The following is a 60,948-nucleotide window of genomic DNA, read 5'->3' as shown; positions in this document are numbered from 1 at the left end:
CAGACGTGGATAGATAAATAATAGACTCACCAAATTGGCTTTTTTGGAAGATTTGACCCGAGGTTGAGGCGTGTTCCAAACTTTGGGATCACCAATTGTACACCTGTATGCCACTAGTATTTTGCTATCAAATCAGTTTGCATTAGTACAACAGAATGACTACACTAACCACATTAGACGACTCCAAAAAATGTGACCGTACTGTAGAATCAAGAAGGGAAGACAAAGAGAGCAATCGATTTATACAAACTTGTGACAAAGATGTTGGATAAGGAAACGCGGTCTTTTTGAGTTATAATGTGTAACGGATTCGAGATCTCATGTTGGGTTTTGTCATTGCGGATATGCAGTTCTCTTAGTTGGTAACTATCACTGTTTGTTTTCGACTGCCTTTATTATTAAACGTAAGTGCATCCAATGTGCTTACTAAGCTGCCGGTTCATATCTAATAGCTTTTCCAGCTCTCATCAATAACACTTCCTTAACATCTAAAGTGCTTTCAGGCTAGACAGTGTACGAACTGCCAAGTTTTTTAGACCGACAGACTACTCGCTAACAATGTCTATGTATCGGTTCTCGGTGGTATTAGATTCATACTGAGAAGTCCGGCTTGTTTTACTCGGTCAGTAGTTTCAGGGGACCAATTATATGATAGGTAAGCGGAAGCAGTCTAGTTCGAATAGACTTTAACTCATAAAAACCACAAAGTTGTGGAACATTCTATGTTATTTTAAGTCTTGCATCTGCTCCTACAAAATGGTTTAGAGTGTATCATGAGTGGCCCAAGTTTATTTGTACTCAGGTGGACGTAAATAAGCTTGTTAGTCACGTCTAAATATTGGCAGGAAAATGAATATAACAGTAAAAATATCTTTTTTAAACTTGCAACTCATATGGAAGTCATGTTATGCTGAATACAGTTACCTGTTAGGAATATTTAAATAAAATGACCAAGTAGAATCAAATCCAGGGTATGTACTAAGAAACGTATGAAAAAGCATCACGCATGCAATTGTATAGTTCTTTGACTCGCTTTTATGTAACTTATGTCTTGCTCTCTGTAGTTTATTTTTTAACCTGTTAAAAACTGAATAATAAATCCACCTTTCAAAACATGTAGGATTGGGTTTTTTTCTGTTAGACATTTCATCAGTTGTAGCTCCTGTAGGATAACAGTTAGATATCCATTCCCTTACCATGATTGTGGTGTGATTGTTAATCTTTACTATTTCATGCTACACCTCACGGGCCAAAAGCCTCCTACCAAGGATCTCCGCCCAACTATGTCCCGGACCATTCTTTCCTGTTGTTATCAAATGCCGTTCGCGCTCCTGACGCCTGCCTCCAACTTACGGCTTCATATGTTCCTTAGTATTTATATCCTGAGTAAATGAAAATCACTTCGCACTTTACACTCCTGATTTTTATATTAATTAGTGTTTCGAATTCAGGTTTCTAGCGGAATCATTAGCGTGTGTTGCTATATCTGGAGGGATATTGCTTTTTGCTTGGTTGTTCATCAACTTTGAATATGAAAAAATCTACCTGATGAGGTCTGCTGTAAACTTTGTTCTAAAGATTGATTCACATTCTCACTCACTACTATAAAGTACTCAAAGAAAAGTGATAGGGTTCGACTGGTCCATTAACTAGGTCATTGAAATAGTCACTGATAGTAATGGTCAAATCAAAGTACCATAAATTATTATCGACTGTACATTCATTTGACTGTATACTATCAGTGACCAATTCAGTCAGCTACAACGTAGGACCAGGCACATATTTAATTTTATTTAAATACATTGGTACAAGAACGCGTTAAATAGATATACCACATAAACTTAGCCACCACACTCCTCGACACAATTCTGGCTGGTCAGTCAGTCAGCTACAACGTATGACCAGGCACATATATGCATCGTTCCAAGTTACCATACCTCATCAACACAACAAGATAGACACCGGATTCATAAAAGTAGTTAATTCAGAGGTGGTAATATATAAAAGGAAGACTGCGATAAGGATATGGTACAGGAAGAAAGAATTAGTTCGTAGAAAGAAAGATATGAAGCGATTTTAATCTCTTAGTTTAAGGGAAGACAGAGAGTGTATACACCGACGCCATTGTGATCGATCCTGAGCCATGTCACCCAGAGTCTCCAACCATTGATTACGATAGTTAAGCGGACCCCAACCAAGTAGTCTGCATTCACCAATATGGCTAAGACTAGAAGTTAGCAACTACAAGGACTGATAAAACGTTTTGGTTTGGCCACCCCTAACTTTCTTCCAACCATACCCAGCATTAGTCACAGCATTGCGCGTGAGGTAGTCGGTGTTCGGAGATACGTGGCACGTGACTCAACCATCTCAATTGATAAAGATTTGCAACCCCATCAACTGACTCACCATCATTCCCTAATACCCTGCGTCTAATCTCACTTTTACTTACTGTTAGCGGGACATAGACTAGATTAAAGCATGCTCAATGCATGATTGTTTTGGTGCACGCTGATTGGCTGATTCTTATCCAATCAGCACTAGTCGATAGTCGGAGAATACTCTGGAATCTTCTTATGTAAAAACTATAAATATACCGACGTTTTCCCCTATTGTGCTTCTGACTTGCTATTTGGAATATAATCTTTTTCCTGTTCAACCGTGTTCTGATTTGGGGACTTGTCGAGTGGATCGGTGTCCGAGAATACTAAGCAATAGGAATAGCTGGGTCATTAACCGTAAGAAGAAAGAGAGACTATAACACTTACCCAATGATCCCAGCAGATGCGAGCAGTATTTCTAAGGCATCTGTGGTTAAATACTAGTAGCTTACGAATATCTTAAACTCTTAATGGCCATGTTTCGCAGCCGTAAATTAGGACAGAACGAAATACTGCGTAGTTTACTCGTCCCCTCATTGATAGACGGATGTCTCGCGTACGCTATGTGACACAAGGTGGCGAAAGCCAAACGAGCTTTTTGAATCCGTGCAGGGATTTCGTCAGACACCAACCCATTAGGGTTGATCAGACTTCCAAGATAAGTGAAGTTGTCGACGCGTTCGACTACTGTACTACATGTCCTTAGTTCAAGTGTTGACGCAGCCCAGTCCTGGAGCAACAACTTTCAGAGAAATGCTTATAAATATACTCACACTTGACTGATCATGATACTGATACCATTAATTAATTATTGATAAATTAAGTGATTGATTTGGGTTATAATTTGACTTAAAATAAATGGATGAAATATTAATCGACAGACAAGATGCGGTAAATATGGCAGAAGGATTACTACTCACATGACCAGATTAACACAAACTATTGAATGAATCAACATCGAAGACGTAGTCACTAGCCATTCCAATAATTTTTTTGTTTTAGGTAAACTAACGTGCATGTATACAATACACTATACATGAAAAAAAAAAGACAGTTAAAAGTCAGTGGAATTATAAGCGATTCAAAGTATGAATCTTACTGGTCCAAAAACTTCAGACCTCCCAATTAGGCTTTTTTCTTGTTCGACATTTCAATGAATTAACCAATGTTTTGAATGTGTTGTAGTTGAGCTCAGAGTTTTCAGCATTAAAAACAATTCTGTAATCAATTATTAAATATTATACGGATCTGTGTAGATTTGGTTCATGTAACTTGAAGTGTATATTCATTACTACAGCAGTAAGTTTCACATATTAAATCTCATGTTCTTTATAACATAATGACTTGTCTGAAATTTTTATTCTCTGAATTTCCAGACTTCTAAAACTGTTAATTTGGTTAATCTATTTTGAATATTCCAAAGCTTACATGGCTTCAGCACAGGTTTATCGTTTCCAACAACGTATATCAAATCTTCAATCTCACCATAAACTTGCATCGATTCGACATTGTGAGGCTGTTAGTAACTATATCAGTCAAAACAATGAATTGATGAAATCTTTGATGGCTCATTTAAAGGGTCCAGATAAAAGTGTGAAAAGAACTAAAAGGATTACAAAACCTCGGACAACACATCCACAGGTAAATCATCTCAAAATTTTTTGTTCATTTTTCAGTTAGCGAAATCTGCACGTTTTTCTGCCAAGTCATATGCTATGCAGTCAACTGTCGAGCAATTAAACGCCATACATCACCATTCATTATACAGGCAAAAAAACTTTGTGAACCAATGTTTGCCTGAAGAAACATGGAATAATTTCGGTACACCGGCGACTAATGATGATCCTTCTGTGTGTAATTCCAAAGAACCGATATTTCCACCACCGACATATACAGAACCAAGTTTAAATTGTGAACCACGCATACTTGATGATTGCTTGTGGGAAATATGGAATGGAGATAATAATGTTCTTCAAAGCAAGCACCAAATGAGAACACAAACAAGTTATACCTCGTGTGATAAAATATATTCAGGTGATACCCCATCTTCTATCTATAACGGTGCTCAAGAGAAACAATATTGGAGTCGTGATGACGTGTCACTCGATATTAAGCAGCAGACATTAAGTCGCATTCCTGGTTATAACATACCAGCTGCACAACCAAGAGATTCTTACTGGTTGAAACAATCCACTTCCTATGGCGAACCCAAGCACTTACTTCTTGTCAATAAGCATGATAATTTGTATCGTAATGAGCCGTTGAGTACTGCACAAAATCCATTCTCTCATAATCTGAACGTCAGTTGTAGGAATAGTAATTCTTTACTGACTAATCAAATGACCAATTATTCAGCTGAGTTTTGTACATCGAATTCTAGTTACGAGCTAACCGGGTCGTCAAAAAACCATATTAATCCTATTCTAGTATCTACTTATCCGTCGGTAGGATCTGACATAAACTCTTGTCGATCAGCAATTTTTGATCCTGATGAATGTTTTAGGCCGTATTATGATTGTACCTCTTATCATCCATCCGGAAGCAACAATAATGGTAGTAGCAGTGGTGGTGATAATAGCAGCACCAGTAATTATCATTTTTATCGAGCAGATCTGAGCGCCCTACAGTCATAAACATCAAAACAATCAATGATATGAAAATCTACTGTAGTTCCTTTACTCAACTTTAATTTATGTGCACTTGTGTTATATTCTTCTGTTTTCCATTTGATTTCTAATTGAGATAAAATCATCAAGAATGAGTTTTGTGATACACATTAAGAAAAAGAATTGGACAATTCGTTTTGTCAAACTAATATCTTTGTTTTTCGCTAACCTGATTTCTATTTGTTCATATGATTATACATGTATGTACACCATAACTGAAATGTACAGTTTCATTCAAACTGGAATATATAAATAATTGATAAGAGAATATGAATGAATCATGATACAGATGGTAGTTGGAGGTAGTCAACAGGAAACCCTGGACCCGGGTTTCGTGCTACTTGGCACTCGTCAGCAAGGTGTACCTGTAATATTGAGGGAACTGGTGCTCCCTGGCGGATTCGATCTCGTGTCACCCAGATTCACAGTCAGAGACGTTACCACTGAGCTATCCGAGCCGTGACTAACCTCCTGTAGGACTGAGATGTAATCACAATTGATTGATCACTGGGTGGTGATCAATGTCATGCTTGTCTAGTCCTTATTAGTGCAGATCGAATGCTATCGAAACCCGGGTCCAGGGTTTCCTGTTGACTACCTCCAACTACCATCTTAATCTCAATACATAGTGCCCGCAGTGTCGAGTCACCTAGACTGGTGGCCACATTGCAACATGATCGATAGCATTCGATCTGCACTAATAAGGACTAGACAAGCATTACATTGATCACTACCCAGTGATCAATCAATTGTGAATCATGATACTGATTTCTTTTTATATTTTGGCCAGTTATTTATGTGGTTTTAGTTAAACGTATCGTTCTAACTTTTATTTGAATATTCCCCGCTCTAGATTAATTCCAGTTATTACTGTACACCTCTTATTTGCCGATGGATATGGTATTTAAGTTCAGTAGACAGACATATGATACTGCTATCGAAATACATTTTATTAACGGATGATGGGTGTGCCTCATATGTTGAATTACTGTTTCTTTCAATGAAATGATATCTCGATTTGAAAGTAAGATGCACGGCAAAACTCCGCGACCGAAGATCAAACACCATCATTAGACCTCATAAAAAACATCTTTGTACGGTTATTACAATGTCGGATGACCATCACACTATATCAAATATTGGGAAATGAAGTATTCTCCAGTAATTCGATTAGTATTAGTCAGAAAAGGCTTTTCATTGCATCGCCATTTCGAATTTCTAGACCGCACACAGTAAGTTGATTTCAATCCCCCAGAACCTCTATTCCTAGTATCTCACTCCTTAGAACACCAACAAAACCTATCTAACACGTAATATTAAGAATTAATCCAAGTTGGAAATAGCCAGTTTTCTGAAGTTTAAGCGCTCCCTTCGGGGCCTGAAAAATTTGAGTTCAGTCCTTCGATAGTCATGTGTCCCCTTCACTAAGAACCCACACAAGTAAGAAACACTTGTCCCGCCGTTTCTCAATTGTGTCTCTGCTAATATCAATCCGTGAAGAAAACCACTACACATCCTTATTTTGTCTACTTACACATCTAGGTCCTTTTCTGTTTGACTTTCAGTAGCATTTTTGCTTACAAGGATAACTTGTTTTATGACATTTCGATTCATTTGGGATGATTTGTATTATGTAAAAACCTTGCGGATCTGCTTTTGAGTGGTGAAGCAATTAGGGCTCTGAAAGTGCCATAATTCAGAATATTCCAATGGATTCTTAACAAGAGCCTCATGGTGCTGCTAAGGTGTCATATTTTCGCATGTTTGAGTAGTATACTTATCTCCCGAGGACCAACAATAAGTCCAACTATTGGAGTTGCAACAAACATTTCACGATTGAACTATGTACTGACTAGTGCGTACCTCGCTGAATTCCCGAAGTTAATTAGTGACCTTCTATCCTTAACGATAAGACTGGAGATAAACTTAAGATTTTTATGTCAAATAATTGCTTAGTTGTAGAGAAGAATAATTAGTGTAAAATCCAGTGTTTTTTACTGACTTCTAGTTCTGGGTGGTTCTACCAAAACTCCACGCTCACTAAGGTTCACTCCGTCTATACGAAATAACTGGTAATTACGTCTAGTGTCTGATTTTTATTCAAAAACTGAATAATATCCCAAATCATTTCTAATTGTTCAAACTTATCTATCAACCTGGTTGCAAAAGAAGTTGGTAATTCAAACTAGTCTCAAATATCTATGTCAATGCAAACTAACCAACCACAATAAAAAGGAAATTTGCAACATAACTGCTGACAAGGATACGATGCTTTATTTATTGATGTAAAAGGAATAAAGGTTAAGGTGATAAAATGAAAAGTAAATTAATCTGTTTACAGTATTCAACAAGCAAACAATAATGACACTGATGAGGCATATTTATACGATATTATGCACTCGATATATAGAGGGTTAAGTACCTGTATACACACATATTCAGGAGGAGCATTCAATAGCTTAAAACAGTACAATCGGGACAGACATGAAGTTTTCGCGAATAAATCGAAAGAAATGCTGCAAGAATAAAAATTGAGATATAAATTTTCATAAGTTTAAATAATTACGTTCAAAAGGACAACGCACCACAGAGGTCAAGGTACTTTATAAAATAACTATCTGCTAAAAGGCATATATATAACTAAGTGGTAATACGTAGCATTAAAATAATTTGTACAAATATCAAGGAAAACAAAGCAGATTAGATAAACGGTAAGATGAAACGCCTTAAATGAAAGGAAAACGAAGGGATAAAGGTTTCCATTCACAGGAATGTATATTTGTAGGAAGACTTGCAAAACAGCACTAGTTCGTGTATTATTATCATGAAAACTATATGGTGTCATTGAAGGGGAAAGAAGTAGCATTGATCTAATCAATCTTGTCTGATCGTTTCACATGTATATCTGCTCTTAGAGGATTCAAAGTGAGATCTAAGGAAGAGAAAGACAGAGTTATGACATAAAAACTAGAAATGCTAAGTAGGTTGATTTTAGAATAATTAATGTTTTTCTTTAATATATTACCACCATTGAATTAACTACTATGAATTCGGTGTTCATCTTGTACTAATGAGGTGTGGCATCTTGGACCGATGTATATATGTGCCTGGTCCTGCGTTGTAGCTGACTGAATTTCCTGATATATAAACCTCAGTGTCAACTAAATTCCATAAAACTATTTCTCGGTAAGGTAGTGATTACTTAATTATGGAACATGATATACCACTGCACTTCAAACAATGTATTATTAAACTAATAACTCATGTGACTAAGTACAGTCTTTTGCAATCATCTCTGGATCACACGTTTATCGCGTAACACGACTACTCGGCTTTCGAAACCAAAGAAGGCGTGACGAGGTTTAATCATTTGATCGGATAATTAAAAGCTTACTGCTTTAGCGACTTAGCCACAGCGATACTTAGATATGGACGTAGTTCATCTTTATTTTTCTGAACAGGAGTCAACACTATTTGGTCTATTCCACAGTTCAGACTTACTGCCTGTGACTCGTTTTTCAAAGCAATAGAATTAGGGACGTTGCTGCTAACTCGACGACAGAGTTTAGTTAGAACTAAGGAATAAAGAGAGTGATATTTTATATTACCCAGTAAGTGGTATCTCTGAATACGTTACAGAATGAGGCCGGTCTGAATCTCGAAGTAGGTATATGCCTTTTCGTGATTTCATATTCGTCTTGCTGTTCATTCCATTCAATCGTTTTTATGAAAATATAGAACTTTCACACTCAAATTTCTGGTATTCGGTAGTAACTGTTTTGTCAAGTGTAGTGGTTTCATAAGGAATAAAGAATATATACTAGCTATTACTGTGTAATCTAATACTGGAGGCATATATGTACATCATTCCGAATGATTACCTATTTTTTTGGAAAAGTATGGTCGTATCGTCTTTTCCATGCTAACAATAATCAAGTTTAAAAAATGTTTTATGAGATTTGCACGATGATCATCGTCACAAACTGGTATATCAACTGGAGCACCGCAGAGTTACTTGGTCCCATTTTCGGACCCCTCACTAGTGCACACTTATAATAATACATGAGATTGAGCTGAGAAGATTCAGATCTTGTGTTGAACTTGAATCCGATAGTAACTTTTGTGATTACCTTACGTGCAACTATTGATAATATTTCCATTATATAACTATTTGACACGGATTATAGCATTCTTATATCCTCCTGTTTGTAACCTTTTCATCTGGTTCATAAACTATTGTTGTGTTTTACTTTTCCTAAGTTGTTTTTAGTTAATAACGGACACCTCACTCAGTGTATATTTCACTTATGGCGTGGTCATGAACACATTATATTTTCTCCATTTATGTTTACACTGTCAGGAATTTACTTTATATTATTGTGAGGTCTGAGTCGTAATGATAATCATACAATAGAGATCTTATCGATTTGTTGTGTTCTCTTATCGGAATAAATATGAGGGGGTAAGGAGAGAAAGCCACATCGACGACTATCTCGGCCACAGCTCAAGATAATTCGCTGTCATTCAAAGCACAGAACGTTAGTCAGTGAGAAGTAATGATTTGAATTCTGATTAGTGAATCAAGATTTCAATCCAACTTAATCATAACAAAAGGATATCCTAAAATTATATGAATCTCTATACAAGATACTTTGGTAAATGATAATCGTATGACCGGTAGTGATTGGTTTCGAGGTGGTTTTGTTGGAGTTTGATGGAAAGCAATGAACTATGGGACAAAACCAATTCAGAAGTGGGACAGTAATTCATTAACGACGAGGGTCGAAGACTGAATCATACATTCTTATTCAGTGGCCGGACTGTGTTATAATTACATTCCTAATGGGCATGTTTACTGCTAAATCATGTATTACTTTTAACAGTTACTATGATTTTGGTGTAATATATCGTTATTTGACTATTTAATTGATGAACACTGTTATATTTTATCATTTTGACTGTTACTCACCACTTATTCATTTTGTTGTAACCCCCAACAGTATTCGAAATAGATAAATTACCGAAGACTAAATTGTAGCTGCTTAGATTATAGCTCAGCATAGACTGCTGGGTCAATTATTATTACGTATAGCACTCTAATAATATATTTATAAGGAAAGATAAATTGTATGTCCCACCCATTATCACTTTGTGATGTATAGTGCATGATCAAAACAATCACAAATTCGTTTTGTATTGTTTACAGTAAAAACTTTAAATGCAATCTAAAATGCTCTTTGGAACTTACTGTGTAATATATCATCCATTAGACCGTCTGTATCCAGTTGACGAGTACGTGGCTTACGATGACGATTTTCACGTTTTGACGAGGATGGGATCTTTGTTCAACAGGGAATGAATGAAAAATGATAAAGTATGATATCGACTTTTTACAAAACCTTTCTAAACTTCTATTGGCCAGAGATGTTGCTACACATTTTCCCTTATAAAACGCTTTTATATCAAAAATCATTTAGATGTTACCAAGCGTTAATAATATTGACACTACTAAACCTGAGAAAATGGACCAATCGCAATCCACAGAATGAGGAGTTCATATTGAGCCAATTGAAGTTCTCCTATTGATAAGTGCAAGTCATTGGTCAAGAAATAGTTTTACATTCTAAGGAGTACATATACACGTACACACATAAATGAGTTTTTATTCATTTGATTCAGTTTGATCTATAAGCTTCCTCCTTCGCTCTTAGTCTTCTCACTCAGTAGACGCTCGGGTCTCGCACATAAATTTGTGTATCAGTATCAATCTTGAATACTGCAAGCCATAATAGAATCAATCTCTAGAATTCCGCAACGCTTAAACGAATGCCTGGAGAATGACTTCTCGACCTTCAGTATGCGGATGATATTGTCTTACTGGGTGATGATACCAAAGACATGCAATCTGCACTCATTCAGTTGGCAATTAGTGTCCGTAGGTTCGGTATGTGTTTTGCACCTTCTAAGTTCACGAAGTGTATGAAGACAATTTTGGCACCCGAGAACTGATAGAAAGACTTTACGACTAAAGATAAGCGGCAGATACTAACTATTGAAAAAGTCATTTATACAACATAATTCTCCGAATAATTTCAACTTAAATGTATGTTAATGAGAAATTTATTGCGACGTTGGACAACCGATGTTGAAAACTCCTTACTGTAACATGGATCATAGTAATGAATAAAACGAGTACTACTATTATTATTAAAAATAATATATTTGTTCCATCTGAATGAGTAGAAAAATAACATTTTCCGACGTTTCTTGACTACATGTCAGCCACCTCTTCAGAGAATAAGTAAACAAATTAAATTAACCTAATTTTAAATAGTACAAAGGTATCAAGCAAAATTACTTAGTAGGATCAATCAAAAAAGCAGTTCTCAATCGATGACATGTCATTCCGGTTAATGTGATTCATGTGAGATATATTGTATTTTTATGTGTTAATGGAAGAAAAACATGAAATTCGTAATGTAAAAGGATAGAGTTGAATCAGTATGTATGATAACAGTGTGAGATGTGAATAGAATCAGATATGTTAGCTCGGACAGATGGTCCAAGTCGGATGGATTGTAAGGACTTTTATATTGAGGGCAGTAAGATCTAGCAATGTATGGAGAGCTTCAGCTACTCACGTTTCTCTGTAGTTATGATAACCTTATTGTATTAATTTGATATTTTTAATATCGACTTGATTAATTATTATCAAATATATTGGACAATGAAAGCATGTCAAAGAGACAGAACTGGTTGATAATGATTGTAAATATTTTCTCTAGAATATAATTTTTAAATCTTTACAACTACAATGTATACTAAAAATGAATTTACTGCAATATTGCGTGTTTCGTGCCGAGAATCCTTCACTGAGTAAATGAATATTATATGAAAGTATTAGTAAAAATGTTAGGAGTGAGGCCTGATTGGTTGTTCTGTAGCCTACATATTTCCATTCTCGATTGGTTTCAATGGTTACATGATGAGTCTTATTATCTTGGTTGAAACTTTTTTCTATCTATGACAGTTTAATTCTGATAATAACTTATTTAATATGGCCTCGAGTCACGGTCTAACAGTGAAGGTTACTGATACTGCTTGGGTGCCGGAGGTAGGGGAGGGCGGGGATCGAACCTTCGACTCAGTGACCAAAAGTCGAACCACTAAATCATCTCTCCACTGCTCTAATAGTAAATTCATTTAATTAACTAGTAATCCTATTTTACATAGTTTATTCACAGTTGGAGAACTTGTAAATTGGTTGTACGAAACAACCGATTCATTCAGTGTCAGTAAAAGTATTTAAATAAAATTTGTCAATTATATCAGAAGTTGATTGTGCCATAGTAACCTTTTTGTAAAAGAAAAACAACAACAAAAAGGTGGAATTCTTTTTCCAATGGAAAATGAAAACAGAATTAAATTTAATACCTTTTCTTGTTCTTTCAAGTGTTTTTGACTGTGACGATGATGTGAATGACTAGAAGATTGAGTATCGTGTATATTTAATGAGGAATTTTGTGAATGAGGTGACTTTTTATCGAGATCATTGACACAATTCTAAAAATAAATCAGTAGCAGTATCAATATTATTTATTTGTTTATGAACTATGAATCTTTCTATTACAAGCATAAAAACATAAAATTGCTTCAAAGAAATATTTCCATATGTCTCGACAAATCGATTGCAACTAATGGGATTTTAAATTCTAAATAACTCACAGAATTTTTATGGTTTACGATGTCGATTATAAATTAGGGAAAAACAGAGTGTGACATGTCTTAGACTGTGTATGAAATAAACTTACGGAATACAATTAAGACTTCTTAAATTGTTTTTAATAACATTAATTTGATGTGTGCATCAGTTGTTTGATATTACTGATTTACTTCTTAGATTTGAAGCAAACTATGAAAATCTAATTTTGCACCTCATAGTTTGTCGGTGTGCAGTTTCTGCAATTACACTTGCACACAGTAGCTATCTCTAATAATTTTGAGAACTGAAGTGACTAAAAAATGACACCAATGGAAAAATTGTTAGAAGAGTAAATCTCTGGTATGTCTTGTACTTGTAAGTTTTGATATCGGATTCCTAACCGCTTCCTAGTCCACATAAATCTACTTTTAAGCTCCAAACAGAAAACAAAAGGAGGAAGGATAAGAGAAGCTTCAACGAAAAGTTAATTCGTTTACAGACAAAAAGGGTATTTTATAGTATCAAATGTGACCTTAAGAATATAAAAGGTTGTGAAGAACATGTTAAACGAATTGGGCAATCGTTCGATCGGATCATGATAATATAATTCGTCCTTTTACAGAATTCATTCAAAAGTTCCCCAAGAATCCTGATTGTTTGAAGCCCACCATTTTTCCGACTTTTAAAGATATTTTTGGGGAATTATTGATGGCTTCGAACAAATTCCTAATTATTTAGCAGACTAACTGATTTTCACCTAATCACTGTTGACAAATGATACTAGGACTTCAGAGGATAATTAATAAGCAGAAGTGTATTTACTAATTTCTGTACATTTTTTACCCCGGTATTTCTTTGAAATATGTTTTACGTTTAACTCAATGCTGTTTGTAAAACTTAGGGGTATACAAAATTTTGCTCAAGAATTTCGTCAGATAATTCTCCAAACGTTTTGCAGCAGTATCTGCCTTGAACCTAATGTTCATGAAGAGGGTTTTCCTAAGAACTATGAAGTTTTACAGATTATAATTTTGGTTTTATGTTACACTGAATAAGCCTGGATGGATAACTGTTTTCGAGAAATATCAAACAAATAATTTACTCAACTCAAAACGACCATTGCAAATGATATTATCGAATAGAAAATTTTCTTTGCTGAATTGTCTTAATTCTTTTTAATGAGTTTCAATCTTCGAACTTTTTATTTCTCGAATTCATTCTATCTTTTAGAACTGCACTCTGTAGTATTTAATCTTTCCCGCTATCACTAACACTACAGTTGTTTTGACTTCTTTTTTATTCATCTTGTTGTGCTAATATGACATGGCGATTTGGACCAACGTGTATTTTTCCCAGGCTCTGTGTTGATCATAACTGACTGATTATGTACATATAATACGATTGTAGACGAATTCATGGATTGATACAGTAGCTGCATTTAGTTATTCGACTATTACTTGTAACTTTTTTATTTTTTTTTAAGGATAGAAAAGTATTCAGAGTCAATCGCAGAAAATATATACTTAAATAAGTATTTAATCACTATCAGAATGATTAATTTTTCAGTACTAAAGTAAGGGAATTATTGATTAAAGACAAGTGGAAATTATTTCCAATCTACAAATTAAGGAATTTGTTGTACAAATTACAAATTACCAGAAATAATATCAAATCAGCTATCTTCTAACCTAAGCAATAGAACATAACAAATGACTAATTTCAAAGTGGATCCCTTTATTATTAGCACTAAAAGAAATAATCTTACATATATGATTGTGATATTCAATAAATAAGGGGATAATTTATGAGATTAACAGTTTTCTGTATTGATTCGTGTAACGTTACAAATTGATAAACGGGTAACAAGTCATAAAAATAAAGAAACAATTGTTTTTACAAAACATTTTATCTTTATACCGATCGATCATATTTATTTAGACAATGGTGTGGACTTAATCCTGTCGATTAGCAGTAACATTTAAATATAGTGGACGTGATGACGAGTCATTTACACCACTGACCAAATCGTAACTTAGTCAACAGAATTCAATTAGCCCAAAGATAAAAATGACGCCTCAAACTTATAGGATCGTGTCGATCAAATAGTTCATTGTCAATGTCTCTCTGTACGAGATACTGAATGGTGATAAATTCGAACACATGGAGCGTTATTTTCTTCAAATATTTAAAAACAGTTACGGTTATCTAGTTTTAACTGGTACGAAGTCTAGAGCCAGAGATGCCTGGCCAGTTTTTTCTTTCACTTTCATCGCAATTTCTTTCAAGGAATTTAATGTGTACTATCAGTTATTTAGTTACAGTATCTTGAAAGTTAGTAGGTGTCACAATTACATAAATTGATGAAAACTTTTACAGGCACTGATTAGTTATGAACGGATAACATAACATGTTTATATCAAGTTATTCACAAAAAAACATGCAGTTAATTAATTAGTTAGAAGTCGATTAGCTTTACAAAATATGATTAGTTAACCGTCCATAAAATGATGAAAAAAGATACACAACTGCAATCTACTTAAATGCAGTACACAAGACCATAATATATCTGATGACTAAATTACCATAAAAACATATTTCTAATTGCGCTCTTTACAAGACAACAATTTCAACAACTAGAAAAGTGAGATGGAACCTAGAAGTATTAGGTTTAATCCGTGGGACAAGTATTATTAAGTAACCTCAAAATAGAGTATAAAAATTCTATGTACCTATAAAAATTGTTGCGTCGGTTGTTAGAGAGGTCATCGGCCTCGTGACTTCCGAAGAATGTCGGCTTCCGTCCTGAGGCGTCATAATTCTTCCTTCAACTTCCAGGGCAGAGTTTAAATGGTTTAATATGTTTAACCTGGTTGGCGTTTTTTTAGCAAGGTTCTCTTTTCTACAGGATGGGGTTGTCGACCCAATACCTAACCCTCCTCAATTATCTGGGCATGGTACCGGCAGTAACACTAGAAGGGCTACAGGAGGAGTTTGGAGGCCTCGCCGAGACTCGAACTCGGGTCGCTGGATTCAAAGCTCAGAGTGCTAACCGCTACATATGGAACTTAGAACAACTGCCAACCAATATCGAAGTCAGAATCTTCAGTACGAACGTCAAGACAGTCCTATTGTACGGAGCTGAAACGTGAAGAACTACTACAACCATCATCAAGAAGGTACAAGTATTTACAAATAGTTGTCCACGCAAGATACTCGACATCTATTGGCCGGATACCATCAGCAACAACCTTCTGTGGAAGGACAAACCAGCTTCCAGCTGAAGAGGAAATCAGGAAAATACGTTGGAAGTGGATAGGACATACATTGAGGCAATCACTAAACTGCATCACGAGGCAAACCCCAACTTGGAATCCTGATGGGAAGCGGAAACGAGGAAGGCCAAAGAACACATTACATCGGGAAATAGAAGCAGATATAAAAAGGATTGCCCAGGACAGGGTTGGATGGAAACTGCTGGTGGGCGGTCTATGCTCCTCCACGAGGAGTAACAGGCGTAAGTAATATATTGCCACCTAAGTCTTTAAAGTTGTCTAATAGATATCAATTCATATTGTAAACTAGGTTAAAATCAGTCTTGTCCTAATTCTAAAAAAGGGAACTACTTTACAATTAAAATACATATATACACACACCTTGAATGAAAATGCAAATCTGACAAGTGGATTTAACCAATCATCCGATAACATCATATTACAACTTGGTGATGTAGATAATGACGGTTGAAATCTCTTGATCCAATAAGCAGTTGAATGTAAAATGCAACTTACTGTTTCTGATGTTTTTGTTAACAATTCAAGTAAACGAATAATCAATGCTACATTTTCTAATGACAAATTACCTTGGCTTGTCATTTTGTTATCCTTATTATTATCATTATGATTGTTATTAGTATAATTATTACTATTCGCAAATTCAGTAGTTTTAGAATAATGAATTAAAAATGTTAAATTTGATTTGACATATTCGATACGTTTGAATAAATCAGATATTGAAACTAGAGGAAAAATCAAACAATAGAAAATAATTAGTGTAACATGAACTTAATTAGAATTTAATAATACCAATTAAGCAGTAGTTGATCACTATGATGAATTGAGGAAATGTACTGCATTTTATTAGACAGTTAATTGTTATCAACGAGAGCGGTTAACTTTGCTTAACTTTGTAAAACCTATTGCAATCTATTATATTTAACAACCAAATGATTCTTATATGCGGAAGGAAAACGGATGAAGCACAGGATTTTTAATTTAACTAAATTTGAGCCACAATTTAGTTGTTTGAAGAGTGGCAATGATTACTATTCGGGTACCCAAATGGAGATCCGCACTAGCAACCCAGTATTTGCAAACCACAGCATTTTAACCACTACACTATAGCTTTATTATTTAACTACCATAACAACAATACAGCTTAACTAGTGTTATTAGGCTTGACATCCCAGAAGTGCTGTAGTGTCGGTTGCTATGTTAAGCCTATATACCTTGTCTAGCTTCTGAACAAACCAATTTATCCATTATACTTGAGTCATATTTTTACCATGTTGATTATTCGCTTATCAACCTCGACTGTTTTTATATATGTGTGTATGTGCACTCCTTATCTCATTCACCACATGTCCGTCTGGCTATAAATATTGATTAACACTTGATTAGAGGGAGTTGGCTTACACGCCTTCTCCACTGTGCATCATTTGGCTTTGCTTCGTCTCTCTGATCGTCTGTCCAGATCAATGTGTACGTATTCGAAATTCATTCTCGTATTTGACTTATTTAATTCCGTTATTCACTAACGCGATTTAAGTCGATGATTTTATACGAGGATAGACTATATGTGTATTTCGACACCAATCATTCGTCCGATTTAACTGGAATCAGATCTAGGGCCACAAAAGTGTAACATGCTGGTTAGAGAACAAGAACATGTGAAGTTACTGATCAGTATGTAATTACATGGATCTGTATTTATATACAGGCTGGTAACTACGATAAAACTGAGATTTAGGTTATTTTATCGATTGGCTTCAACCATTTGTGATAATCAACTTAGAGCCAAGTACAAATATGTGTTAACCTTCGTTTTTATGCCATATCAGCACAATTGGATGAAATTGGTAAGACAAGCATCGAAGAATTCAAAACAATGTAGTGGTAGTGGGGATGAGAATAACTAAGCAATGGGGATATTGTTCCAAAAGATAGATTGGAAAGGCATGTACGAAGATATACTGGAACTTAAAAGCTACGTCATTCAACTTCTAAAAGCACTGATCGAGGTTATCATACGAGCTCCTAACCGGATAGTCTGAAACTATCAACATGGTCCAGATTGAAAGTCAATGGTGTCACTGAGTGATAATACGTTTTGATTTAGTCGCCCCAAGTTTTCTTCCAACAATCAATGAAGATTCACAGTCAACTTTACCCGAACAACATACCCCGAACCTTACCATTGTTTACTCGGTCATTCTACTAAACGCGAAAAGTGTTTCCAAAACATTCATGATAAAGTATTTAGAGTTCAGGTATGTCACGAGCATATCATACTTCCCACCCGTTGGTAGATCGACATTTCTATGTCACAAATGATGTAAGTTAAAAAACGGTAATTTGGCTATTTGAATCTACGCCAATATAGCAAATTATAAACAAAAAATATTTAAAACATTTATAAAACCTTATAAAAATTTACTTCTTGACACAACATCCAATTGATTTAACTCCGATGTCCAGTTTAATAAATTTGGTGAAATTTTCATGATATATTTGACAAACATTAACATGAAATCTGTTTTCAAAAATTTCATCTCATTAACTTGAATTGCTGTTGTAGAGGATTGTTGATCGTGTTGGACTATTTGACTTTTAGTATTAGATATTCGTGGTAATGTGAACTGCCAATCTATCAGCTAGAATTTTAAACGCATAGAAAAGTTGAGAAGGCATATATATATATATCAAGGTGTGTGAAATAACTATATCACAAATTAATCGTTACATAAATATTAAGAGTTACAAACAAAGAAACAACGTGAAATTTTTTAGACAATTCCAAAGCTTTTAAAACAACAAATCGTCTTTATTCGTTCATAAACAATGATTAGAGAAAATGGTGATGGCAGACAATAAAGAGTGTTTATTTTAAACAGCACATGGTGGAACGACAAGGTTAAATTTTAAAACATTCCAATGTTCATCTATGAAACCTCATGTCAGAAACATTTCAGTTGGTTACATCTAAACACCGGGGAGGGTATGAATAATCAATTTAGCGAATAACAATTTATTTAAATTCATAAATGGAACCTACTACATGTAATCATAAACTCTCGGAATTTATTTCCAGACTTCGACTGAATAAAAAGCATGTGAAACTATCAGACAGATACCTGAATGTATTGTTGCAAATTTTCTAAACAAGACATTATGACTTATCGGATAAGAAATGACTTAAAAGGAACGAAAATATTAAATTCACATTCCTTCGCATCACAAGTATGAATACTTTCACACAGAAAGCTGTGACTGGATACGTACTTGAAACCTGAATGCAAGAGAACGTTTGAAATAAATATTATCGATATGCACTAAACAGGAGAGTACTATTTCACACAAATATTTACAACTGGTAATGAATGTAAAACCAAGTTGATTATATTGTTGACCATTATAGATTTAATAACCTAGCGAATAACCGTCTGCAGTTTGGAACGATAAGTGTAGTGTTCAATTTTCAATATGAGTAATCAATACTAGGATGTAGGTACATACACCCAAAGAAAGTGTACACATCAATGAACACAAGTTGTGGAGATACCAATCTTTTTTATGACATTTAGAATCAATAACTCAATATTCAAGATACACAATAGTTCACAAACAGAAAATTGAGTCAGAGTTTTAGGCAAACAAGTTTTCCAGTTACTGGACAAGTTATATAATAATGTAGACGGTTGATTTCTAGGATATTAATCTGTAGCATGTTACATAAGTTAGACATTATTATGAGTACCTTACTACATTAATTACTATGTAAATACACTGTACTTCTAATGAAAAGAATTGACAAAATTTACATAATTTAAATGAAATGGTTTTGTACAAATTTTAATTAATTTTGAGAAAGAGAGAGAGGGTGTATTCATCACAGGTTGATGTCAGTATGAGTACTATTGAAACCAAATAGTACTGAATAGATGTTCATTGGCACCGTAATTGAGACTAATCCATAACGAATATCAACTAAAAATTTTAAAACAAGCAAAAAAACTACTGAAGGATCAATGTAGATTAAATAAAGACGATTTTCACTGCGTGTTACTATTAATATATGCTTTTAACAGTTTAAAATATCTACCATACATAAAATAATCCGAACGAATAGTAGTAGAATAAACAAACAAACGGGACTACTAACCAAGTTAATATGAGCTGAAAGACAACAAGACTGTCAAATTGATACTATTCCTATATATAGACACATACATGAACACACAACATTCACGAAGACTATCAAAACTAATTTGTCTTTAACGAAAACACAACTATTTAAGCAAACAAATAACTGAACGAGAGAAAAACAAAAATAAAGATGACTCAGCTGAATTATGACGTTTTCAAATAGAACGAGGAAAAAAACACTAACTAAAACAAGTGAATCATCACTAGCTATACTTTCTTTTCTTATAACAAATTGGAAGTAGTTCACTATTTTAAGCAGAGTTGGATAGTGGTTAGCAGTGGAATCTATCAGGGACTAATCAACCAGATGAATCTGTACCCATGTTTATGTTTAAATCGGGATTTGAACTTGTTACTTTTTTGATTGATCAAATATTATTCTTATTGTTCCGTCGTACTATTTAAACTTGGATTAATTTTAATTTGGTTATTTATTCTCTGAAGAAGTGACTTACACTAACTCACGAAACGTCAGAAAATCTAATTTTCTACTCATTGGGATATTATAAATATATTATTTATTTGTTACTTTTTGTTTAAAAGATCCAACGCGTTATCCAATTAACTACTTAGTCCATATAGCCATGGATTTGTGCAAAGGGATGGATTTGGATTCGTTTGTAAAGGATGTTTGAATGTTTCGATTGATGTTATGGAATGAAATTGTTCAATCTCATTCGACATACGTGCACCCAAATAAGCGAAGATAAGTGTACAGAAGTTTGCGTTACACCATTGAATGCAGACTTTTTATAAAAAGATATATGTAATCAACAATAAATATCAAATAAATGATCCACGTACAATTTAGTGAGACATACATTACGGTCTGAATACTTCACTGAATTTAAAACCTCTAGTACTCCCTACATTTCAACGGCGACAAGATCTGTGAGCTTTTTAATGAAGTCAGATTGGCTGGTATGTTTTCTTTACTTCGTTCTGTTCGATTGAATTTTTCCGTATAGATTCACAGATTAGGCACATATCCATCGATTACCAGTTGTTTATTTGCTTATTTGAACACATAAACATGGGTACAAAGGGGCACCGAATACATATGCGCCACACAAGTCACTTGATCTGTGTGTGCGTTGTGATACTACCCGGGTGCCCAGACCGAAGCAGGCGGTTTTCTTAGGGGACCACATCCGGAGCCATTTGACCTAAAGGTTTGATCAACAACGTCAGGAGATGCAGTCCCGTGGTAGCCGGTGACCAACGATTGGTTCATACGCCATTTTTCCTTCAGAATCCTGGAGTTCATGTGCACCGTTGACTTGGAATCTGGATTTCCCGAACCCCCTAGGTGGACCCTCCATATCCATCAACCTCGTTAAAGCGCCGGACATTCGCTTTTCGTCCTCTCAATTTCGTAAACAACACCAGTGCCGCGAGAAGGTAGTGAGTAAGACTTCCTTGTTAGTAGTTGTATACGCGTGGCCTTGTGAGTTTTTCGAGAGGGAAAGCAAACTCTCCTCGCCCTCGACCGTACCAGGACATTTAAGGGCGATCTAGATGCCATGTTTATGGAAATTTTCTGGTACTTTAGGATTTCCGTGAACCAAAACTTTGACGTTTTCCGAATGAGATGTGTGTCTATTGTCATTTGTCTACATTGATGTAAGTAAATAATATATCATATCGCTGAACTGTTAGTCCATGTTTATGTATGAATGAAGTGACATCTTCGACTAAATCATCAGTAAAAGCATCTAACTGAATCATAAGTCTTGTCAATCAATTAAGCGACTGCATAGAAGATTGAAGCCGGGGCCTTCCGGTCTTGTAGTAATAATGTATTCACAAAGGTGAGACGGCGAGAAGAGCCATTCTGATGATATATATTATATTTAACTTTCGATAAACACAGGAAATTCACAAAGCCTTGTTTTTTTTACTGTAATGGTTTCCTTTCATTAACTTCAACGCTGATCTACATGGTTGTGTTGGGGATTCGCTACTTTAGATCACAGTCAATATCAGTTAGGTTGAAATTCTGCCACAGTAAATTGTTCATTGTAAACAGTGTTTATGTAATTTCAAGATATTCCTGCAATGATTTGTTTAAATAACAAATACTCATTCTAAATATTCTAATCATTTTTCATTGATATAGAATTGATAAAAAATTTATTTGTATCAATATCAAAAAGTTTAATTTACTAAACTGCTGTTTTTACTCTAGTCAGTTAGGTAACAAAAAGAAGAGAAGATAAGTATTTTCGTTCATAGTATTGAAATTGGAGTAGCGAAATTATAAGCACAAAGTATGAACGGATCAGATTGAAATGAACACTTTTTTATCACCCTAGAGTAGACGATTAAAGAAAACTTGCTATCTCGATTTCATTTGTTTGTCGAACAGAGGATTCAAAATAATAACTAATATTTTAAAACCATTCATTTAACACAAACTTCATATTATGAGTAGTACCATTAATAAAAGGTCAATGAGTTGTTAGAATTTCAGTGGCTTGGAGGTGTTGGGATATTCAGAAAATTATCCCAAAAATTATCTTGTTAAGTCTAATGCTATCCTTAAACTTGAAATAGCATCATTTTCCCATTGGTCAATTTTTATTTCACGTGTCGTTTCCCTACTGGTCAATATTTATTTCACGTGTCATTTTCCTGTTGGCCAAATCTTGTGCAAATGTTATTTCCTACTTTATGGTACGATGTGGTCTGTTTGATTGGTATATAAACAGAGTATGTTTGAAATATAATGATTCATATCGCAGAGGTTGAGACTTGTGTTCTGGACTTATCTGGCTGGGCTAGGCGAGAAGCAGGGTCAACCAGGGCTCTAGACTGCTCGCACGTGTTTACGCGTCATTGATCCGATCGATAAGTCACTGCTCCATAATTAGCGGTCACAAGTTATAAAAGGAGGATTAAAGAATTAATTTCTAGCTAACATTTTGCGGGTTCTAACTCCACTACATCTACTTTACTTTGTTAAGCCGGATAGTGTCGTAACCTTACACCAAAAGTGTGATCAGAAGTCAAGTACGAAAAAAACATACGTTTGGAAGATGATTTACGCTAATTGGAACTCCATAAACGCATATTACACGACATAAATATGGATAACTTAATAGGTTTAATTACTTTACACACATTGCTGTTATAAGTAAAGAAATAAAAGTGAAATTTCCACGACATTTTCAACAATCATGTATCACGGGTTAAATTGCTTTCAAAATACATAGGTAAAAATATTAAATATAAAAGGACACCGTTACACTTAGAAATAACTCATCATCATACAGAATACTTGAAATCAAAAGCGTTGAAGACAATTAAAAAACTAAAAATTGACGTAACTGTACCCAAAATTCTAAGATTGATGGTAATCTAATACGAATGAATTATACCAATCAATACACCCAGAAAGAATGACGTGAGTTTTAAACTCGATTAAAAGTATGTTTATTGAGCCTACCCTGTTCATTAGATATTAGAACAGATATACCTGATTAGGCAAACATCTTTGAGGCATGATTCAAGTTAAATGTTCTGTATGCAAATGATACGGAAGTGCTGATAATTTTCTTTGGAATCCAATCAGTGATAGCGGACGGTTCTAGAACATGATACACGTATCCAATATAATTTTCACATAAACACATTACTTTGAAATATATTTCATATCGGGGTTCGCCTTATTCTGCCGAATCACGATATTGCGGATCATTGTTGAACAATCACTAGAATGGAACTCGCTGATATGCATCGAATACCTTGATTATGAGAAAGCATTCAACGGAATGGATAGTGAAACCTTGTGAAATCTATGACGATATACAGTACCTAAGAAGACGTCACCATTATACGGAACTACGAAGAAAATCTGCATTGCAAACCCACGTATACAGGGTAACTCACAGGTGCTTCAAATTTAAGACTGAAGTTAGACAAGGCTGTCTACTCTCGCTTTTTCTCTTCTTGTTAGGTGTTGACTGGACTATGAAGAATTCTACATCTCAGAAGACGCACAGAATAGAATGAGCACTTAGTACATAGTTGGATGAAATAGACTATGCAGATCACATAGCCCTCCTAGAGCATACAAAGTAACAAAAGCAGGAAAAAACTGCCAGTGCAGCGGCAGTTAATAGCCACTTTTTCAATTAAAACATAGTAAACAATGAGATTGTTTCCAATGCATATTTTTACGAATGTTAACATGACAACGGCGAAACAAAACTTACAGAATCTAAACTTTTCAATTGAAAACCAGTTGATTTGTGATCATTCAATAACACATTTGTACATCTCCAAACTAATTGTATAATTAATGGTAATTTAGTACTGGCTAGTATACTTGTACAGCATTCAAGAACTAATGATACATTCTGTGGGGAGGAATAACAAACAAACAAACGAACAGTAAACATTTTAAGAAAAGGAGTATATATCTAAGACAAGGCAAAAGTTGTAGTGTTCATTTGACTTTTAATAACTCTTCCAGATAATTTGAATTCGTGATGAAAATTATTTCTAACCTGAACAAACTTATCAAATATTATCTCAATAAAGAAAGACAGGATATCACCATAGGATTCATACGACTGTATGAACCCAACGACAATACTTTTGTTTAGTTTTAATATTCAAACACAAATTAGATTCATTAAAGAGGAATAGTATACATCTGTAAAATCTCAGCCAAAGAATTTGAAGTAATTCCAACGTTTCGCCTGGAAATCTGGTCCAAGCTTTTTCAAGGAAATATAAATAGGTACATGGTTCTTCGGTTTACTGTATACTGATATTCAATAATTTTGATGTTTGATTATATTTTCCTTGAAAAAGCTTGGACCAGATTTCCAGGCGAAACGTTGGAATTACTTCAAATTCTTTGGCTGAGGTTTTACAAATATATATTATTCCTCTTTAATGACTCACATTAACTCGGCGCCCAAATATTGTGAAACTATTCGTTCAAATTTAGACGAAAGTTCTTATTTACAAATTAGATTGTCTAATCAGACAGAATAAGTATTTATTCTAACCGATAAAGGTTTCAATTGGATATAAATTGAAATGTATGTTAATGAGGAATATAAGATTCACATAAATGACCAGTTAATTGTTGTTGCGGTGTCAGTCATCAAAATATTCAGACTGAACAATCGTTTTCCTAAAAGAACCAATAGAAAATAAAGTATTTTGTTTTATAACAGAAAGCTTCAGAGATCCATTTTCTAGGGACTTCAATCACACTTTGTACATTATTTTTATCTGATTTGTGAATGAAAATCGTTCTGTTGCGGACGATGTCACAAGTAGGTCACTTCAAAATCTACAAAACAAATTGGTGCTATAACTGGTTATTCCTAACCAGCAGCACTTAACATCAAAGAAAACGAATAAAATCCAGAAAATCTATTCATTTCTCCGCCTAATTATGATACTAGTAAATAAACAGGAGAAAGTCGACTATCTTTGATGATTAATTAATAAGGAGGTTGATTTCACGTGCTTTCGAATGCGCTCAAATAAATCCGAAATGAGAATGCAAAAAACCGTCTATTAGCTAGATTAAGTTGAATTTCCAGAGGAATTTAAAAGCATTTTTCAAAAGATCCATACATACAGTTACATTCATAAAAAACGATGCACTCATTTTTCTTCAGATAAAATCTCACCTCGTTAATAAGTTTCAATTCTTCAATCAGAGTAAATTTAATAAGATTACCATGCAGTAAAGTGAGTAGACAAGGCCAACGTTGTTGATTTTTATCAGTACCAGTAATACAAAGGAATAACTCGTCGATATTGAATTGACTAAAATACTTTTGAAATACGTTTTCCAGTTGTTCGAACAATTCAATAGTTGATGAATTCATTATCATAAAACTATTATTATTATTACTTCTAAGATTCTCTGCTAAACAATGAATTTCATTTAATAAACGTTGTGTAATAATAGGATTCAATTTCAAATGTAATAAATATTCAGTTAGTTTTGATCTAGAAAAATTACATTTGATCTCCCTATCATATTCATTATAAACGATGTTGACTGCTTCAATATTTTCCAGTGACCGATTATTAGAGGAGGTTTCTAAAAGTCCGACTCTATGAAGATCATCAAAAACCTTTGAATGTCTAAGGAAAAAGAAGAATTCATGAAGAACATGACATGTAAAATTATTAAGAAATGAAGTTGTTTAACGGCGAGGACAACAACAATATCATAATTAACTAATAAAATTAAGTAATCACGTATCGATCGGTGTTAATACTTTAAAAACAGAATAAGTTTACGCATCAAAGAATAGCCGAAGAAAACGAACACCTCAGTTAGTGTTACCTACAATACTAGTAATACTAACAAAGGTATAATATCGATTCCGTAAAATATTATGAATGAACACGATTGAGGAGTCGCAAACAATTTGCTTTTGCTCTCAGTTTTAAAATAACTATCTGACCAATATTATATTGTCATAACAATGATCCTGAGAATTACATTACCTAGAAAAAATTGTACGCTTACATGCCAATTTCAATAACAATCAACATCGGTTGTCCAACATCGCAATAAATTTCTCATTAACATACATTTAAGTTTAAATTATTCGGAGAATTATGTTGTATAAATGACTTTTTCAATAGTTAGTATCTGCCGCTTATCTTTAGTCGTAAAGTCTTTCTATCAGTTCTCGGGTGCCAAAATTGTCTCCATACACTTCGTGAACTTAGAAGGTGCAAAACACATACCGAACCTACGGACACTAATTGCCAACTGAATGAGTGCAGATTGCATGTCTTTGGTATCATCACCCAGTAAGACAATATCATCCGCATACTGAAGGTCGAGAAGTCATTCCCCATACAGCAAATCCATACCACCACTAAATTCCAATTTTAATAGTGATGTTTACGAACTTTTAAGAAGTTATCATAAATAACTAAAAATATTGATCATATGAAGACTTCATGTACTCAGATTTGAGACACAATTAATTTGAAAGTTGGTAATACTACATGGTATTCTAAAACAAAGTATGTGTACAAGAGGAGTTTCAACCTCCACTAAGAAATCGTTCAGTAAAACTTTAATTTTCAGATTTCAATAATTTTTTCTGCACAAGTTCTATCTAGATCCAAATATAATTCAGGTAAAATAAAATCATGGATGTATGTCAGTTAAAATACTCTGCATGATAAAATGAAATAACTGTTAATCACGTTACGATAAACAATGTTTATCAGTGTTTTTTTATAATAGATATCCACTATTTGAATGGAAATGTTAGGCAATTCCAAAAACAACTTTTACTTTGAATAGAAAGGTTATTCTCACCTTGTATCGACTGAATCATCAGTCTTATGCAATGAATTAATTGATGTTAAAGTTTGTTGTTTGTTTAATGAATTCTGTGGTAATTTTTTATATGCATTAAACCATAAATCTGGTAGTTGATTAGAATAAATATGAAAGAAATCTTCCGAGTTAGTACAGATTCCTTCAGCTTTCATAGATATATTCGCTAAATAACATGTCCTGAATACTCGATCATTGAATATAGTATCCAGTGATGTTGCTGTTAACTGTGTGATCACACTATCATCATTGTGAGAAGAAAGAGGAGAAGGACACGAAGAAGAATATGAAAATTCCCAACCAATTGGATAAACCATAATTAAACGATCATTGGATGAATCATTTTCAGCACTGAACAGTTCTGCTGCTGATAAACTAGAAACTAATTTGACTAGTTCGGCTAAATAATTAGCTGCTTGGTTAGCTAACTGTTTGCATGTAGTAAAATTTTGTAGGGCACAGGATTTAACTAAAACAAACAAACAAATATGAAGAAGACGGAAAAAAGGATATAAAATGCACTATAAGACATTCTGATGATGTTTGTCAACCACCTTGAAATGGTTTCTAATCCCCCTAACTTAATAATTTATTCCAGTAATATACACTAAGATAGCTGTTGAATGGGTTATAACTGAACTATAAAGGCATACTGAAGAAATTAGTATGGTAAAAACCGATAAAGATTGGATTCAAAGGCGACGTTATTCTGTCAACTATATTGAGGTATGCGATAGTGGTGAGTTGTTTCTTAAAGATAATGAGTATATTCGGGGACGTTGAATTTTTATAATCAAGATGAAGATTTTGAAATAGTCCAATTTACTGCTAGGTTTGAAGTTATCACGAGTCCACTTAATACGCGAACGATAACAAAGACCAATAAGCTAGATATTCTGATGCGTCCCAGCTCCGCTATCTAGAGAAAGAAGTCCAAGCTTGGGATGGGGAGGTATATTCTGCAAACAGCTAGAAACGAGCGATAACAAGAAACATAAAACCGTCCTTAGGGAGTGTTACGAAATAGCATACTAAAAGACACAACGGACCAATAGCATTTAAGATATTTCCCAAATGGGAAATACGACATGAAGGTGACAAGAGCGCTTTTGGTGCGAAAACAAAAAAGTTCAAATTTTCTAAAATAAAATTACAAAATTGAGTCCTTTTCTGGGGATCTAACGTCCCCAACACTTAACATATAAATTTTTCTCGGTATCAGTGAAAAGAATTTTAAAAATGCAGCTGGAACTATTAAATCGAAAATAAATGGTTAAGAAAATTCTCGCATTTGACTAGTGGTATACAGATATATTCTTATCATACGTACGAATCCTCATAGATCGAAAAAACTAACATTGATAAGTTTTCCGCCTTCACAATTAATAAAATTGAAATAAACATTTTATGGTGTAAGAAAGTTAGAAAAAAGTGTTGGTTGTGTGTATACCTGCCGCATTATTTTGGTGTATTTTTCTCACGACTGTCGAATGACACTAAAAAAGAATTATTTGCAATCCGTGTGTTGAAGTGGAAGTTTTCAAAATCATCGTTGAAAAGTCGTGTCTATAAAGGAGCGAACTGCTTCGTTGTATACCCACTAGATTCTAACTTAATGACCCAGGACATGAAGGTTTCTGATCAATTTTAAAAATACTCAATAGTTTAGACATCCTATTGTTAACTAGTAGTATATAATTAAATATCACTTACATAGATTATTTACTTTTTGATCTGTTACTTTTCTTTGGGGTTTTACGGGTGCCTGTTGTTGCTCTTCAGTATTATACTGAACATCCAATTTAGACCGATAAATCAATGATGAATTCGCATCGGTATAAACACTTGAAGAGCCTTGTTTATTGCAATTGATGTCACTAGTGTTATTGCTTAATGAGGCTTCGGAACCAGAAGGACTAGGATGATAATGATGTTTTTGCCCATTATTACCGTTACAATGGTGCGAAGAAGAAAAAGTATCTTCGATAGACACAGCTCGTGTTACTAATGTGGGTGGATCAGATGAGGAATTTTGATCAATGCTATTGTTTGTTATTGATGAATTCCTCTTTGAATTTTCAAAATGTGTTGAAGTGGACATTGTAGTGAATGACTTCGTTATACACGTTTGCGCAAGATGTAAATTTTGTTTCAAATCAGATATTTCTCGTTGAGCTAACTGAATATTACGAGATAATTCATTGATTTGTTTGTACAATGCAGATTCACGATCAGCAGCAGCTATTTCGAATTCTCGGTTTTTTATACGTAGTGATTCAGCAACACGAAGAAGTTCAGTTTCTTTGAGCTAAAGATTTTAAAAGAATGTAGGTCAGATGAACTGTCAATGCTAAAAATAAGTAACGGGTTTCTATTGAAACAAGTCAAATATGAGGCTTTTCTATTTGTCTACATTATGTTCGACATCAATCTAAATTCGTTACACAACTATGGTTACTCACAATAAAATAGATTCATATGCCTTATGTGCATTAACTTTCTAGCTCCCGAATATTATCCATTCGATTTTATCATCAAACCGCATGGTCAAAATACTTGTTCACATGATGAACTTCTAGACAGACTTTGACCAATGATCAACGTTAAATCAAATGTTATTCGGTTGGAGGCATTCAGAATCTTTAATACGAACGTCAAGACAGTCCTACTGTACGGAGCTGAAACTTCGAGAACTACTGCAACCATCAGCAAAAAAGTACAAGTATTTACAAACAATTGTTCAAGCAAGATACATCCGTTGGTCGGATAACATCAGCAACTACGTACTGTGGGAGAGAATAAAGTAGCTTTGAACTGAAGAGGAAATTAAGAAAAGATGCTGCAAGTGGATATGAAATACACTGAGGAAACTGTATCATGAAGCAAGCGCTAACTTGGAATCCTGAAGGGTAACCGGAAAGATGAAGACAAAGAACACACTGGGTCGGGAATCGGAAGCATACATCAAAAGGATGAATAGCAACCAGAAAGAACTGGAAAAGATTGCCCAGGAAAGAGATCGATGAAGAATACTGACGAGAGGGCTCTTCCACGAGGGCTAACAACCGTAAGTAAGTAATTAGATGGAGTCTACAGGAAACCGTGACCCTCAGTTTCGCAAGATCTGTTGCCTTAGAAGACCGATGACTCTCCATGATAAGAGTGAAACAATATCAGACAGGATCACAATCTCAAAATGAAAAATTCAACAACAGAAAGTTATTAGCATTTAAGATTTCGGATTTTACTGAATTAAAATAAACTAATGAAAACATTTGCTGCAGCCGAACTGAATGGAATTTTCTACGATAGCCCGATTGTGAAAACCACCAATCAAGACGGTCTGCCTGAATTCGCCACATTCATGTATATTTATCAATTCAACTGCTCTTGGGGAAAGAATTATATAAGGCGTACAATTCGGCAAGTCTGTTATCACATAGCGGAACACCATCCATCTTGGTTGAGCGAAGGACAGGTAAGATTGATCAAGTGCTCTTTTCTCGCTCACTTAGTGGACATGGAAAACTGAGTTGACTTGAATACATGTTTTGAGGTTATGAAAAATATCCCATCAAATTTACTGTATGGTTTACAGATTCGTCTTCTGCATATTCACAAACCTAACCTTTGAATCCAAAAGAAGATTTTACAACCATTCCTCTTAAATTGACCATCTACATAGGAGTGAGTTTTACCCCCTTTGTTTAGAAAATGTTCAAACAATTTTCTAATTTCTTTCGCTTTTGTATGTTTACATAGTCTTAACAACCGTCTCTTTATTCTTACATAATTAATACAATACTGATTTTTCATCAAAATATTTTATTAATTCCTTTGTATATTATGCAATGTAGCAACTGTTTAATTTTTCGAACAATCACATTAGTTTTTCTCCAAAAACTGAGTATCATTATATGATCAGTACACAATGCAACCACTCGGTGGTTGTACATTATATATATATAATCAATAAGAATCGACATTGCTTTTTGATTGGAAAATTGGGAAAATAAATTATGTACAGGTGATTTTTATTCAGTACCTGGGATTTTTCATACCAATGACAGAGATTTATTTTTATTACTGGATAACGAAAACCATCTTTTTTTCATACACTAAATGATGGGTAGATTCCACAACATTTGGTCAAACACATGAAAAGTGTTAAAGTTACGCAGACCGGAATCGTAAATCAGAGCTGCATGAACGAGTCGAATCAGGAACTGTTTCACCAATATTATACATATTTTATTCTAACGATTCCTTTGGAAAAGTGAGAGCAGTGTGACCCGTTTCTAGAGCAAAGTTTCTCACAGAATATGATTTAAATGTATAAAAAACCATGAACATACAGCAGTGGAAAGAGTGCTTGGGTCAACAACAACAAAACAGCATTTTTCCTGCTATTTTACTCAAAAACATGTAGAATTGATAACTAAATATGATTTTTCACTGTTAGATGAAAAGAAATCCAGAGAGCATGGTTATCATATACGTATTACTAGAGCTCTAGAGATGAGGAGTAATGTATACATATTTAATCCATCTTTTTTCGTAATAATTAGCACAGAGGTTTAGGTATAAATATATATATATATATCTACGAACATGATTAACACTAAATGTCAGTGAAATGATAGACTAGTGGAATGCTTTGGTATAGCCTACTAACTGTTTCTTTCAAATTATTCGTACTCATGTTAACAATTCCTGTCGGAGTAGGGGGTAGTTGAACATACTTAATACATTTCTATGATACTTTAATCAGTGAAGATTCACAGTCTTATCAATCAATTGTTCACCTTTACCAGAACACCGTCCCCCTAACCTCACCATTGTTTACTTGGTCAATCTACTAAACGCGAACAATGTTTCCGAGACATCTATGATGAAATATTTGGAGCTAAAGTATGTCTTCTTTTATAGACCACATTTTACACCTACAGAATAAAACAGACGAAATTTATGCGCACTGTATTTCCCCTTCGTTCGTCGATGGACATCTCCCTATATGCGACAAATGATGCAAGTTAACAAAAGTTAGGCTAGCTACTGAATGTGTGCTGAGACTTCATTAAATGTCAATCCAAAACGACTGGTGATACTTCCAGGGTAAATGAAGTTTCGATGCGCTTCATTAATTCATTCCTTATGATCAGTTTCGCCCTGTGAATCCTACACTATCCGACTGAAAAAAGGTTCATCGACTATCTACGTTTAACCATCATTGGGATAAAAGAAAAGCTAGCACCCAGAAGGAACATTATGTAAGGCAGGTGTCTGTCACCATGTGTTGATAATGGTGATAAAGATTAAAAGGCGCTACCATCTTGGGAGATTTTGATAACTTGAACTTTTTTACATGTTGTACTGTTTATTTTCGTTAACTCTGAATCCAAGTTGAATGATAATAGGTTTCCTATCCAATGTAGCACGTTTAAGCGATTTTTTTACTTTTCCCATATTTCTCAACAAATTTCTCCGGATACTCGTTGTTCCGCAGTCATTTTTTATAGTTAATTAAACTTGCCTCTAGTCTATTGGTAGTACATATTTCAGTCCTGTGAAATGGAATTATGATAAGTGCCTATTTGCAAATAACTGGAAAAAAACTATTAAAATTCTGATAAACACAATTCCATCTATCTTTTCCGTAAACTGAATGTTGAATCGTACCACCATCCTCCCTGAGTTGTATGACGATATTGAGGAAGTGAAACTTATCATCCTTTTCATGTTCCATAGTAAACTGAATGTTTTTATGGGCGCCGTTGAAAGGTTTAGCAGGTGGTTTGCTGGTTGTTGATCCTTACATGCAGCAAGTATCGTCAAAATACCTCGCATAATACACCAATTTTGTCATTCATCCCTTCAATCTTGATCTTTTCGAGATTAGCCATGAATATATCTGCCAGGGCAGGAACTAAGTGGGCTTCTCATTGTTAAACCATAAGTTTAATGGTATATGATGTTATTTAGCTGAAACTGAACATCTTTGGTATATACAATTAGCAGTCGTTTGAGTTCTGATACTGGTAGAGGTAGGGGGTCAGAATGCTTTCAAATTGTGTCTGTTTCAAAACACGGTATTTGTTAAACAGGAATGTTAAGTCAAAATAAACCACTGACTTACCGCCAACATTCATGTGATTGAAACTCAGCAAAGTAGAAAGTTTTTTAGCGTACAAGTAGCTAAGCAGTTATGAAGGGAATCTAACTTTTCTGCTGGCCAGCGTGCAACTTTGTGGTTATATGAATTAATCGTTGACAAAATAAGCCTGAGTGGGACATCATGTTTGTGAATCTTTGGTAGGCCATAACATATGCGGTAGATTGGAAGTCAGATTCTATGAACACTAATCCATTACTTGTAACCTACGTGTCCTAGATGGCCTTTTTCTCATTTAGACTTTGCCCTGGAATTTCATTAATATCATCTACACTAAACAACACTGTAAACCTATCAGAAAACATATATTCACATCCAATTCTCTATAATCTTCGTACATTTATTAAATTAAACAACGCTTTGTTTATCGTGAATAGTGATTTTAAAAAAATAAGATAAATTATTTAAAAACATGTGAAAATATTGTCCTTAATTAAGTCATATCATATATCATATATTCTACCATATCGAAACACACATTAATGGGTAGATAAATATCTCTCTCCATGTATTTAATATACAATATTCATCAGTATCGATAAGGTTATTTGTGATCGTTAATCGAAATTACGAACGATTCACAAAGATTATTTTAATTTAGTTTCCAACTTTAGTCGATTAGCAATATTAGATCATCATCCAAATCTTATCGGTGATATTTAATTCCTTTGCAACAAGATAGCAATCAATTAATCGCGATTTATCATGAAAATTCTTCAAGAATTCATTTTGAAACCAGTCATTAACGAGGGAATAAATATTGTTTGCTTAGGTAATGGGTTTAATTCTGTAAACTTACAATACTGAAAGGATCTAAATTACAAACTGATAACTGTTCAGTTTTCACTTGTTGCCAATGATTTGATTTACATGATATTAATTTATGCGGTAAAACTCACGAACTGATCGTTAGGGGGCGTGTAGTATACAGTTCTGTGTCACACCTACGTCGCTGATTCTAGCTTTTGGACACAGCAACTAATTTATTCCTTCTGAGTCGGTGTCCACACCTATTTTGAACTTGTCAGTTATACCCTTATAAGCTTGACTATTTCTATATGAGCGTATGTGTGCGTATCATACACTCTATTCATTACATGTCTTTAACCTATTTTCCTGCCTGATTATAAACAGTGGGTCACGCTTTATCAAACCGAGTTGGCACGCTTGTCTTCATTGCTTCATTTCTGTTATTATCCGTCTGTGGTAACGGGTGTATGAAATAAATGCATCCAAAATAAAATCTCGTATTTGACTTATTTCGTTATTCACTAACGAGAATTAAGTCGATAAATTTACACAGGGGAAGTTGGGATATTTGTTTCGTTATTGCCATCATACGATCATCATCGTCCGATGATTTTGTAGTCAGATCTCTGACCATGATAAGTAAAACAAATTGACTTTTTTATTGTTGATGAGAATCGTATAAACAAATCAGTACCGTGAAGGCGTGTACAAAGATTGAATAGATATTTCATGATCGGTTTTCTATTTTTATTAATAACTTAATACTAATTATCTGTTGTTAACATTGAGATTTAAGATAAACGTTTTTCCAATCAAGTCTGAATTTCGTTATATCTATCTAATTGAGTAGCTGTATTGTCCCAATAGAACTTAAATTCAGAACCTATCAAAATTATAACCTATCAACTACAAAAGAGAATAATTAGAACCAACGAAATTAAAGCTAATTAACAAAAAAACCCAGTGGTATGGCACACAGAAAAATAATCATTAGAACTAATCAATGTACATGAGATACTTAATGAAAGTATAGAGATTATGTTACTTTGCCGAAATAAAAAACTATACTATGAGGACATTAAATCAGAGACAACAACTGTATGATGGACAAAGCCAAATATTTACAATTATGGCTTAACAATTGTAATTGGCATATGAAGGCTAATACAAGTATGTGCACACAATCAATCACTAATAAATGTAAATTTTGCCTTGAAGCTTAAAACCTGTCCATGAAAACACTACCGATATGGTTCACACAATTATAGGTGTATAATATTATGTTAAATTATACGGGAAGAAACAAATTATAAATTGTTCTTGTACGTATTTACACCCAAAATGAGACTCCATAAATCTTGTTTTTAGAGTTACAAATTAAGTACATTAATCATTGTATTCAATTAAGAATCAGTGAAGTAGTTTGTCTTCACACAGTACTAAGATATTATCTACACTAATATATCATCAAGTCAATTTTAGGCAATTACATTATTTTGGTTAACTTATAACATATATGTATATAGTGGCATTCAAGTGTCATGAAATTTTACAATTGCTTAATCCAAACGATATCACTTAACAAAAGAAGAAATGTTTACATTATCTTAATAATCACAACAAGTTTTGCATCTATTGTGTTAAAGAAGCAGATTTATGTGAAGACTTCAATAAAGTCAGCTTTTACAGGTATTCAGATTAAGAAACCTGTTATGTAAGTTATTAATGTAAAAATTCTAATTCCCTAGACAGTAAGATAATGTTAAGGTTTAGTTGTTCATGACAATCAGCTAAACAGAAAACAGTGATATTTTATTTGTACCTGAAGAATATTAAACTTTATGTACACTTAACAACTGAAAATTAGAGTTTGCTACTTTTCTAGATGAATCTATGTTTTTAACTTGGTTACAGTAGAAGAATATCCACTTTGTCATTCTATCCTGTCAGAAACAAGACCGCGGAGAAGACATCTTTAATAAAATATAGTTTGAGCTCAGCCATAATATAACTCCAACTGAAGCCCCTCTGGGGCTACTGCCAGTCCTAGGCCCGAATAAAGGAGGAGGGTTTGGCATGGGGTTAGCGAACCCATCTCGTAGAAAACTAATTCGCTATAAAACGCTAACCGGAAAAAAATTATTCAAACCATTTAAACCCTGCCCTGGGAGTCAGAATGTCTTCATTTAGAAGAGTTATGACGCCTCATGATGAAAGCCAAGTTCCTTCGGAATTCACGAGGCTGATGACCCTTCTGACAACCAGAGCAACTATTTAGGTACATGGAGTGCTCGTACGGTCATAAGATAGCATTCCAATAGATATCAAATGAAGCAACAATTTTTTCGGTTAGTAATAGACAATATGAAACTTGGCGAAAGTACTAATTAGCTCAAGTTAATTTCAATTCAATTAAATGAGGACAGGAAATTAGCCAAACGAAAACCAAATGAGTTTAAATGATAATATTAATGTCGGTGAAAGTACGTCATAATTTGGAATATTAGCTAAATATAAGTGAGTGAAATCATGGAATGAATTATAAAACAAAATTAAAACTTAAAACCTGGAGGAAGATAAGGAATAGGTATTTTTGCATGTTTTTGGCTGGTTTAAACCCATAATACCTAAACTGTGCACCAAAGGATCACAGAGAAATCAGCCAGGATGACCGCATCTCTTAACAAGATTAAAGTTTGACAGTTAGTGAGTTTATGGACTGTAACACGATCCCTACCAACTTTTCTCTGACCTACTTCATATTACCTAGCATAGCAGCAGGCAGATCCCCTTTATTGATGAGCATCAACTAGTACAAAGCGAAATACAAGGCTTGTGATACTTTCTTTCAAGCACCTTAACACAGATTGAGCATATGTGGTGAATATGTAGTGTTTTTTATGATACACTTGTCATACCACTTATTGTATCAAGTTTGTGGAATTAACTTTAAAAATACGCAAAAGTCAAACACGATGCTCAAATACAACAATGGATCTGTTGGGAAGAGACAGAATATTCCTCAAAAAAAGTCCACAGCGGCCCTGAAAACGTTAGGAAAATCCTTGTCCAATCAGCACTGAATAGAAGTTTCTTAGAATCATCTAGAAAGTAAAGAGTCACGTGTCACACTTCGGAATGGATGATTGCCTGTTCTGCTACTATGTTTAGTAGCGTTCCAGAACCTTGTAGTAAAACGTTCTTTCCATATTTTGCTCCTTTTCTCCTGTGTTCAAGTTGTCGTATAGATTTGGCCTGGGGTTATTAGAAGAGCTTAGGAAACCGATTCAAGCGTTCAGTCAGATTTATCGGGATCGAGGTAAATATGTGACGTTTTAAACGGACATTTTAATTGATCACATAAAACAAGACCAATAACTTAGGAAGAATAAACGAGAAACAATCATACCTTAAAATTCTCTTCAGATATTCTAGCTATAGCCATTTCTGATTCCAATCGCTTTTCCAAACGTTCTTGTTCCAGAATAGCTGCCTCCTTAGCTTCAGCATCTTCCAGTAGTAATGAACAATCTACACGATTATCTAAATAGGCTTCAATTTGAACTTTTAATCGTGACCCAGAACGATCACGAATTTGCTATAAAAAAAGGTGAATAAATTACGAAAAATGACCAAAATGTTATAGATTTAATAACATTGAGGTAAAGTATTATATAATACTTTATATGAAATTAATTACATTGTTCATTACTTGCATTCAGAATACAATTCTTTTATATTATAATAATAATAATAATAATAATAATAATAATAATAATAATAATAATAATAATAATAATAATAATAATAATAATATAATTATTATTATTATTATTATTATTATTATTATTATTATTATTATTATTATTATTATTATTATTATTATTATTATTATTATTATTATTATTATTATTATTATTATTATTATTATTATTATTATTATTATTATTATTATTATTATTATTATTATTATTATTATTATTATTATTATTATTATTATTATTATTATTATTATTATTATTATTATTATTATTATTATTATTATTATTATTATTATTATTATTATTATTATTATTATTATTATTATTATTATTATTATTATTATTATTATTATTATTATTATTATTATTATTATTATTATTATTATTATTATTATTATTATTATTATTATTATTATTATTATTATTATTATTATTATTATTATTATTATTATTATTATTATTATTATTATTATTATTATTATTATTATTATTATTATTATTATTATTATTATTATTATTATTATTATTATTATTATTATTATTATTATTATTATTATTATTATTATTATTATTATTATTATTATTATTAGACACAAACACCATCAATACTGTAAGTTGAGGGATGCCAATCAACTATATTTGTGGGAATATTGGATTTATTAACCTTTATGAGAGGACACTGTAGTATAAATAGTAGATCTATTAATTCATCACTTATAGAAATTAAGCCCCATGAATATTACTATAGTCACTATTACCAAAGGTTGAGTGAATATTATTAGGGTCTTTGAAATATTCACTAGAAGAGGGACTTAACATAGTATGAATTTGTTGTAAGTCACGCAAGTGACTGATTATTAACTTTTAATAATGTATGTGAGAACGGTTTTTTAAATGTTATAGAACCAAGTCTTAAAACTAAGTTAAAATCTTCTTTATTATGGGAAATGTAATGGAGAGAATTTATTTGTTGAGTAAACATATAACTTACTTTTAACAAATCATCAAATCCAAGTAAGTGGAGTTCATATTGTAAATATACTCGTAAATTTATATTCTCTGGTGAATGAACAATAATATTGAGAAATTGCACGCATGTTACCTTCAAAAATTGAATATTTAAAATATAAGCTCATGAATTCATACTTCCAAAGTATTAAAGTTTTAACAGTCAACATGAGAAAGCCAATGAAACATTCAAAAGCTACATACTGTCCTGGGAAAAAATTCCAAATAAACCATAAGCCCGTATGAACTATTCAGGGCCCCCAAATGCCCTGGTACGATCGAGGGCAAAGAGAGTCTGCTTTCCCTCTCGAAATACTCTTACATGGCCACGCGTATTTAACCATTAACAAGAAAGTCTTACTCACTGCCTTTTCGCGGCACTGGTGTTGTTTACGAAATTGAGAAAGAAAAGCGAATGTCCGGTGGTTTCATCGGGTCGGTCGATATGGAGGATCCACCCATGGGAGTCGGAAAACCCTAATTCCAAATCAATGGTGCACATGGGCTCCAGGATTTTAAAGGAGCAAACGGCGTATGAACCTATTGTTGGCCACTGGTTACCACGTGACCGCATCTGCTGACGTTGTCCCACTGCCTTGTGGATCAGACTTTCAGGTCGAATGGCTCCGGATGTGGTCCCCTAAGAAAACCATCTGCTTTGGTTTGGGCGCCCGAGTAGTACCACAGCCCTTATTCTAAACAATGATAACTCCTACGGGCCTCATTGTTATTATGTGGCGCATATGTAATTGGTGCCATTTTGTACTAATGTTTGTGCTCAAATAAATAAATAAAAATAAATCCAGTTAATAAGTCGTAACGAAAGTTTTTAACCGGTCCTCATATCTCACAGTTTCGAATAAATGCGTTAAGATGATAATTTGTTTAAGAAATGGACATGATAGGGAACCCTCATTTATGGTCAACAAGATGTTATATTTTTAAAGCACAAAAGCCACTCCTTTTAACCAACAGTTTCAAGAGCTTAATTAGAAGATATTTTTCTAAAGTATAGATATAAGATAAAGCCAGTAGTATTCAGTAGTTATTATATGAACATAAGGCAGACGTTTTCAATAAATAATCATCAACTAGATATTTTTATTAACAGTAAGTATTAGTGTTCTCTCTGAATTGTGATCTAAGTGTTCATCACTCTACATATTAATATAATGCACTGCGCCAGTAAATCAAAGTAACTACATGTTATTCACCAGTTATTGGTGATTATCAGTATTGTATCCAAAGATTAAATGAATGGTAACTTCGGGAATTATTTATGGATTATTATATGTATATTCTTATCATATAACTATCAAATAACCAGGTTATATATACATTCATATTCCGTTTATCACAAGCTTTCATTTGACCCATAAAGTAACATGAAACGACTTACTATTCTTAATTTATTCCCGAGCTATTAGTTACAGTCTCCTATATTCACAGCCACATTTGGCTTGATCTTGTATAACTTATTTTTCACTTTATGATGTGATGCTGTCTGGTCTGGTTGTATATAGACTACGTATGTCTGAAATATATTATCCACACAGTGGAGGAGGATATTGTGTCCCGGACTCAACGGGCAATGGTAGGCGAGAAGCTACTATGTTGATGACTAATAAAGATTCAGAATTGACTCAAGACCGATAGTACTGGTTGGCGTGTCATTGGTTTAGCACAAAGACAATGTCACAGAAGTCTAACTGATAATTTTGTCACGCGATACTTGATAGGGCCATAAATTACTAGAATCAAAGCTTTAAATCCATAGAAACACCTTGGATCATTTTACTGATTAGTGCCGATTATCAACTGTAGTCAGTCGCATCATCGATGAATCTATAATATTCCAATAGGAACTAGTTGGTTCTGTTCTGAGGAAATTTCTAGCTTTTACAAGTATACCAAACTTATTCTAATATGACTAATTAGTTCAAATAATGAAATTAGTTAATGTGAATGTAAAACTTAATGTGTCCCAACTAAATAAATCTTCCGACTATGTGGTGACACAGAATACACGTGTTTGCCTAAGAATGTCAACCCAACCGCCTCCTGTAGTTGAAGAGGATTCGGAATGTTGACTTGAAGATTTGAGTCTTGAAGCTACTGAACTACACCTACCCAGACATGCATTCAACATTTATAGATGCTTCTTGAGGAGTAAATCTTATCCAGCTGTTTTTGTGACAATACATTAACAATTAATTACTCAAAGATCATGAGAAATAAAATAGGAAAACTCACTGCAAAATCTAGATTGTAGCTTTCTTCATCAAGCGACTCGTGGTATCTGAATGCCGCTAAAAGAAGCTCAAATCTCAATCCTTCACCCATCACAACGCGCAACCTATCGAAGGATTGCAAGACTTTCACGTGACCACCTTCAATCAGACACAATGCAGTAAGCATATCTAGTGCTAGCGTTTTTGTTCTACAGAAAAATATTTCCAAGAATAAAGTTACAGCTGGTTCCAATTTATTGAGTTCATTAGAATTTAGGCGAACGCGTATAAATGACTCGATAAGAGGTTACTAATTCATTTACTTTATCACGTAGTAAATTAACTATCAGAAATGAATTTTAGGGAGATTCGAGTATTGGTCCTAGGATGATAGACTAATTACAGCAATCTAGATGAATAATCTCGAAACGACAAACTATCAATTAAAATGCGTTTGATTAAAAATCTACGATCAATATTTAGCATTTTGCTGATTCACCAGAAACAGTATTCTGGATAGCGTGTAAATGGAAAATGCATACAACACATAAAAATCTTGTGATTCCCAGAATACATAAACATCATAATCTACCAAAATACTGTTTCCTTGATACTCTGAATACAATGAACTACACCTTCAACTTTTAAAATACTTTAGAACCCATGTCTACGCTAACTTATATGGAATAAATTGTGCTCGAAATCTCGCATCCATTAAGCGAAAAATGGACTATTAAGATGATAACAATCTTGATTTTAATGAATGAGACCCAGTTACGATTTGCGATCACATACCTTTATTAGCGCCAGAGAAATTTTTATTTAACACAGCATAGCAGTGTAGGAAGCAATATGACATGTTTTAAAGACCTCATTTACAGCACACCTACTAGATGTGAGAATCACTAAGCACCAAACAAAGTTAGGAGTAGTGTTAATAAGAAGTAAAACAATCGATGAAATCATACGTCAATATTGTCCGTAGAGATCCCGACATGTGTTATTTACGCTAAGTCATCCCCTAAGACAAGCAGCGCTTGTCAGAGTACAAAGCAGAAAACCAGGATAAGTAATAATTCTTACAGTCACCAACTATCACCACAAGCTGTGTAACTAATTTGTAGGCTGTTAAATAAAAGGCTGGAAACCATAAGAAGTAAGGCTTAAAGTCGACACCAATAATGGAAGTGTGCACAACTTGGCTGTAAGGTTTAATAGTAGTGTATATTACGATACAAATTCTAAACGGATTTTTCTCCGCGCAATTCCACTTTTTACTTAGTGAGTAGAAAAAAGCATCGGAGGATTCACATGATGTTTTAAGTTATGCTAGTCGGCTTCAACAACACAATCGAGGTACTATAACTTGATCATAAAACGATAACATCCATCTGGAGCTAATGTGAGGCGTAATAGGGATCACACTTTTCTTAGTCCATAGTCAGAGCGAATGCAGTTCCATTATTCTGTCATCGTAATGATCAAATCATGAAAAGGAACTTCACGTAAAAATGAATGATCCAAAATACACTACTACACTGACAACAATAACGTTCAACCAGAACCTAGAATATCTGAGCTAACATATGCATGACTGCACTAAGTTTGCCTCGGCTATTTTGAGCCAGAAAAGTGTACATACTCAACCTATGAGGGGAAACAGACACCAAATCGCACTGGATACAGCTTCCTGAAATATTAGTACTGTTAAAGAGAGTGGGCCGAATTTTATTTTATACTTTGACCTACGTCACTAACGCGATATAACGTTACATTGGGGCGAAAATATGTAAAACTAAGTTACAAGTCGACATTTAATTGTGGTACTTACGAATAATTAGGATGCAGAAGACAAAATGTTACTAGATTAATGACAAGTGCATGCTCCATAGCTCTTCTACACCCTCTCTAAAAAGACTAATAATAATGAGTAGCAGAAGAACCAACCTGATTATTCAATATGGCCTTAAGTGAACGGAGAGACAGATGTAAGCAATCCTCGAGAAAGTCTAAGAACGATGCAGTGAGTAGAGAACCTTTTGGTGAACAGCTACTGTGAATAATGGATTTGGGTAAAAATGCATTGTCTAAATCACCACATGAATTGTGAAAACGAGTAAATTCTTATTACTTGGTGAAAACTGGGTTGACTTTATGCTACTATTACGGATGAAGTTAGGAACTTCTGCATAGCAAGATATTTCGTAACGATCCCGGTAAGTTTCGTCTGAGGATTTACTCCCACAAAATATTCGTGGGCCGAATGTCGTGTCCTGTCTGAAGGAAATAACCCATCATACCGGACGACTAACCCTGGTAGAAAATGCATACATTGTAACATTAGATCGGCTAGTGCCTCAAGGCCCTCGAGATCTAAAAAGTCATAAACCCATCTAGAATTCGAATATATTGAACTAAATTACTCAACATTGTTGGTACGAAGAGAAATCTCTACTGACGATAGTAGAGAACGAAATGCTGAACCGTCGACTTTCTTTTTCTACAAAAGTTAGTTGGGGAAGCACTGAACGAACCCAAATGAATTCAATCCGACTAGCTTTTAAAAGCGCAACATAGTGAAAAGCAGAACACCTAGGGTTTTTTAATTCCTGGGAAAAAATATGCAAATAACTTCTTCAGTACATAGTTTGACAGTAGCTCTGCCTTCTTTTCTTCATCTAACAATTCAATTTGTTTTATATGTTCGGCTGACAAATCAAGTGAGTTCATGAAGGATTTCCAACGACTTTCAAAATCTTTCATGCCTACGAAACTCGTCATTCCACTCCCAACATTTGAAAGCTGATGTTTCTGTAAGGCATGAGCATTCCCCATAGTAAAAGACGCTAGCTGGAAACCATTATCCCCAACTAATGAGGGACCTCTTAAAGAAACCAACGACCTTCAGCAATTTCGAAGCCTATACAAGCATCCAATATCCAATATTTTCGTCATGAGCTCAAAATGGTTTCAAATGGTTCTGGATGGAATAGAAAAATATTTTGATTAACAGGCTTCCGTATCTAGTAGCAGTGGATCGCCAAGGTCTCCAGGTAAGAACCTCGGTATATTTAACGATCAAAGAGGATGAAAGTTCTTCCGTCGAACTGGTCGAAAATGAGCTTGTTAAGTCTGATTTCATTGTACTTGCTACTTGTTGCTTCATTACGGTTCCAGATATTTGGCGATTCCCGACCATTGGTGGTCCAGCCACTTGGTTAACAGTTTGTAGAGACTTGTTGGTTTGTATATCATGCAGTCTAAGTGTGTTTATGTCAGTGCAACAGGATTTCTGAAATCCTCTGTAATCACATTATCAGATAGAAAGTTGGTTGGTTGCAATCAGCAAATTAATAAATTTAAAATTATAGACGACTGCTTCAATAAACAAATAAATAAGTTAACTAATTGAAAATGCAGACTGTGAAAAGCCGGATATTAAAATAAAAAAGGACACGATCGTAATAAGCATGACAGAAAATAGTTACTACCTACGATGATTACAACAGGCGTTTTATCAGATGCACCAGACATAGGTGGTTGAAGAGGGTGATGGCAACCCATGAGTAAGATTATGTTTGTCAAGTCTATCTACTGAGGAGGCTTTGGCCACTTCAGATGGAAGGATACTCTTAAAACATATAACACTTAATCCGAAAAAAGTGAGAACGCTCATGAGTCTACGCCCTTAGATGTGTAATTTTACGGGAGTTATTTCTCAGAGCCTGGTGGTGATGTTCTGGTAAGAATTTTGTGCTACGGTGACTTGATGCGCTTAGTATGCTTTCTGTTATTAACAGGTCACCTCTTGTTCTCCGATGACTCGGAGATAATAATCTCAAGTGTCCGGATCTATCTTCGTAAGATTTGTTTCTCAGTTTCATCACTCGCATATTTCGCGTCCCTGTGCTCTGTCCAAGGGGCTTGTGTCGATTTTGAAGAGAGACAGTGCAGCAAAGTCGCATGTTTCGAGGTGTCGTGGGTGCATTTTAACGTGTTAGAAACCGTTCCAGAGTAGTGGTGGCAATCCATCCTCGTATAAAGTGGAGAGTTGCGTTTGCCTTGACTGTATCCATAATGTGGTTTGATCTGGCGTTCAAGCTGTCCACAGTTGACGCTTCTAGATCGTGCTCCGAGGAGATTATTGGGAGGGAATTTTCACAAAGGACGTAGGTTGTTTGTGTCTCATAGGATGGGAACGCCCATGTTATGACATATTGGTAGGTTAAGTTTTAACTAACTGTCTACTGACCACCCCTCTAATGTTGTGAGAAATTTTTGAAGCTCAAGTGAATACTTTTCTTTCCATATGAACCTGTAGGTCTTATCATCGTTATAGAATATTGCTTCTGACTGTGATTGTGAATCTTTCCACGTACATACTTTTGCAGCATATACTTCTGGATCGCTACTGCTGTGAATTCCATTGAGTTCTTTATTTACTTTTTGTTTTCTGACGTTTTTACTCAATTTTTATCATTCTAATGGATTTCATTTATGTTGATCCACTTAAAATATTTGTTTTTGCGGCCACTACAGTGATTCGTTTCTTCTTTCGAGTTGGTTGCCTGAATTTTTATTGACTCTGTGGATTTTTTAAAATTATAAATCTAAGTATACTTCCAGATTTGGAAACGTCCAGTGTTGCTACAAGTAACTCTTGATACCTTTGTTATTAATAATTTTACTGAGCATAAACTGCATTTAGGACAATCAATTTGTGAACTATCCAGAAAGGATAGAATGATGTTTTTTCATTGATATCGGTAATTAATTTGTTTCCTTTATTAACTTATTTAATAATAATAACATATTTCTGCATGTGCAGGTACACACCGTTTTTACAGGCATGATCTATAAATTACAACATTTGTTGGTTCGCAAAATGCTTCCCAACTTATTAAGTTTATAGTTGTTATAAAGTGAAATCGTAGAGCGCTTGCTGTAAACTATGACCTTGAGAGGACGCGTACGTCAAGTTTGCTCCAAACGTCAGAAGTTTCATAGCTGTGCTCTCAGAGCAAGATTCTGAAGGAGAAAAAAAAGAAACAGAGGAGCAGCAAGGCACTTGGATATGAACGCCAAAGGTTGCTTAACATTGTGTAGTAGAACGGACAGAGGTATAATAAATTAGAATAAATTCATATTATGTCTTGTTAGAGTGAAGTGAAGTCAGAGGCTCCATAGTAGAGAATGTACTAATGAAGAACAATGAGTTGTGATGTTTAACAAGTTGGAGTAAGCTCACATGAAGGAAGGGAAGTCAAGGTTGGTACAAGGGAAGCGGTTTATTAGAAGGGTGTGTATATAGAGGGTGAAGTGTTAAGAATACTAGTGAGTATATCTTTTCTTTTCTTTTTTCTTTTCTTTTTTTGTCCATCCGATGTCAGCCACGCAATCCTAGTGTACAAGTCCGAGTTAGTATATTATAGGTTGTCTTAGTAGAATAGCTAATCCAGTATAATATTGGAAACATGAGTCTGAGTGGTGAGCGTAGGAAGACAATCTATATCTCAGATTGACTGTCTTACTCTCAATTATAAAGAGCCTGATACATACAAGATGTTCTGTCCCCACAAACACGGGTGGATTGAAGTTATCGCCCTCACCATCAATGCTTGCTGGTCAGTAACTCCACCCTCCCTCCTTTTGTGATGTTAGGCTCATTTAGGCTTATTTTTGTATATACGTCATACCTCACACAATCCTCTGTTTAACAACATGTTGGAAAGCACTATTTCTATAAGTACCATTTTACAAGCTTATCAGGCAGTTACAAGCTATGGACTGTGGGTAAAGCATCGATGCAGTGCCTCTGTTGACTATAGTATAAAGTATAGTTTGCCAATCAGAGTATAAGCGTTAAGAAGGGTATATTGTAGGATAGTTGTTTATTTAGCAGGCGGAAAAAGTATAGAAGTATATGAGTTGTGGATAAGGGGACGAGTGGAGAAATAGTATTAATTGCTAGTCAACATAGTGTACAGGAGAGTAAAAAGTTAATACAGGATAAACAGGAAGGAACTCACAGTAACTTGGTGCTGATGTTATTTTCTGTTGTCTTAACCAGTTGATTGGTAACAGGTTCCATAGATGCAAGACCACTGGTTGTAAGCAGCCGATTGTGCGGCCCTCTTGACTTTTTAGGGTGGTAGTGAGTGTCCCTTATCGACCGAGTTTAGTTTAACAGTATTGATAGGTCCAGTGAGTTACCTGTCTACTTCAAGTGAAGAAATAGGGTGGAAAAAGTAATTAATACAACTGCAAAGTAGGAAAAATAAGACAAACTGAACTTGAAGTCCATTTTGGTCTAGACATGGAGAGAGCCTATGATGTCTGAGTGGGGCGCAGATGTGTTCCTACGTGCAAGATCAGTGCGATTGAGGGCTTGATCAAGCAGTTTCACAAACGTATGTAGTTCACCTGCCATGCGAGTCTCGGAGGGAAGACTGTTCCATCTTATTGCATACTTGGTGAGGAAGAAGTTTTCCCGAGTTTTTGATCTGTATTTCTCAACTTTGACCGTAGATACTTTGTTTCGAAGTCCGTATTCATGTGAATCTCGGGCAAGAATTATCTGACATGTTGAGTAAGTAAGATTTTTGAGTAGTTTGAAGTAGAGAATCAAATTAGACCTAAGCCTTCTCTCCCAAAGGGGTGCTATTCCTAAGATTTGGCATCGAGAACTGTAGTCAATGACCGAGTCAGTCTTAAGTACTTTGTGGGTGAAGCCTCGTTGTATTCCTTCCACCTTTAGTATATCAGATAGACGTAGGTTGGAAAATAAGAACGAGCAGTATTCAACGATAGGTCTTACACAAACTTTGTAAAGAAGGATTTTAGATTCATTTTGATAGAAATTACGGAGAACGAAGCCAAGCAATTTCCGCATTTTGGATGCTTTGGCTGAGATGTGTTCAGAGATATTAAGACTGTGTGAGTAATGTACCCCTAGGTCAGTTACTGATGCCAGTCTGGGCAGTGTGTGATTGCTAAGTGTTTCATTTTAAGAGACGTGTCTCCTATACATAACCAGCCGCATTTCTCTATGTTGAGCTCTAACCTCCAGCGTTTGCACCAGTCATCTACCATGGTGAGTTCATGTTGAACTGTTTGCATAGTACTACGTAAATCGCAAATATCAGTTTTATAGATGACTTTTAAGTCATCGACATAGAGGTAGGTCTTACCTGTGCTAAAACACTTGCATATAATGTTGATGTAGATTATAAAGAGCAATGGACCCAAAACACTACCTTGCACAACACCACTGGTTATTGGTCGAGGTGTAGATGTAATAGAGTTAATCTTGGTTATTTGATATCTATTCGTAAGAAAAGACTTGATCCATTGCAAAAAGGGATTTATAATTCCAACTGACTTCAGTCTGTTGATTAGAAGATTATGATGTACCTTATCAAAGGCTTTCTTAATATCGAAGTATAGTATAATAACTAGTTTCTTCTGGTCACGTATACGAGTAACCTCGTTAAAGAAGTCTATCAGGCATGTACTGCACGACCTTGTTCTAATGAAGCCATGTTGTGACGGGTCTATTAGATCTTCCTTGAGTAGGTGATCAGATAGTTGATTTTGTATCACTTTTTCCATTATGCGTGATATGACTGGAGTGATATTTATAGGTCTGTAGTTTTCAACCAGGTTTCTCGGTCCGGATTTGTGTTTGGGAAGAACATACGTTACCTTCCAGGTTTCCGGATATGTACCTGTCTCTAAAGATAATGTGTATATTTTGAGTAGTAGCTTCTGTATGTACGGCCCTGACATTTAATAAACGATTGAAGGGATGTCATCGGCACCAGAACTCGCATTTGGCTTAAGGGTTTTAATGGGGGTATGTATACTCCTAATGTCGAAGTTTATGGTACTAAGATAGTTTTTGCCGGTGCACTTTATGTCGATATCTGGAGCATCAGATGTATTCCAATTGTGAGAAAACCATTCACTTAATAGTTCACATATGACGGTTTGGTCATTATACGTTACTCCATCGTGCAGTAAGGAGTGAATGTTGTGGTCTGTGTTCTTTCTTATGCGTTTCGTCAGAAGACGACATAGGGCTTCGGCTTTAGATGCAGCAGCGAGCGCAGTACGTTCCTCTACCTGTTTATGCTTGTTGTGTTGACTTTGTACTCCGTCAAGTACAGAGTATATCTGGTGCAGGGCACTGAAGTCTTTTGATATATAGTACATCCTTTTCAGTTTTCGCAGTTTAGACCTAGTCTTTTGATTTATATAGGGAGTAACTGTTTTAAAACCAATTTTAGAGGGTATAGTAATGTCTAGTGCAGATTTAGTGGTGATATTGAATATGTCTAATGTTTGTAAGAGGTTATTACTGGTAAAGGAACTGCCCTAGTCAGAGTGCTTTATTAGAAATCGAAAGTTTTCCCAGTCAGCGTTTGCATAGTCTCTATACTTAATAGCTCTTAGATGTGAATAACTGCTGAACAGTTTGTGGTCGACTTACTGGGTTGTAACATTTGTTTAGGTAATGATGTGTACGTAAATCTACAAGTACATATGGGACCATTCCTTAACATCAACTTTATTTTGAATTTCGACTGGAGGGGACAGCGAGTGTCTGAATTAACTTCCTCATTTATGCTTAATTCCAAAGAATTTGGTTTGCGAATATCACTGATCGTATTCAGGGTATCTAGTGCTTTAAATCTAAATGACTTGCTGAAAGTTGGTATAGTTTGTCCCAGCGGACTATATGTTTGTACTGAAAGCATTGCATGAAAAACCTCGCAGAAACGAAAAATTCAACAGTCAACAGTCGATTTTGTTTTTGTTTTAAGTAGCAGTGAATAATATCACTGATAGAAAAAGTTTACTTACATTCCCAAATATACGGATGTTAATAATTTAATGAAAAATTTAGTGCAAATGCTTAATTCGAAATAGTTTTGTCTAAAGTCCCTATCTGTCTGATGAAAATGGCAACTGTTGAGTACGGCCTCAACAAAAACTAGTGATAAATAACGTCATTCTTCTCATGAAATCCTGTTCATCCATAAAAAAGTTTTTATTTCTGAAAACAATATTCTAGCTGTTTGTTTTGTCATAAAAAGGTCATGGGTAGATTGTAGGGCAGAGCTTTTGTAATTCATAAAGGTTACAGAGTGAGTGAACCTAAGCGAAATCCCTTTGTCACACTGCGTGCATTCCAACATCGTGAAACTTGTTAATGGAGAGTTCATGATAAGAGTTAGGAACAGCTGATGCCAATTAATCAAGTTATACAATAGGATCGACACATGTGGCAGTTCAACCACAATCTTTCCGTTTTCATTTATTCTTCTTTTCACTTGAATACACTTATTCATGGCATTACTTCAAACATTACAGCTCAAGTACTCATTCATTTCCGTATTTCATACATGTATTATATTTGCTATTATTTTATATTGGATGTTGGAAACTTTGTGTGTTTGAAAAGGAACTTCGCTTTTCAGCTGTTTTGTGCCACAACCTATTCACCATTAGTCTGATGTCTGATGTCGGAAGAACGAGGGATACTTACTGGCATGAAGTTTTATCGTCAACGTATTATTATGTGGATTACTCAGTTAAACCATTCAGGCTGACTCCAGTGAGTCAAAAATGATACGTAAATAACATGGGTAAACTTCATAATATCGATCGTAGTCAAATTCGATTAGTACTGACCTAGAGTTTCATCATCCTCGGTCAGTCTTGGTTGACAAATCAAAATATCTGATTAAAAAATGGGAGCCAATAGAATTGGCTCTGTGGCAAACCACATGAGCAAATGCTTCGCGTGCTTGTCAGTCCTGAAGTTACTAAGAAAATATTCCACCAAGTAACCTTTAGATTAGCAGTTTGCTGTAATGTGAGGTGAATGTTTGAATTGTTCAGCCCATGGAGGTCATTGAGACTAAGCATCCGCAAGACTGAACTGTAACATTATAATATTTTCGATAAAATACGAGTGACCCTATTCTTAGTTCTTACACTTTTCTTATTACTAAGTCCCTTTAAACTTTCGTGAAGCGAAGTAAGCACCTTTAATTTAAGATGGTGGTTGTAGGCAGTCGTTAGCAAACCCTGGACATAGGTTTCGTGCTACTTGGCACCACCACTGAGCTCATTGGGAACGTCTCTGACTGTGAAGCTGGGTGACAGGAAGTCGAATCCGTCAATGAGCATTAGATTACAGGTACACTTTGCTGATGAGCGCCGAGTAGCACGAAACCTAGTTCCAGGTTTCCTATTGACTAACTATAACCACAATCTTATCACAACATAGTGCATGCAATGTCGAGTCACCTAGACTGGTGGCTACTTTGCAACATTCGATCTGCATACACGACATTGATCACCCAGCGATCAATCAATCGCAAAAACGTCCTTAATTCATTAGGGAGAATTTGGAAATATATATGTTTTGGTGAAAACACGTTCTACCATAAACTTGTACCTTCGACCTACGCAACAGAAAAAGAGTTATGCTTCACATATAAGCAGCCCACAAACACTTTAACATTACCCGAATTTAACTTAACTAACCCTGATGATTGGACTTATAGCTTTTCAACTAATGGAAAAGAGAAGGTAAGAAATTTATGGTAAGTGAAAAGATTGAATTCTCGGCCTTCAATAGTGTTAGAAGTGCCGTACAGCACCATACATAGCTAGAAATTCCCTACACCTTGGTCCGGTGTCTTTAGAAGTACACCAACGATTGCCAGCAGTGGTTAAACCATTGTTGTAAGACTCTTCCGACTGCTGAGTCGGATGCGTTCATTGCGGTACTTCGGAGCGATGCTTGGGTGTTCTGCTGTGCAAGTACGTTTGCATTTGCGATAATTTCCTCAATTGTGGAGGATGCTTTTCTCGCAATATCATCCAAATTGATGGACTTCGCATTTCCACGCAGTTGGTTGGTTAGAGGTCCCATAAAAAAATGCTCAGTTTCGTATGAGCCGTCTATAGAAACTTACTAAGCCGTTGAACATGTGCAGCTACTTGATTGTGGTCAGTTCTGTGTAATCAAGAATGGCCGCTACTTTGCTTTTCATTGGTCGGGTGTCTTGAGCATCAATAGCATGTGGGAGAAAATCTAGTGGGTTGGTTTCGACTTCACGTTCCTAAGTGTTTTGAGAAATGCCGTGCTCTTGTAGCTGTTCGAAGACGAAGCGCCGGTGCTGGAGATGAGATTTTCTGTCCGGGTAGTGATGACCCTAAGATGTGGCCAGCCAGAAGTTCAAATCCAATGTGCTTGTCGTTTGTAAACACTCTTCTGATAGCTTGTTATGTTTAGCAGAGTCTGGCCGACTTTCCTTATCATTCCTTGCCATGTGGTACAATATAGTGATGAAGAAACGGGTACAATGAAAATTTCGATTCATTGTAAAATTCGTCGTTTTTTCTTTTCCAGGACGGCTGGATATGTAGGTGTACATCGAATTACACTCGTACGTGCGTGAAGACACAGAATGAGAGAGAAAATTAAAATAAACTAATATTCATGAGTTTCGTAAACATGCAATATCGTAAGAGCGATACAGTTTTTTTGGTGTTTTGAAAATGAATATACACATTTTAGCGAGCATATCAGCAGACGAAAAATTTGTTTTTTGTGATATGTATAAGCATATTAAAATTAGTTAGTTTGTTTTATATTTTAACATAACAACGAAAAATCGAGACGAAAAATATGTTATTTAGTATCTCATGTGCTGATGGTATCCGGTCAATGGATCTTGAGTACCTTGCGAAGACAACTATTTATAAATATTCGTACTTTTTTTATGATGGTTGTAATAGTTCCCCACGTCTCAGCTCCGTACAGTAGAACTGCCTTGACGTTCGCCATCATGTGTGATTGGTTTGTTTGGTGTTCTCCGTGTTGTATTCGAGGACCTTGGTTTTCGCTTTGTGTATGTTGAGGCCTACTGATGCAGAAACTGATGCTACACGAGTTGTCTTTATCTGCATTTGTTCGTGTGTATGCGATAGGAGGGCTAGGTCATCAGCGAATTGGTTCTGAGCTGTTCATTGTATGCCGTTTTCCCTCAGATGTGGAGTTCTTCACAATCCAGTCGATCGCCGGAATTAAGAGGGAGGGGGAGAGTAGACAACCTTGTGTGACTTCAATCCATATTTGGAATGCATCTGTTAGCTGTCCTCCATGCACGACCTTGCACTGTAGTCCGTCATACGAGTTCTGGATAATATTGACAATCTTCTCAGGAACTCCGTAGTGTCGAGGTAGTTTCCATAACGTCCTACTATCTACACTGTCAAATGCCTTTTCATAATCAATGAAGTTGATGTACAGTGACGAGTTCCACTCAATTGATTGTTCGACGATGATCCGTAGTGTTGCAATTTGGTCTGTGCACGACCGATCTCTACAGAATCCAGCTTGTTGATCTCGAAGTTGGGTGTCTACTGCGTCTTTTATCCGGTTCAGCAACACTCTGTTAAAGACTTTCCCTGGTGTCGACAGTAGTGCTTTCGTGCCTCTAGGTAACCCTCATGCTATTGATGGAAGAAACCAGACAAGTAGTGGATAGATATTTATTTAGATCTTCGCGCAGTCACAGTGGAGTGTGGGATTATTTGTTCAGACAAACAAAGCGTCTCAACATTCAGTATAAGATAATAGGAAATATAACGCATATACAAAACAAGGAAGTGAATGAATACTTGGACTATACCGTTCCAACATATGCTTAGTTGTTTGGGGTGAAATCGTAACCAGTAAACATAAGCTGTTACAGTGTAATGCCTCAGTAGTATTCACATTTGCTCGGATCTTTCTTTTGAATTTTGATGGCGATTTCTTCTTTCCGGTCTATCGTCACTTGTTCCTCCTCCCAAATCTTTTTGAATAGACAGTGAAGCATGTTTGTGGTTACTTCGATGTCTGACTTCAGTGCTTCAGCTTGTATATTGTCAAGTCCTGTTGCTTGCCCGCTCTTGATTTTTCTGATGGTCATTCTGATCTCTTCCGTCGTTGGTGGACTGACATCTACAGGAAGATCTGTGTGCGCTGCTTCGATGTCCGGTGGATTCATTGGAGCCTGCCTTCTCAGGAGTTCCTCCAAGTACTCTACCCATCTGTTCCGCTGTTGTTGAATTTCAGTCATTGGTCTACCTTCTTTGTCCTTGACCGGTCTCCCTGGTTTACTGTATTTCCCTGGTAGTTTCTTCGTTGTATCGTAAAGTTGTTTCATATTTCCTTCCCTTGCAGCTTTTTCCGCCGTCGTTTCTAGTTCTTCCACGTATTTCTTCTTATCGGCTCTAATGCTTTTCTTCACTTGCTTGTTTGCTTCTATGCATTCAGCTCGTGCTTGGACTTTCTCTGTTCGTGTTCGGCTGTTTTTAATTGCTGTCTTCTTGTTCTTCCTTTCTTTGATCTTGTCCAGTGCTTCTATAGAGATCCGTTCCTTATGATGGTGCTTCTTTAGACCCAGAACCTCTTGACACGTTGAAGTTAATGTTTCTTTGATACTTTTCCAGTTATCCTCCATAGTAGTTTCTTCTTCCGTCATTATATCCTGTAAGGCTTGGAACCTGTTGTTGAGAGCTATCTTGAATTCATTGAGTTTGTTAGTATCTCGAAGGAAGGTTGTATTGAACTTTTGTATTGCTGTTTGTCCACTTGTCCAGTTCTTTTTTAGCTTCAGTTTTAAGTTGGCTGCAACTAGGTGGTGATCTGAAGCTGCATCAGCACCTCTCCTGGTTCTCACATCTTCCATTGTCCTTCGGAATTTTTTATTGATGCACATATGATCTATCTGGTTCTCTGTGGTGTGGTCCGGTGAGATCCATGTAGCTTTGTGTATACGCTTGTGTGGAAATATTGTGCCTCCTATGACCAATTTGTTGAATGTGTAACAGCTCAGGTTGGTTGGTTAAGAGTTGACCCCAAACAACCAAGCTTATGCCGAAACAGTATTGTTCAAGTATTCATTCACTTCCTTATTTTTTATAAGCGTTATATTCCCTATTATCTTGAATGTTGAGAGCCTTTGTTTGTCTGAACAGATAATCCCACGCTCCACTGTGACTGCGCGAAGATCGAAATAAAGACATATTCACTACTTCTCTGGTTTCTTCTATCAATAGCACGAGGGTTACCTTAAGGTACGAAATTGGTGAGCCCTTTTGAACACAAATCTAACCTCATTTCTGTTATTAACATTTTTTTTTACTCAATCGTAAAAGTAGACCTGATTATCCGTAAACTAATTTGAGTATATAACTAGTTTATTCCGTATTATCTTAAGTTATTCGTGTCATAGTAACCACTTTTTGTGCTAACTTTATTGCTATATTTGTCACATACCTCATGTCAGACTCAATAGAAACCCATAATCTGGAGGATTTGTCACCAGTGGAGATAGACACTGTTATGACTACGAAATCCCGACTTCCAGAATTTGATCGTAGTGATCCTGAGTTGTGGTTTGCTCAACTAGAGCATTATTTTACGAGACACAATATCAAATCTGAAGGGATTCGCTATAGAGACTTGTGTTCTATCCTTCCTCCTTCAGTCGCCAAAGAAGTCCGTGACTTGATTTTAAGTCCACCATCACCACAACCATACACCATCTTAAGACGAGAGATAATGAACCGTTTATCATTATCAGATAGTCAAAGAATCCAAAGACTTTTTCAAGGTGAAACACTAGGTGATCGGTCGCCGTCACAGTTTTTACGTCACCTCCAAGTCTTAGTGGGTGATAACACAGTGGGTGAAGCAGTCCTAAAACAAGGATGGATACAAGCTCTCCCATGCTACGTCCAACACTGTTAGGATGCACAAGATCCTGAAACCTCATTATCTCACTTAGCGCGTATAGCCGACAGAATAATGGAAAGAGGTCCTCCAACTGGATCAGGCACAATAAATCACACACAAAAAGTAGAATCAGCAAAAGACCCCGTAATAGAAGGACTCATTGCGAGTGTTAAGAGTCTCACTGAGGCTGTCACCAGAATGCAAATGGGTCATAGAAACAGGAGCAGGTCACCACAACGACCACGATCCAAGTCACAAAACAGGTCACAAATGTCCAGACAATCTGGGCAGTTTTGTTGGTACCACTGGAAGTTTGGTGTCAACTCAACCAAGTGCATGCAACCATGCGCCTGGCCTAAGCATAATTCTAAGGCAGCGGGAAACGAGTAACCCCTCCCCAGGTCGCGACGACTGAGGAGGGGCGCCTAAACAGTCGCTTGTTTTATGTTAGAGACAGAAACTCTGGCTTGAATTTCTTGATGGATACTGGCGCTGCTCTTAGCATCATCCCTCAAAATAAAACTGAGATTAGTCGAGAAACATCATCAATTACACTTCAAGCTGCAAATAAAACTAAAATTGCGACATTTGGGCAGAAAACTTTAACCCTAGATTTGGGGTTCAGGAGGCAATTCCCTTGGGTTTTCACGGTAGCCGACTTAGATCTGGCAATACTGGGGATGGACTTTCTAGAGAGATACGAATTTCTAGTTGACACCAAGAAACGGCGATTAACACTAAAAGAAACTTCGTATTACACAAAAGGCAAAGAAAGTCACATCAGCTCTCTTAACTTGATTCAAACTCCCCAGTAACAACAGCGAAATTCCAAGATATACTCGCGGAATTTCCAAACTTAACTAAACCAAACCCACAGCCTTCTAAAGACAAACTAAAAGTAAGTCACACTATCAAAACCGAAGGTGCACCGGTTTTTGCAAAACCCAGGAGACTAGCACCAGATAAGCTCAAAATCGCTAGGGCCGAGTTTGATTATATGCTACAACTGGGTATTATCCGTCCCTCTGATAGTCAATGGGCATCCCCTTTGCATATGGTCCCAAAGAAGAATGAAGGTGACTGGCGACCGTGCGGGGATTACAGAGCCCTAAACCGTCAAACCGTACCTGATAGGTACCCAATACCTCATATCCAAGATTTCACCAACGGTTTACAGGGTATGAACATATTCACTAAAATTGATTTAGTCAGGGCATATCACAATATCCCGGTGGCTGATGAAGATATCCCCAAGACAGCTATTACTACACCCTTTGGCTTATTCGAGTTTGTACGCATGCCATTCGGCCTGAGAAATGCGGCACAGACATTTCAAAGATTCATAGATAACCTACTTCGAGATATGCTATTTGCGCAGGGGTATATAGTCGACTTGTTAATTGCCAGCCCCGATTTGCAATCACACGAACAGCATGTACAAGCAGTGTTGAAAAGACTGGATGAACATGGAATAAACATACATCAAAGTAAGTGTGTTTTCGGTGTTCAAACTTTAGAATTTCTCGGTCACACAATAAGCCCAGAAGGGATTAAACCTATAAAAAAAGAAGTGGATACTATCAAACAATACCCCGTACCTAGTTCTCTAACACAACTGAGAAGTTTTCTAGGCCTAATTAACTTTTATCGCAGATTCATACCAGGTTGTGCACAATTAATGCAACCTTTGACAGATTCACTTAAAGAAAAACCAAAAGAATTCAAACTGTCTTCTGATGCCATCGAAGCTATTAAACAGCTTAAAGATAAACTGGCTCAAGCAACTACGTTGATATATCCGAATTCTCTTTCCCCACTTGCTTTGATGGTGGATGCTTCAGATAAAGCAGTAGGCGGTACCCTTAACCAACTGGTTAAAAACGCCTGGAAACCAATTGCTTTCTTCTCGAAAAGACTCGCTCCAGCCGAAACAAGGTATTCTACCTTCGGGCGAGAACTTCTTGCAATCTACCTGACCATTAAACACTTCCGACACATGTTAGAAGGTAGGGAATTTATAGTCTTTACGGATCACAAACCTCTGACGAATGCTTTAAAAGCGAGAGCCGATAAATACTCACCTCGAGAAGTCCGACACCTTGACTATATATCACAGTTCACAAGCGATATCCGACATGTCAAAGGTCAGGACAATCAGGCGGCAGATGCTTTATCCAGACTAGAAATGAACGTGCTACAGCAGTCTACAGTAAACTTCGAGACGTTAAGACACGAACAAGAGCAGGACCTAGAATTGCAAAACCTACTTAAAACAAACAATTCAAGTCTTAATTTAAAACAATTCCCATCACTTATCGATGGTATTCTAATTTATTGTGACACGACCAAGGCAATGCCGCGACCTTTCGTTCCCAAAAATATGCGAAAGTTGATATATAATAACTTTCATTCTTTGTCTCATCCTGGCGCGAAAGCTTCAACAAAACTAATCAATGCCAGATATATATGGCCGAATTTACAGAAGGATGTACACAAATGGGTTAGAGAGTGTTCAGCATGTCAACAATCAAAGATTAATCGTCACACAAATTCACCCATAGGTGTTTTCTCGCAACCAGATGCACGTTTTGCCCATGTGCATATCGACTTGGTAGGTCCTTTACCACGTTCAAACGGTTTCAATTATCTTTTTACATGCATAGATCGATTTACCAGATTCCCTATAGCCATCCCGATAGCGGACATCACAGCGGAAACAGTAGCCAAAGTTTTCATGCAGAACTGGGTAACCATTTTTGGTACACCCATAACAATAACGACGGATAGAGGAGCGCAATTCGAATCCGAACTATTTAATAACTTGGCTAAACTTCTAGGCTCCAATAGGATACGCTGCACTGCATATCATCCTCAGGCTAATGGGATGGTAGAACGTTTTCACCGTCAGCTAAAAACCGCCCTTATATCTCACTCAAACCCCAATCAGTGGACAGAATTCCTACCATTAGTTATGTTGGGAATACGAACATCTGTCAAAACTGACGCACAGTGTTCAGCTGCGGAACTGGTTTTCGGAACAACTCTGAGACTACCAGGTGAATTTATTAACCCCAATACTAACAGTCAAAAACTTAATTTAGGAAACTACGTAGATCAACTACGGGACCATATGTCCAAACTTAAGCCAATTAATACTCGCGAACAATCGCGTGCCGTATATGTACCTAAAGACCTAAGCAATTGCACGCACGTCTGGATAAGATGTGACAAAATAAAAGCACCACTTAGCCCTCCATTTGAAGGTCCTTTCAAAGTCGTCTCAAGAAAATCTAAATATTTCGTGATAGAAAAACACGGAAACATCGACACAGTAAGTATTGATAGGCTAAAGCCGGCTTATCTAGATCATGAACCACCATACGTGTCGTTAGATCGTTTAACTGACAAATCCATTACAGAATCGAAATGCAAAAACGATAAATCTTTACAAATGACTAAAACGGTTCGCTGGGCACATCCGATTAGCCAATCAAGGATGTTGACAGTTTCAGCTGCAGGATAAAATCTAACCACGTAGCTAATCAGACCCTGCATCTACTTAAAAATAACTTTTCTCCTCATTCCGCCTCACCTACAACTCCCCAGACCTTTTGCCTTTGATATATAAGTGTTATGTTAAATTTTTTTTAAATACTGGACACAAGCTAGGTATTCCGAAACGATGGCTGCGGATTTTAATCAAATTCATACAACTAACACTGGCAAATACAACGAATTCAAAAAGCAACCCAGGCGAGTTTTATAATTTCTTTTTCTGGTTAATTAACTATGTTGGCTGTACTTCTTATATATCTATATACATTTTTCACGTAGACTGGCTATACATATATACCATATGAACTAATTCTAAAAGTTTTCGGTCGAAGATGTGTTCAGTAGCTTGATACGCTTAATACTACTATTATTAAGTGGTTTTCTAGACAAAACATTTTGGATTAAACCATGGTCAAATACTTATTAAAGTTCTCATCATTTTTTTTTTCATGTTTAGGAAACTTACATAATGACTTAACCAGTTTTCCTACAGCATGCTTTTTAGTGTGATCATATAACCCATCATTATTGGCAATATTCAAATTTTTTTTTAAATTTCTGACATTTAAGAATCAATAACCGTGAAGATATAGTACAGTGCGTTATTGTAAGGTTACTATGTTAGCCGCATTGATTCCACATACCTAATTTTAAACACAACTTATAAGGGAACTGTTAAGTAATCACAACATTGAACTAATATGAATATCACAGCTATGCTAACGTTAAACCAATTATTATTAGTGGTCCATACAAAATCCTGGAACTTAACACTAGCGTTATAAAAAAACATGTTATGTCAATAACTTATATATATATATATATACCTTTTTTTTCTCGTTGGTTTAATTATAACGTAAAATGGAAATCTACCACACTTGTAGTTTTTTTTCTATAGCATTATTATTAATAAAAACAAAGGACTTGTACTATTCCAATATGGCACTTTGACATATCAATCCGTCCTCCTGTTATCTTTCTCTCATATCTGAGCAACATATGGCCAACAAACATCGTATTGAAGGGGTTTTGGTGAACGAAAACACTAGCCCCACACGCACTCGAACCTCTGCCCTCCTGGATGCTAGACCGT

General features: G+C 35.4%; 2 protein-coding genes across 3 annotated transcripts; one reads left to right on the top strand and one right to left on the bottom strand.

Moving 5' to 3' along the window:
• Positions 1–256: 256 nt before the first annotated feature.
• Positions 257–10,075, top strand: MS3_00008092 (uncharacterized protein). 2 transcript variants are annotated; one of them, XM_051216437.1, is made up of 4 exons: positions 257–404; positions 3,758–4,022; positions 5,901–6,279; positions 9,408–10,075. In XM_051216437.1, the coding sequence occupies exons 2-3, from the start codon at positions 3,810–3,812 to the stop codon at positions 6,054–6,056; spliced, it is 369 nt and encodes a 122-aa protein (XP_051067027.1). In that variant the 5' UTR covers positions 257–404; positions 3,758–3,809; the 3' UTR covers positions 6,057–6,279; positions 9,408–10,075. The 2 variants fall into 2 exon arrangements, with proteins under 2 accessions (XP_051067027.1, XP_035587220.1); XM_035732532.2 differs by lacking the exons at positions 5,901–6,279; positions 9,408–10,075 and adding exons at positions 3,384–3,467; positions 4,058–5,319 and having other exon boundaries at positions 257–362; positions 3,511–4,022.
• Positions 7,137–44,416, bottom strand: MS3_00008091 (uncharacterized protein). Its single transcript, XM_051216436.1, has 19 exons — positions 44,138–44,416; positions 44,029–44,103; positions 43,918–43,994; positions 43,807–43,887; positions 43,626–43,771; positions 43,442–43,581; positions 43,326–43,402; positions 41,517–41,703; positions 39,247–39,357; positions 37,904–38,092; positions 29,286–29,880; positions 27,552–28,041; positions 25,888–26,350; positions 24,448–24,591; positions 18,462–18,678; positions 16,403–16,764; positions 12,482–12,610; positions 10,296–10,386; positions 7,137–7,979 (listed from the first exon to the last, which is right to left on the bottom strand). Exons 1-19 carry the CDS (start codon positions 44,327–44,329, stop codon positions 7,918–7,920), a joined length of 3,828 nt encoding a protein of 1,275 aa, XP_051067026.1. The 5' UTR covers positions 44,330–44,416; the 3' UTR covers positions 7,137–7,917.
• Between the last annotated feature and the right edge of the window lie 16,532 nt (positions 44,417–60,948).

The sequence above is a fragment of the Schistosoma haematobium genome, chromosome 4, assembly GCF_000699445.3.
Source record: "Schistosoma haematobium chromosome 4, whole genome shotgun sequence".
Lineage (NCBI taxonomy): Eukaryota > Metazoa > Platyhelminthes > Trematoda > Strigeidida > Schistosomatidae > Schistosoma > Schistosoma haematobium.
The sequence above is the reverse complement of the archived record's forward strand: the minus strand, read 5'-3'. Positions and strand labels throughout refer to the sequence as shown.

Bases quoted from the DNA above. Each gene is read 5' to 3' on its own strand.
- MS3_00008091 (XM_051216436.1), bottom strand. From the start codon at position 44,329: ATGGGGAATGCTCATGCCTTACAGAAACATCAGCTTTCAAATGTTGGG. The intron at 24,592-25,887 runs GTGAGATTTTAT...TCCTCCCCACAG, and splicing joins AATTGAAACTTATTAACGAG to AATGTATCATTAGTTCTTGA. The intron at 18,679-24,447 runs GTAAGTTTTGTT...TTAAAATTCTAG, and splicing joins AATTGAAAAGTTTAGATTCT to CTGATAGATTGGCAGTTCAC.
- MS3_00008092 (XM_035732532.2), top strand. From the start codon at position 3,810: ATGGCTTCAGCACAGGTTTATCGTTTCCAACAACGTATATCAAATCTT. The intron at 4,023-4,057 runs GTAAATCATCTC...TTCATTTTTCAG, and splicing joins CTCGGACAACACATCCACAG to TTAGCGAAATCTGCACGTTT.